Source organism: Pyrus communis, chromosome 13 (genome assembly GCF_963583255.1).
Source record: "Pyrus communis chromosome 13, drPyrComm1.1, whole genome shotgun sequence".
Taxonomy (NCBI): Eukaryota; Viridiplantae; Streptophyta; class Magnoliopsida; order Rosales; family Rosaceae; genus Pyrus; species Pyrus communis.
The window spans coordinates 15,391,932-15,454,816 of record NC_084815.1 but is presented as its reverse complement, the minus strand read 5'-3'; the positions used below and the strand labels follow the sequence as shown (position 1 = coordinate 15,454,816).

Genomic DNA, 62,885 nt, shown 5'->3' with positions numbered 1-62,885 from the left:
TTTTGCTGGTAACACCAAAACCAATGTTAGAAGATTATACACTAGGTGTGGTGTTGAATCGTAACTATGTTGCTCAACTTGCTTCGTTGGTGGGTGGATCTTAGTGGTAAGACACAAAAGAGGTTTGGGAAAGAAAGTTGGAATGAATTTTTTTTTTCTTTTTGAACAAACAATATTATCTGTACTAAGAAGGAAAGGTGAGCTTAGCCTCACAATTGGAATGAAGAGTTTAGAGTTGAAGAGGTGAATTAGGTTGAAATTAAATTAAAAAGGGAATAACTGGCGCTTTTATTAGGTCGAAGAGATGGTGATCAATTAATTATGTCTGTTCATCGTATATCGTGCGGCTAGAAATCATTTTAAATTTTAAATTAAATATAAATAGTATCTAACGAAAACTAACCGCACGATTTACGATGAACGGACGCGATTGATTGATCCCTCGGATCCCCACAAGAGGATCCGGAGAGGATCATTTTCCGTTGAAAACAAATGACATGTAGCTTTTTAAATGGAAAAGCTAACTATTTCATTTTTTTAAAAATACTATGGATGAAAATGTTGTTTCGTCTTAGGTTTGAAAAAAATAAGAAAAAGTCATTTCATTTTATTCATTGTGTTGCCGATCTTGCCTAGTGCCATGGGTAGCCATCCATTCTGTCTCGCCTTACCTTCGTTTGGGTGGGCAAAAATGCTACCAACCCTTGTGTTGGTGTCGAAATTCGGATGGAGTCTGGATTAGATTCAACACGTATTTACTACGAGTATTACTTTTGGTTTCAGTGTCACGAGATGACGAGAGAGAGAGAGAGAGAGAGAGAGAATATGTGCACCACCGTTGGAGGCTGCCAACAGACAGTGAGTGTGAAAATTGCGAGTACATGCATTTTCAGCTATTTAGGCATAAGTGTGATTTAAGATGTGTTCAAAGTTCAAATAAAAAACATCAGACTTCTTAATCAAATGATTGTGCATTGAGTGGAACACTAGTTCGGTTAAGTTTTTTATGTGCCTCGAGCGAATAAGGACTTAAAATTCAGTGTGACTTTGTCTATGCTTACCTAAAAAGTAAATGAAAGCGACATAGAAACTAAAATGAGAAATAGGATGTAATCATTCCATAATGGAATCAATATTACAAATGTTCACAAAAGCAAAATCTAGGCCAACTGACCGAGCTATATAACTTGAAATATAAATTGACTAGAAATGTAAAGAAAGTAGTAAAATTCTCCCCATATTTAGGCCATGGAGGGCAAAATAATGCTAAAGGAGTCCACCTAAATCAATGGTGTCATATTGGACTTAGTACAAAACATGCACCCTCAGAGAGGAAATCCAGGTGGTTTAAATTGTACATTACATTAACTTACTCATAGCACGAGGTGGCAGAGCTGTAAAAATTTTTGATCTCAAGGATCATAAGTAGTGTTTTCTTTGAAAGAAGGCTTTGAAATTGTAGCTGAAGGGGTAAGAGAGTTGTGCTAAAGAGAAATTTGGTTTGTGCTAAAAGACAGTTGGGTTGATAGAAGAATCACTAAAAGTTTTATTTAATCGTAGAGAGTGAATTTGAGAAGGTCTTGAGCTTGAAGGACTATGCTTTATTTATAGGCAGGAAAGATAGGGCAACCTCGATCATATTGTTGAGCTAGCGCATGGGTAGATCGGTCATTTGGCGTTATAGTGACTTGTGGAGAAACAAATAATCAAGAAAATTATGGAGTCGACATGTGTACTTTTGGGTTAAAAGAACAAAATTACCCTCGAGAACACCGTGATTCCCACGAGCATGCAACGGACAATAACGACTCAATCAAGGAAGAGTCAAAATTGATCAAAATGGTATTTATTCAAATTCCTCTCATCACTCCTCATCAAATTCTCACTCAAAAGGTAACTCCCAATTTTCCTATTCAATTTAGGATTAATTGCCAAGTTAATTGCAAGGTATTATTTCACATAATATCTTGCAATTATACTCACAATTTGACCATATATGGCTGGCCCTTATTCTCCAAATAGGGCTGGTCACTCCCTTATAAATAGTCATGTTTTCCAACTAAAAAGCTAAGCCATTCTCTACCCACAAATTCTTAAATACTTTCTTTCAAATTCTAACTTTAGCATTGGAGATTCTTCAGCCAAAGCCTCCCATTCATCATGGGCGCATGAGGCTTTTGGCCTTAATCTTCAGTGTTATTATTTTGTAGGTGCATTTTCGTCAAAGGAGAAGATGGCGGAAATTTGCATCCACAAATTGGTGCTTTCAATGAGAGTCTTGATTCATATGCTTGAAGAAGATTCTCGCATTCAAAATTTCTCATTCCTCATTCATTTGTAGATTTTTCGTAAGTTCTTATTCCTAGATTTTTTTTATTTTTTATTTTTTTTATTTTACAAAGTTCTTTGAATAAATGGAAAAGAAAAGTACAATGACTAGAAATTCGGAAACCACAACAAACTGAACTTCCTATTTTCAAGGATTTAGACCACGATGATCCACGAGGCTCAACGACATGACAAGTAGAGGGGCACCATCGTGGCAGCCACCACATTAGTAGCCCTTGGCGAGCCCATTACCCACGATGAGCCAACCACCTCGTAGTAGCAGGCCCAGGCCTTTGCCATAAGGTAGCCAGCCCAGTGCAAAGCAACCCACATTTAACAGGCCCACATCGCTGCAATAACAATTGAGGCCTAAGCAGCTGCAGTAATTGGAGTAGCCCAGCACTTGCAGGCCCAAGGCCAGCGTAAGCCCAAGACCCACATACCCAATATGCTTTGAAGGGAACCCAACGACTATGTGCTTTAGCGACCCGAATCGTTCCCACGGTTCAACCTCGAGGTCCGGCCCACTTCCGTGGCGCTCATAGTTGCCCAAACCAGTCTAAGACCAATCCAAGACTAGTTTAACCATCTCGGCTTCAGATTTCTGGACCGACGATTGAACTAGAGGTATTTTCACCCCATTACTCCACAGATTTGACATTTCCCAACTTAAATTTTGTGCTCAGAGTCTATTACACTTCGATTACTTAAGGAGATGAATACCGTCCAAGCTCTTCCAATCCAAATAGTGAACAACACTTGTCTTGACAAGTCATATAGTTGACAAGCGCCCTCGCACAGTAGATGACCTTAGTAAATTAGCTCTTGCAGCATACCGAGATGCAACGTACCCCAGGCGAGGTGTTCAGAAGTAAGACAAGGGCAGACGATGAACTTCTCCAGTAGCATCCTGGTAAGTAGCCACTTGACCAGTCACGAACTGTGCTTTCTGGCAGTGTACACTCCCAAATAGGCCCCCGAGTTAGCGTATACTATCTTCTTAATGCACAGATGAGCGTGCACTCTCAGTTAGGCCCACGGACGAGCATATATTCACAATTAGGGCCACACTCCGATAATCAACATGAACAACCTTCTAAGCAAAGTGTTTATTCGCGGCTAGGCCCACAAGGAGCATCATCCACCTCACATCAGAATAGGTAGCACGATGGACGGAGACAAGCAGTTACTCAATTCGACTCAAGTTCAATCGGAAGTCTGCGAGAAATTCGCTTACCTTCCAAGAACGTACCACATGCATCGTAGCTGCGGCATAGATGAGCCGAAGACATGGAAGAGCAGCCTAGACCAACAGGTCACGACTGAGGGCAGCCGAGAGCTCCGTTACCTCAACAAAGGCAAATTCAAGAAGAAATAGAGAGACTCTTGACCGAGCGATTGCGCGACTTCCAACGCAACGAGGACACTGATGATGCATTACGACGGGACATGACTAACATAAATAGGTCACCTTTCACAGACGAGTTAGAGTAGGCAGATCCTCTATGCAAGTTTAGCATGCCACATTTCACATTATGGTTATTTATTGGAACAACGACGCATAATGGTCCTTTATCGGAACAACGACGCATAATGGTCATTTATTGGAACAACGACGGTCATGTGCAAAATATTCACCACCACTTTACAAGGTGAGGCATACGATTGGTTCTATATCATGCCGCCACAAACCATTCGGAGTTTTGATGAGCTTTCTTTGGTTTTCACTAAGGAGTATTCATTCTACCACTCGATCAAGAAGAAGTCCAACTATTTGTTTAAGGTCAAGAAAAACGTGAAGGAGTTGCTTTGCGACTATGTGAAGAGGTTCAAAGGAAAGAAGGCAAATATAGTCGGATGCGACAACTCGATAGTTAATGCAACCTTCCACAATGGACTCCCAGCATACCATCTACTATTCGGATAATGGAGCACGAAAGAAGATTTAACTCTGGCAGACTCTTTTGCTCTGGCAGATAAGCATGCACTTTGGAATGAGGCTAGGCGAGCAGACAAGGCACCCGAGTAGCCTCGAAGAGAATCGGTAGTAGCTCAAAAGAAAGAGGAAGAGAATTAGTACAACAATAAAAGTAGGTAGGAGGCCAAACATAGGGACCGATCCATGACTAAGGAAGACCCGATGCACAAGAACTACTCTAAGTTCTCGATCCCGATCCACCAAATCCTTTGCGACATCAAGAACGAAACATGGTTCAAGTTGCCAAAACAATCAAAGGGAAATACCTCCAAGTTGGACCACACCAAGTACTGAGCATTCCATCGAGATCTCGGTCACACAACTGACGACTGTTACACTTGGAGAAACTACCTAGAGAAGCTGGTGAAAGAAGGCAAGGTTAACAGATACTTAGACAAGCCAGTTGCGCATCTTAGAAAATATGTAGGCCGATGGAGAGCTGCCAACCAAGACAATTCGGATCAATGGCATCTTTGCCGATTCCAAGCACTTGGAGGCCACCAACAACTCCAAGAAAAGGAAGATCCAACAGGCTTTACTAGTCTCACAGGTCCAGGCAATCAACGTCCAACCTAGGTGTCGATTTCTGACATGACGACGCACTAGTGGTATATGTCCAACTAGCCCACGCTATAGTCGACAAAATGATGGTTGATAACTGAAATGCGGTTAATTTATTTCAACTCTTAGTAATTTAGAAGATGGGCCTGGAAAGCACAATCATAAACCGAGCAGATGTACTCACTAGATACAACGGACACACCTTGACTGCTATCAGCAACATTACACTTGACGTGAGAACACCACCAGTTGTCTCAAAGCAGATGTTCACGATAGTAAACGACCCCTATAATGAGATTTTAAGCCAATCGTGGCTGATAAAGCTGGACGTCATGACCTCCATTAAGTATCAAAAAATCTGATTTCACATCCAGGGAGGAGAAATCGAAGAAATTAAGTTTGACCAGGCCAGATATCGACAATGCACTGTGCAAGTATTGATGAGTAAAAAAAAAGATGTTTACCCCCGTAAAGGTTACTGAGGTCTAAAGGGACGACGAAGTTACTAAATAACAATTACAGCAGACAGATTAAAAAGATGGTGTCCAAATCAACGCACCAGCAAACTAGACGGGATAGAAACCCGAAGATGATTCAGAGCACATCATTCTCGATGCCCATTAGTCAGAGAAGACTGCTAGAATAGGCTCACGTTTGAGCTTGAAAGAAAATGAAGATATCATGAATTTTCTTAATGAAATTCGTGACATCTTTGCATGGTCACTTTTCAACATGCCCGGCATTGACCTTGAGATAGCTTGCCACAAGCTGCACGTCAATCTCATTGTCAAACCAGTGATCCAAAAGAGTAGACATTTCGTACCTGAACGAGTGGTGATCATCGAAGCGGAGATCGATAAATTACTAGAGGTTGGATTTATAGAAGAGGTAGCACACTTAGCATGGCTTGCCAACGTCTTGCTAGTAATGAAGAAAGAGAAGGAAAAATGTAGGGTTTGCGTAGACTACATCGACCTCAACAAAGCATGCCCAAAGGATCTTTATCCAGTTTCCCGAATCAATCTACTAGTAGATTTAACTTTTGAGAACCAGTTGCTTAGTTTCTTGGATGTATACTCCGGCTACAACCAAATAGCAATACACAAGCCTGATAAGAAGAAAATTGCGTTCTTGATCGAGCGAGGTAGCTACTGCTACAAGGACATGCCTTTTGGCCTCAAGAATGCGAAAGCCACTTACCAACGATTGGTAAACATGATGTTTAAGAAGAAAATTGGAGTAACCATGGAGGTCTACGCCGACATCATGGTGAAGGGCAAACAGTGATCAGACCACATTGGCAACTTGGCGAAAACTTTTGATATTCTTAGAAAGTACAAGATGAAGCTCAATCTCGCCAAATGCACATTTGGAGTATCTTCAGGCAAATTCTTAGGGTACCTAGTAACCCAACAAGGAATTGAAGCATATCCTAAGCAAATTCGAGCAATCCTAAGGATGAAATCTCTAACAACCTTGAAGGAGATCCAAAGCTTGACGAGACGAGTAGCCGCACTTAACCGCTTCCTTTCGCGGTTCACCAATTAATGCAAACATTTTTTCAAAGCAATCAAGAAGGCACAACGAGACAAATGGGATGATGAATGCGAAAGAGTTTTCCAAGACTTGAAGAAGCATCTCACATCACCTCCCTTACTATCCAAGCCAGAAGTAGCGGAGGATTTATACATCTACTTGGCAGTTTCGGAAGTAGCAGTGATCTTTGCCCTCATATGAGAAGAGCTGGGGCCTAACTACCTGTATTCTATGCTTCTTAACAAGAAATGAAGTGGGCGTTGGAACTTGGCCAATACTGCTTAGTTTACCGACCCCGCACGGCGATAAAGGCCTAAGCCTTGGCAGACTTCATAGCAGAATTCACTCCTAGCCTAGACGATGCAACAGAGCAACTCATCGATGCCCCAGAGGCAACCGAGCATACCTTAGCCACACTTGCTTCACCTAATGGAGACTTCTGGCATTCGCCTGTCGACGACGCATCTAACTACAAAGGCTTAGGAGTAGGCGTGGTCCTTGTCATCCCAGACGGTTCGATGCTCGAGCAAGCAATCATTCTAGGCTTCAAAGTATCCAACAATGAAGCGGAGTACAAAGCACTACTAGCAAGCCTCCAAATGGCAAAAGACTTAGAGGTGTAAGAACTTGCAATTCATTTTGATTCCCAACTAATCACTAGCCAGATTACTGGGGAGTACACGGAAAAACATCCGAATATGGCATAATACCTAGAGAAGGTACGAAAACAACCTGAGGCGTTTCGACTTACACCCTCACTCAAGTTCTGCGGGTAGACAACGCCTACATAGAAGCGCTAGTTGGCTTAGGCTTCGCCCTTGACCATCAACTCAAACTCTTTATTCCAGTAGAGTATCTAGACAAGCCAGGCAGAGCTAGTAGTCGAGGTGTCACAGGTTAGTACAACTCTAAACTGGTAAGATTCTATTATAGACTACCTGGTTAATGGCACACTCCTTATGGAAAAATTGGAGTTTAGAAAGCTCCAAACAAAAGCAAGACGCTACTACATGTAGAACGACATTCTCGTTCGAAAATCCTACACAAGATCATATATCTGCTACCTAGCGTTTCCCGACATCAATCCACGAAGGCGTTTGTGGAAATACTCCGGAGGCCGATCCTTAACATAGAAGGCTCTTAACACAAGCTATTACTAGCCTACTATGCATCAAGACACCAAAGAGTTAGTACAAAAGTGTGATTGCTACCAACGCTACAAGCCGGTACCAACATTGTCTGCTAGCAAACTATACCCGTAAACGAGTTTTTGGTTGTTCATGCAGTAGGTAATCGACTTGGTAGGGCTAATGCTGCCTCTATTGGGGGCAGAGGCATGATGATTGTGGTAATTGACTACTTCACTAAATGGGTGGAAGCAGAGCCCATGACAACCATAACTCAAATGGACATAGAGCACTTCATATGGAAGAACATTATTTGCCGATTTGGCATCCCTTAATCCATCGTCATAGAAAATGGCATGCAATTCGTAGGCAAAGATTTGGCGAAGTTCTTCCAAAAATATGGCATCAAGCAACACATGTTCATGCCAAGGTATCATGGGCAGGTTGAAGCAACCAACAAGACGATTCTCGATTGCCTTAAGAAATCCCGCTCCAACAAGAAGGGAAAATGGCCAGACGAACTTCCTGGATGTTTATGGGCATATCGCACAACCAAACAACGAGCAACCGGTGAGACTCTTATCTCTTTGGCATTTGGTTTAGAAGGAATCATTCCTCCTAATGTCATCGTGCCAAGTATTGGCACTTTACTGCCAACCATAGAGTAGAACAGAAAGGAGATGACCTCAAACTTAGAATTGGCAGAGGAGAAATGCTAGAAGGTCATTACCCACATTGCAGCCTACCAGCAGCAGCTTATCTCCAGTTACAACAAAAGGGCCAAGATTAGGCAGTTCCAGCCCGGAGATCTAGTCCTAACAAAAGCCTTCATTACTTTCTGCAAAGAAAGCTCCAAAAAGATGGATCCCATATGGAAAGGTTCATACAAGATCAACAGAGTTGACGGCAAGGTTAATTACACCTTCGCCACCATGAACGACAAAGAGATCAAAAAGCAGTGAAACACCTGCAATATGAGGAAGTACCATGCGTGACCTCCCATTACATGAAAGCCCAAAGACTCAAGCAACTTGACAGGCACCACCTCGCAAGTCGATGACTATCCAGTTGTTAAGTAGTTCCTACCTTACAACTAAGTTTTGTTCGTTTCAATCATTTTTCAATGAGGAATTCAGAAGTAATTTGCAACTTGGCTTGGCTCCATGCTTACAACAACTAATCACTCTTACACTTCAAAAGAAGACTGTGCATTTCTTAGGGACTTATCGCAGAATTACATCCCTTGGGGACTAACCATGCTTTTTAATGCGAGAAGGTAAACCAATTCCCTAACACCTACATGGGTTTGTTCTCTGATGCGGGAGGATAAGCTATATAGTTCGAATATCCAGACGTGGATGAGTCGGGCTGCCCTGGTATAACTAGGTATACGATGGCTTGCCTCAAGATTCTTACTGAAGGATTTTGGGTCTCTTGGCCTAATCTGTAAGGAACCATGCCTCAAAGATGGAAGAGGCACATTATGCAGTACACCTTATGGACTGTTACCTTGGAACCCTAAACCTGCTACCGAGTGCACCAAGGTAGCCTATGGTTTCCAGAAGACTGCCTACGAAGCTCTATCTACTGTCGACATGCTACGCAGTCAATAATCTACATATCTGCCAAGCGCTGAATGATCATTTAGATATACTCTAATTCCTAAAGTGTTGTGGTACTTGCAACACAACCCACGTAATTGGTTACATAAAGAGCAATGAGTTCTTTTGGACCATTGCTTACGAAATTCCATACAACTGTGTACTTTTAATATGAAAAGTTAGCGAATTTCATGACCCAAAAATCTTTAGTATGTTGTGATGCAGGCTACATAGCTCAAAGGATTAAAGAAAGCCAAGGTTAACAGCCAAGTGGTCACGCGAACTCATCTACTTCTGTAAGTAAGGTGTCCAACTGTCGAGCCTATGGCTAACAACTTTGTAAAAGTTTTACAGCAACAACTACGACTGCATAGGCTACGCTGGCCTGTTTGCTTATAGAAAAGTAGCACGTCTGCCACTGGTCTAAAGGTTAAAGGTAGGGTGTAAACAAAAGAAGCGAAGACAAAGAAAAGTGAAGGAAACAAGCTTATGAAATTTTCTGGAAAAATTGATAAACAAATAGGAAAGGCTGAAGGAGTTCAAATAAAGCAAAAGAAATAAGGGAAACAAAGAAAATCCTAAAGGCTACTTAGAAGACTACCCTTCAGCCGTTTAGACATCCCACGACTACTCGGCTGCCACATCTTCAGCAGCCACGACGTGCTTAACAGTGGCATCATCGAGTGCTTCACCCTTGGCTGCCTTAGCCTAGGCACCAACTTCTCCTACTACTTCACCAATTGAAGCCTTAAAAGTAAAGGCAAACAAGTCTTCCGAAAAAATAAGAAGGTCTTGAAGTTTTTCACAGCAAACTTAAAGTCAGACGACCTACCAAAGAGATGATATGCATAACTTAGCTTGTAAAAATCGGCCTGACTTTGAACAAGCAAGCCTCAAGCCCAACTTTCTCACATTTCAATTGCTCGTTCTCCTCAAGTAGACCAATATGGACACGCTGCAGCTCATCCACTTCCTTCTTCAGACTTTCGTTGATCTTCAGTGTACCCTGGAGTTCCAACACTTGGGGTTCAAACCTATCAATGATCTTCTTGAAATGGATCACTTGATTATAAGCAGTAATCGACTCTTCATCCTTTGTGTAAGTAGTCCAACAAAGCTCAGAAACAGCATGTTCAAGATCTTGAATTGAGGTATGTAACATCCATCATCATGCTCTGCACTTTCATACTTAACTTGGATCGATTCAAGCCTAGTCTTCAAGTTAAAGATTTTTTGGCGAGTGGTCTTAAGTTGTAAAGAAGTGGGGGAAAGATATTAAACCCTTTCCAAGCATCGAGATCAAACTCTAACCTCTTAATTTTCTTGGCAGAGGAATAAGCTTCAGTTGCTATAGTTCTTACCACTTCCTTGACAACCTTGGTATCCTCTTGATCAATGAGCATAGACTCCATTGCCAAAATCGCTGTTTTCTGTATCATAGCAAGCATATTAGTCCTTCTATATTTAGTTGTATGCTTTACAAAGGAACTTAGGCAAACAACCCATCTAACACCATCGATAAGCTTGGCACACACATCCATGTCTTTAAGCAGATCTGGTTTTAAAAGTGCACAAATCTCAGCAGCCTCCCCAAAAACAGGCTTAGTGGATTTCTCACAACTGCCCAAGTGAGTAGTCCTCTCTTTCTCAGCAGGCGAATTAGTCTCAGCAGCAAGGGGAGAAAGCCTTGGTGCAACTTTAGAAGCAGAGTCCACCTTATCACTATTCTTAGTAGCAAGCCTCTCTAAAGGTGAACTAGACTTTGCTCATAAAGGATGTCTTGGCATAAATTTTGGTACTAGAGGCACGGCAGAACCTCTACACTGAGCAATCTTATCAGCAATCGTACTAGCCACCTTTGGCATGGCAGGCATCACTGGCTCGTATCTAGCAGCCCTATTTTTCTTCCCCTTGGAAGAAGCTAAGTCAATCACAAGCCTATCGGCAACAGGAAAACCTTCACGAGCAGCAGAGGAAGTCTTTGATTTTTTTCTCAGTTGGCATCTCTTAAGCAGGCGGGGAAGATCTCTTCTTTCCATCTTAATTCATAGCAGGCTCCACGACAGTGATCAAACGAGCTAATGCCTTCGCCTTAATTCTCTTTATCTCCTATCTCGGGGGCAGCCCACTTTTCTCCCAGTGAAGAGAACTAAGCAACCAACACCATTCACGGTACTCAGCAGGGATACCTCAAGCAACATGTAGCTTCTTCATATCTAAAGAAGTTTTGGAATTTAAGCCGAATTTTGAGTATACATAAATAGAGGAGGACAATCAACAAATCAGAGAACAGCTCAACAAAGGCATAAAGCAGCCTAGAGACTAAGCAGCCCCGACCTGATCGGCGTCCATACCTATTTCCGACTGGTTTTCACCCATTTTTCCGGTGAATTACATCAAACAACCACTTAGGAACCCCTCCACGACCTTTCCTCTTCCTATTACATCCAAAAAATATAGGGATTTGGACTTTAAATTAGGAGTAACCGCATGGTGGGGTGCGGCGGGTGTGGGTTCGAATCGACTAAATCTGAAGCAAACTACATCCATCTCCACCACCATTAGACTTCACTTGAGGTCTACAAAGCCCAAACAATGGTAGGGGCGACGGAGCACCGGAGATAAGGTTTTGAGGCCACCCATTTATGGGGTTTTCCGGTGGGTTCGAGGCAAATTGGAGCCTTTTCAGGCCAAATTGGACTTGGCCACAGGTATAAATTTTCGCTCTACTCTTTGATATCTTCATTTCTGTAATTTTTGAGAATTTTTAGAAATTATGGAATTTTCTGGTGAGTTGGGGCGGCCAACCACCACCCGCGGCGGCGCATGGTTAGGGAGTCGAGATTGTGTTTTTATGCAAATTTCGTTATTCTAATTATGCTTTTGAGATCTCACTGTTGTGGGTTGAATGTTAATACGATTGTGGTATATGTTGGATTAAATGAATATATTCGGGTTTGAATTTTGGAACTGTGAATTATGAATGGCTTGATCCTTGTTTAGTGTACGTAAACAGTCTAACGAGACGTTCGATGCAGCCATAAAATAAGTGAGATTAAATGATCAAGAATTAATATTTAGATGGAATTTTGACCTAAGAGAAGAAAATGGTTCTAAATTGGAAGTGAAATTGTAGGTTTTGGTAAATGAATAATGTTTATGATTTACACTTGGGAGGAAGGAAATTATTTGGAGAATGATGAGTAATGATAGTGAAATTCAATTTTAATTTAAAGATATGTTTTGATATTTAAGAAAATATGGATAGCTTGAAAGAATTTTAATTATTGACTTATGGAATGTGATTATTGAAAATAAATATTTCAGGGCCGGGGCGTGACACAAGCCCTAGGCTTACGCCGCCAACCTTTGGCCCAAGCCGAGCCGTCACGACAACAGTGTCGTGGCCTTTCCAAGCCATCTTTTCACACATACTCAACCCTCATCGAGCCAAATTTCAAGCCCTGAAGCTCCCAAAAATTACGAAGACAAGAAAAAATTAATTTTTTCTTACCTTGGTGCATTGTGAATACGAAGAAAGCAACAAAAGACGATCTTTGCATGGACAAGTATGGAAGATTGCTAGGTGAAGGGAACAAATATCCTCTAGCTTTTTCTCTCTTGTAGGGTAGAATAAATTGCTCTTTGAAGTTGATTTAATCATCTACTTAAGGTAGACTTAAATAAACTTTGGAAGTGATTTATTTCTTTTTCCTAGAATGATCTAATTTCTAATTAATGTGGGAATCTACATCAAAATAGGAAACAATCTTATGTTTCCTAAAGAAAGGGAAGATCTCTACACCTATTGTCCTTTCCTGTGGGTAGCCCAATAGGTGTGGGGGTATTTGTTATGCAAAAAATAATCAAGAAAATTATGGAGGTGACACGTGTACTTTTGGGTGAAAAGGACCAAATTACACTCGAGGCACACCAGGATTCCCCCAAGCATGCAACGGACAATAACGACTCAATCAAGGAAGAGTCAAAGGTGAAAAAAATGGTATTTATTCAAATCCCTTTCATCACTCCTCATCAAATCCTCACTCAAAAGGTAACTCCCAATTTTCCTATTCAATTTAAGATTAATTGCCAAGTTAATTGGAAGATATAATTTCACATAATATCTTGCAATTATACTCACAATTTGACCATATGTGGCCAGCCCCTATTCTCCAAATAGGGCCGGTCACTCCCCTATAAATAGCCATGTTTTCCTATTAAAGCTAAGTCATTCTCTACCATAAATTCCTAAACACTTTCTCTTTCAAATTCTCACTTTAACATCAGAGATTCTTCGGCCAAAGCCCCCCTTGCAATTTCATCGAGGGTGCGTGAGACTTTTGGCCTTAATCTTAGGTGTTATTATTTTGCAAGTGTGTTTTCGTCAAAGGAGAAGACGGCTGAAATTTGCATCCACAGTGACTATAATTCTTGGTAGGTGGCCTTCAGTTATGCCTTGAGGTAATTTGCACAATTGTAGTAGTGACCTCACTATATCTTATGATGTGTGTGTATTCATTTAAGGAAACGAGATATTCCTATGCTCTGGTCGTCTGAGTGGCAAACACCCAAAGAGAACCGTGTATGAGCCCCTGGGCAAGGTAGAGAGAAATGAAATGATCATTCGAGCCCAAGTTTGAGCTTCGAAGTTAGTAGGTCAAAGTCATGTAACTTTTGCATAAATAAAAATGGATAGGCCTCGTAGCAGGCCATATTTTTATTTATGGCCGCCCATGCCTTTAAGTTAAATCTTTTTGTTAGTCAGACAGAAAAAAAACCAAGTTGCGAGCAAAACATTAATTTCACGTTAGCCAAGTTTACGATTACTTGATTAACTTAAAAAAATGGAGTGACATCGGCACAAAATAAAAGCGATGATGCGAAGTTGCACACTTGCAAGTTTAGAAAAACAATGAGATATTTTGTAAATATCTATCACAGGGGACATAAGCCCTCTTTTAAAGGGCAAAGTAGATGTTTATCAGCTTTTTTCGGGGAACTCATCAAACGTTTTGGGTACGATTTGAAGCATTCATAGGGATTTACAAACCAGTAAATTTCGTAAAATGTTGTTGTTTACTACTCCATGTATTAATACTACTAAGTCAAGAATTCATTGATATGTGTTTTTTATTTTTTGTAAGAGATGGGCAAAGTAACGCTATATATAACAAATTTGGTTTGACCTTAAGCCTTCAACATAATCGGTCTAGATATAAGCACGATATCAACAGAAAATACATGAGCATAAGTGGAATTACAAAGTTACAGACCTTACTTCTCATAGGAGTTGAACTTAATCACTTGCAAATAATTCCTACATTGATATGATTTCAAATAATATATATGAATTCACGTGATAAAAGATATAATCACATTGATGCAGCACCACTTGAATACCCCACACTTGAAAAAAATCTCCCATGCTACTAGCTTTATTCCCTTTGTTACAGTGAAGACTTGAAAACTTCCATTGACGAATGATAAAAAAAAAGGAGCATAATTGGTGGATCACATGGGAAATGTGAAAGTGTAATCGACAACCACCCTCAAGAAGCTTCAAAAGTCACACAATTGTCCTTTTGTTAGCCAAAAACAAAGTCATATTCGTGTTTAATACCCCATTTGGCTTCTTAGACCATTTGCAAAGGTGAGGGTTTAGCTTAAATTTAAGCTTTAAAACCCGTCAAGCCATTTCTAATCATTGGGCTAGAATAAGTCTTGGGGAGAAAAAAATAATTTTGGACCAAATTTCCTCCAAAATTTAAGCCAAGATAGTGGGCGGGCCCCAACTATGCGCCCAAGATATGGCTTAATAAATTTTGACTTAAATTGTTAAGCTTTATTATGCACCATTGCACATGGTCTTAAGTGGTATCTTGGTTCCCCTTTAGGATAAATTGTAGGTATGCATTTCAGCAGTCTTCCATGTGATATTATTAACTCGTTTTGAAGTGTTTTTAAAATAACTGAAAGTGTTTTTGGTGAAAATGTTTTAGAAACCAATACTCAGTAAAAAAAATCAAGTGGATCATAAAAAAGCACTTGAAGTGCTTTCTGCAAGAAGCACCAGAAGCACATACATGGTGCTTCTTCCAAAAAATAGTTTAAGTGGCTTTGAAATCCAAAATCAATTTTATCAAAAGTGTTTTCAGTAATTCTAAAAACATTTCCAAATGAGGCAGATGCTTTTTGCCAACCTCAAATCTCAATAGTATAAAGCACACACGATCATTTGAAGATGCTTTTCATCGTATAAACGTCTTAATTTGAATAATATTCTACTTTCATCATTTGAAGATCATTTCTAGAAAAAAAATTAATCGATTTGGAGCACGTAGCCATTCATTTGAGTTAAACATGTTAATAATTAGTCATGAAGATATTACTTATAATCATAATCATCGATTTATTTTGTATTTATGAATTGCTAGTCGTCTCCAAATTAAAATAAACTTTTTATAGGCATAATTTTTAAATAATGATAAGGAATCTAAACATTTCAATTACTACAAGATAAAATTATAACACATCCTCAAAGTAGGAATGAAACCAAATACGATCCTATACGCATTGAACATATTTTAAACAAAATTTATCATAATCTACACAAAATAATATCTTAATTTATTCTAACTTTAGTTAGTGGGAAAAAAAAAAAGAAAAAAGGAAAATGGTTTTAGAATTAGGAACTATTGCAAAACAAGTGGCACACATGAATGCCAATCACACTAATCATTGACGTTGCCTTTGCCCCAATTGCGGTTATAACTTTAAACTTTCGGTTGGTAGTTAAAGGCATCTTATCGTTTAACACTTGTAAACTATGGATGTGATTTAAATAATAATAAAATAAAAACTTTGGATGTGATGTGTCCATTAGAGTAAATTGAAGCTAGAAAGCCAAGCAGAAGCTGCAGAACATATCTTTCCAAAGTTTTTATTAATTTCTTTATTTTTAATCCTTGGATCAAATTTTCGGATCACTTGATGTCTGAACTTTAGAAGAAAAGATCTGGAGAAATCTATTTCCATCTTTCCCGTCACACAACTGCGACCAGAGTATATCTTTTTCGTTATTGAGGAATTTTGAATTGCCATAGGAACACATCTTGTTCGTCAAACAACTGTCGGAACACAATACGCGTATGGAGAAATGTCCTCAACTTTCCAACAGATACTAACAACATTCTCATCTTAAATCTAATGCTAGATTTATGAAAATTTTGCAAGAGCAAATATTGACGCAGAAAAAGAAAATAAAAGAACTGAAGAACTACTGGGTCTGATCATTTCAAGTTTAACCAAACAGAAAAGAGAAAACACCAACTGAATTGGGTATGTACATTTTCTCTTTTCAATTAGAGATTCTGTACTCAAATAAACAAAAATTAACACCAAAAATGAAGGGGGAAAATGAAAACAGAGTAGATAAGCAATGTATATACTTCAGCACAACCTTATAGACTGAAGCCATTAGGCTATTAGCTATATACTCCTACGAAAGGGAACGCTTCTAGTAACTATACTAATCCACTTTCCAAGATCGGAAAAAAAGAAAACCATCTTCCAATTCTTCATGGCTCCTTGAGCAATATGACGCCAGTGAAAGAGAATTTGTGACTGGTGAGTGCCCAGGTATTATTACATGATGGGCGCTGAGGGTTTACCGCCTTGGTCCAACACCTCAAGCACCTCAGTCCTGCTCCTCACCACCCTATGAAACAACTCTCTGATTTGCATCTGCAAAGGCACCAAACCCTCCTCCATCCTCCTACAGCTCTCCACCAGCTCTGCCACCTGCGCGGCCACCTCCTCCAGCTTCTCTGCCTCTGCGGGGAACTGAAACGAGTCCGAAAATTCAATCAAAGACTGCCCCAATTTCTCCATCCTCTGCATCTCCTCAAGCAAACCAGCGGACCCCTTCTTCTCTTTCTTCTTCCACTCCTCGGCGATCTTCTCCTGAATCCCGATCATGGACTGCGGCCAAGACAAGTTCCTTGGAACCGGAAGGTGAGTCATCAACCCGGTCCTCTCTTGACACGGAATTGCCGCCACCAACATCCACATCACAAACACCATAATCGTGCTCATTATATAAACTGGCTGAGCCAATCCGGAGGCCTCATTGCCTTTCGGCGCCACCAAATTGCTCGACATCGCTTGAATTTGCTTTGCGGCGGACCAGCCTTTAGACATACCCCACGACAAGGCCCGAAAATGCCCGACAGCTCGGTCTTTACTCGGGGCGGAAACGCCCTGTCTGCGGCCGAAAGACCAGGTTCTCTCTGTGGCTTTGTTTCCACCTCCTTCCTTGTCCTCCACCGCCATCCCTGTCACCAGCGAATGCAACGCCCTCTTAGCCCTCCGAACCTGGCCATCCCCAAGCGGCCTCTGTTCCAAAGCAGAGACTGCAATCTCGGCCAGCTTCTGAAAATGCCTGACCGACTCGATCCCGTGGGAGACCGCGTTGCAAATGTCCAGAGCTTTGACAACGCGGTCCAAGAACTCAGGGACAAGCCGGTCGAGTGGTGCCTTGGAAATCTGTGATGGGTCCCGACCCATCAGCAGAACGGCCTTGAACTCGGCCTCGCAGCAAAGGAAGACGTCGAGGAGCTTCCGGACCCAAGCGATGGATAAAATTGGGTCGGACGGGCAGTCCTCCGGCGGAGATAGGAGGTCGGAGAAGCGATCCGCCACGTGCTTCTGGAAGTGTTCGAGGTCTTCGAGCTCCTGTTCGTGGTTTCCGTCCATGGAAACCACCTGGTTTCGTCGGATGCTGATTCGGTTCAGAAACGAACCCTGATTATCTGTTGCGCCCATTTTCTGGATTTTCGATTTTGTTTGCTTTTTCTGAGATTGAAGAGTTAGAAGAAGAGAGAAATGGGAAGCAGGTGGAGAGAGAGAGAGAAAGCGAAGGAGGAGAGAGAGAGGAGTAGTGTCGAAAGATAAGGGGAGTCGGGTGGTTTTTGGCAGTTACATACGCTGCGAAATAAATGGGGTCATGGATTGTCCCCCGACGAGACCGTTTCTCGTTCCTTTTTGTGGAAGCTGACTGGGGATTTTGTTCCAAGTTTAGCCTTCATCTTCCCTCTTAATTGCAAGCCCAATGCAAAACAATAATGTTTCAAATATGATCAGTTGGGGTAGCTGCATTTGGTTGAAAGAGATATGAGGTTTTGCCTCATACGCATGCGACGACAATCTTATATAAATATATATATATATATAGGGGGTTTGATATTACGTTATGATTCTTTGTAGTGTGAATTATTATGCATAGATTAACGATCCACTGTAAAAGTTTCTATATTAATATCGTATGTTGTAGAAGAAAAAACAAGGTGAAGCAACATTAACAATACATGATTACATGAATATAATATATATATATATATGTATATAGTAATTAGTAAATACGTAATTTGCACCAAATATAGATAAAGAGGAAACATAACGTAAATTATTCGTGTTGGAAAAGAAGGAAGGAAAACTTAATCATATGACAAATCAACTATAACAAAAAGATAGGTTTACAACGTCTGGAAGCCAGACTTGTGGCCAGGGGAGGCTGAAATGTCTCTATGAGTCTTCCGACCCTCGGAATGGGTGGATAACCATGACTTACCACCAGTTGTCCCACTTTTTTTTTTTAAAAAAAGAAAGATATGTTTACAACACGCTTCATATTTTCAAAGTGTACAAATTATAGATTCTTAACATGTTCTTGTAATTGTACTCTTTTCATGCTTTTGAGGTGTTATTTATAGTGGTGAGTTCAGTAGGATTACCGTGACAAAACTTTCATACCAAATGTTTGATATTAAAAATTTAGTACTATTATCATACCAAATTTTTAATATGCCTTAAAATTCAATTGGCATGGTATGATAATGGTAATGGTATGCCTTAAAATTAATTAGGTTTGTTTCATTTTTGTTGTTAAGCAAGTAGCCCATGTTGGAATCAAGTTTGTGCTCCACTGTGTGTAGAGGAGATGTGCACAAACTCGACTACCTGTAAAAGCACAAACGATCGTAACACAACCTTGGTACCAGTGGGGTACCGACCAAAGGTCATTCGACAGTTAAGTTAGTAATATATGAGGCTCAAGCAGTGGGCAAGTGAATAAAGTATGTGATAATTACATTATTAGAGATGAAGCGTAGGTTTGTGTAGTTATATTATTCGGGGGAATGACCTTTGGGATACATAATGTGTACTAAATGGGAGAATCCTTAAAGAATATCTAGAGATAAATATTGCTTCATTTTAGGAGTGTGATTACTTGGACCACATGTGAATCCCTATATTGTAGGAATCTCTAAGAATATAGGAAACTTATCTGATCACCAATCGGATCAAGTTTTTGTATCTTGCAAAACAAGATTTGTAAATCTCAGTGAACACAGGAATAGTGGTATCACGGGTCTATTTGAGCAGCTTAATCCGACCAAAGATGTTGAGTCTATGATCGTACTTCTGAGGTATTTGTATCCCAATGCGTCTTACTCCAAACCTAGAAAATCATGGTCCCACAATTGCCCCTAACTATGTATCTGAAATGGTTGTTTCGTGATAGAGAATTTATCACACACGCAAACGGGTTAAATACGCCTATATTACTTGCAAGAATGACAAGGTTGTTGTAGTATAAACGGTTCTCACAAGGTCGTTCTCCATAGGGATTATTAAATAATTCGAAACAAACCAAATTCTAATTAATTATTGTAAAGCAGAAAGTTGAGATGATTGGTTTTATAACCTACTTGAATTAAAACGAATTTAATTAATAAAAATAATTTAATTTGCAATATTAAAGATGAAGGGGAAAGAAAAATGTTTTGGAAAAATCAAATTAAGAAAGCACTAGGGTTCCACCATCACCTAGCAATCCTATGTATTTTTACCAATTACTTATGATCTACACATGCCACTTTGAAGGTTAGGTTTTTGTAGTATATATTCTACTTGGAACCTCCAACATAGAACGTATATCTAACATGCAACCCGTCCGGACATTTGGATCAAATCTGAACATGAGAGACTCATTATGCTTTATGAAAACACTTTGAAAAACCATGCAGCCCTTAAGACGTGGTGTTCATCTTAAGTGAAATTACAATTATTAATCACAAGAAACCAACGTCAATTTAAGGGAACCTTCCGACCAAAACTACATCAAATTACTTTTCTAAGGATCCTAATGATGATTAGGCATTAAGACAATTAGATAGTTTTAATCACGGTGATCAATAATTGAAAGTACGCATACAATCAATCACAAACAATTAAATAAAAATTACATATTCATGCTAAGGCTTAAGGCTTCGCCCTAGCAAAACGAATTAGTTACACATATTCATAATTGAAATCATAGAAAATATTATTAAGAAAATGATTGAAAACACCTTAAAGTAGAAAATCTCCAAGAACCCTAGCAATTACTCTCTGTCTCCAAAGTTGCATAAAATAAAGCATATCTCAAACTAGGGCTGACTAAAACCTTAAATATCTCCCTCAAAGCCAGCCGCACAAACCCTAGGAACCAAGTCTCTTATTTCCACTAGGAAGCTAACTAATAATAAAATATATTAAAACATAAAGTCCTAATTAAACTAGGAGAAACTGCACAGAAACTGTCCAGCCACGTTTTAGTCTCGAATCTCCTCCAAATCCGGCCCAAGATAGCTTGTTTTAAAGATAAGAACGTTTAGGCCACGAACCCATCCGAGGTCATCTTGGGCTCCAAAAACGTCATTCAAGCCCAAAACGTCATTATTCCAGCACTGCTCATGGCTCCTTTATTTTATTGCCCGAAAATCATCGCTTAGTAGAAAAATTTGATATTTTGATACGATCAAGCCAAGTGACTCACGATCGTCCTCCAACTAGAATTACTCCAAAATTCGTCCATTTGACCATGTTTTGCTCCAGAAGAAGTTGAAAGTCCTATATTAGAAATACAATTCAAAGTATCAAAATTCTTCTAAAATATTAAACAAAGTATACTAAGAATAGGGTAAAATATATAATATGAAATTAACTCATCATTTCGCTTAAGGATGGATAGTTATCCAAAGACCATGACTTTCAAAGTAAATCATAATACATACCGTTTGATGTTCTTTTTCTACTTGGCGAACCTGCCTTGTAATCCTTGCAAAATAAACGAGACGTTCCAAATTCAGGCATGCAACCTCAAAACTTGTGGCAAAAAGACAACAATGATGGGGTGTTTTAGTTGCATATGCGCACAAACGAGGAATTGTTGTTTACATTTTCAAATGATTCCGACTGTCGAATTCGCAGATCTGGAGACAAGACGATCCAGATTTAACAATAAATGACTTCGAAATATCTTTTATAAATATCTTCACACTTCTGAACCCAAACTTTCCAACCAAAATAATAGCCTCATCGAGTGTCTTTCTGCCCCAACAACCAATTATGATTCGCACTATGGTCCTCCGATGATTAGAATACATAGCGAGGATAATGGTGGGATGTTTTTCTGCCATCGCCAAAATCTATCGAATGATTACAAGGTCTGGTGGGTGTTAACCTTCATGAATTGAAGTATATATATCTGTCTATATTTCTTCTATAATATGCAAGAACTAGAGAGAGAGATTAGAGAGAGATTAGAGAAGAGGAGAAGATATTATTTCTGTAAAGTATTCTTACACACTAAGTAATCCAACAATATTGCCTTATATAGGCAGTTACACATCTAGTTACTAATGAACCAAAACACCAAGATTGTGACAAGTGTCACAATCATGAACCATTGACTATATATTCTAACATCCCCCCGCAAGCTCATGCTGTGATGAACTGAGCATGAGATTGAGACAATGAGTTCTAAACAGAGGACCACTTAACCCTTTGGTCAAGATATCAGCAAACTGTTCTTGAGAGGAAACAAACTGCACTGCCAATTGTTTCGTGGCCACCCTTTCGCGGACAAAATGGACATCGATTTCAATATGCTTAGTCTTCTGGTGTTGGACAGGATTAAAGGACAGAGCAATAGCCGACAAGTTATCACAGAAAAGAACAGGTGGTATGGTCACTGGAATACGCAGAAAGACAAACAGTTGCTTAATCCAATCCAATTCTGCAGAAGTAGAAGACAGAGCTCTATATTCTGCCTCAGTCGATGAACGAGACACAGTTTGCTGTTTCTTAGAAGACCAGGATATGGGATTAGATCCTAAAAATACAACCAACCCTGTAGTGGACCGTCTGTCATTGGGATCTCCTGCCCAATCTGCGTCACTAAAGGCCTTGAGGTGAAGATCTCCGCGAGCATAGGTTACTCCCACATTCATAGTACCTTTTAAATACCTGAGAATACGTTTGACAGCAGTATAATGAGTGACCATAGGGTGCTGCATAAACTGGCAAACCTGATGCACTGAAAAGGCAATGTCAGGCCTGGTGAAAGTAAGATATTGTAATGCTCCCACAATGCTCCTATAAGTACCAGGATTGGAATAAGGATCACCATCATCCTTAAGAAGTCGACTATAGGGAAGGCAGGGTGTATCACATGCCTTGGCATCAAGCATTTCAGTCTTTTATAACAAATCATGAATGTATTTAGTTTGGGACAGAAACAAGCCACTGGGAGTCTTTGAGATTTGAATGCCTAAGAAAAAATGTAACTGCCCCAGATCTTTGATATCAAATTCAGTAGTAAGAGCACTGATAACCTGTGGAATTGAAGTTGTAGCACTCCCAGTGATGATGATATCATCCACATAAAGCAACTGAATCACAACATTATTCTCAACATATTTGACAAACAGTGAAGAATCGGCATATGTATTGACAAATCCCAGCTGAGGCAAGAACTTTGTAAAGCGATCATTCCAGGCCCTAGGAGCTTGCTTCAAGCCATAGAGGGATTTATGAAGTTTACACACTAAATGAGACTGAATTGGATCCTGAAAACCAGGTGGTTGGGCCATATAAACTTCTTCTTCCAACACCCCATGCAAAAATGCATTTTTAACATCCAATTGTCTAAGATCCCATCCAAAATGTGCAGCAAGAGCAAGGACTAACCTCACAGTAGTAGGCTTAACCACAGGACTAAAAGTCTCACCATAATCCAATCCCGGTTCTTGACTAAAGCCTTTAGCCACCAAACGGGCTTTATGACGAGCAATAGAACCATCAGAGTGTCGTTTGATTTTGAATATCCACTTGCAGGCAACCAGATTTTTAGTAGATGGCAAAGAGACCAAAGTCCAAGTACCCTGAGCCTGGAGAGCAGCCAGTTCTTCTTGCATAGCTTTGAACCAGATAGGATTTTTAAGAGCTGACTTATAAGAACTGGGTTCAATGAGAGACAAATCAATCTCTGCACAAGGTTGAGCAGATGCAAGGAAAGCTTTCTTCTTAGAAATACCATTTTTGCTCCGAGTTTGCATTGGATGTAAATTAATGGGAGGAAGATCCAAAACAGCTTGCAAAGAATCATGATGAAACTCAGTGTTCTCAGTACTCAGTAAAGGACTTGGATCAGGAACCACAGGGAGCTGAGAAGAAGATGCAGGTGCACTAGTAATGGACTGATGATTAAGGAAAGAATTTGCAGATGATGGGGAGGGAGACACAATAACATTGTTTGTATTAACCACTGCCATGGGAAGGAAAGATGAAGTGGGAAATGAGGAAATAGGTTGAGGAATAGGGACTTGGGACAGTAAAGCTGCATATGGGAACTGTTGTTCATCAAAAATAACATGCCTAGAAATATAAATCCGTTTCTTAAGCATATCATAACATATATAGCCCTTATACTTAGAAGCATAACCAAGGAAAACACACCTGGTGGTTTTGGGTTGCAGTTTGGTGCTGGTGAATGGTTTTAACAAGGGAAAACAGGCACAACCAAAAATTCTAAGATGGGATAATAAAGGAACACTACCAGATAAGAGTTCAAATGGGGACCTGTTTTGAAGAACAACAGTAGGCATCCTATTGATCAGATAGATAGCAGTTTGACATGCATAAGACCAAAATTGATGGGGCAATTTAGCAGTTTGCAACAAAGTCCCAGTGGTTTCGATAAGATGTCTATGTTTACGTTCAGCTAGCCCTTTTTGCTCAGGTGTGTATGGACAGGACTTATGATGAACAATACCTTTGTCTGACAGAAAAGATTGAAGCCTATGACTCATATACTCTCCCCCACCATCACTTTGTAAAATCTTAATCGAAGTAGAGAATTGATTAAGTATAAAAGAATAGAATGCAACAAAGGTAGAGTACAAATCAGACTTGTTTATTAATGGAAACAGCCAACAATGGCGACTATATTCATCAATGAAGATTACATAATATTTGTAACCATCAACAGAAACACACGGTGCAGGACCCCACAAGTCACTATGTACAATTTGAAAAAGTTGAACAGACTTATTGACATGAGCTGGAAAGGGTAATTTGCTAAATTTTCCTTCAAGACAATGATGACACAAAGCAGATGACTTAGAAGGTGTAACAGGGACATTAGCTTTGTGTAACATAAGAGAAGCAACATGATTTGTTGGGTGTCCTAACCTATGATGCCAAATCTGAGATTTAACAAGTTGTCCCAGAAAAGCTGTCGCAGACAGAGAACTTTGTGAAGAACCAGAGTTGAAATGGGAAAGGGAATGAAGAGGATAGAGTCCATTACTACATAGCCCTTTGTAGATTATCCTCCCTGTGGCCTTGTCCTGAATCCAAAAACACAAGGCATCAAAGATTAGCCAACAATTATTATCAAGACATATTTTATGTACTGACAATAAATTGTGTGTTAGCTTGGGAACATATAACACAGAATTTAATTGGATTGGTTTAACTGGAGTATGAATAATAGAATTCCCAACATGGGAGACTTGTAAACCTTCACCATTGGTAGTTTGTATGGTCTCACTGGTAGGATAAGGTGAAGCCAAGGATAAGTTGTTCATGTCAGCAGTCATGTGATTGGTGGCGCCAGAATCAGTCAACCAAACTTGGGGAGGTGCTGATGGAGAAGCTGGTTGAGATGTAGAAGGGAACACAGTGTGCATAGCATGCATTGGAGATTGCTGGAACTGATGTGGTTGTGCAGAAGCTGGTTGATATGAATACTGAGAAGGAGACAGTATGGGAGCAGATGGAACCCCATTGGGATGTGACCAACCAGGAGGGCCAATGTAGTTAGGTCATTTATCATTGAAGAAACAAAACCAGGTCACATGATTCATTTTGCCACAGATTTGACAGCCAAGCCTTTCGGAAGTCTTTGCACCACAGAATGGAGCAGTGTGACCATGAATGTTACATAACTGACAAATGGGAAGCATAGAGGTAGAAGAAGACCCCACTGAAGGAAGTGGAGAGGAACCAAGAATTCCTGATGTAGAAGTAGGTGCCTGAGTAGAGTATACTGATCTAGGATTGAAGAATCTGTGTCCTTGATACTTTCCTTTACCCTTATATTTATTCCCATTGTAAACTTTGTAACCACCAGAGGTAAATGAGGATGGACCATGAGTATGACCAAATGTCTGTGAGGATGACACATTTTTAGGCTGAGAATTAGCCACCATAGCAGTCATAAGAGAAGTATTCGAATGATTCTCAACAATGATTTCTTCAGCAAGTAACTGTGCCCTAAAGTCTTTTAGGGTAATGACACTTTCACGACCTCGAATCACACAGCGAAAGGTATTGTATTCAGAAGGCAAGCCATTAAGAGCAAGTATGACAATATCCTCATCTTGAAAGAACACCCCAGCAGCTGACAAATAATCCCTAGCTTCTTTAATTCGTTGCAGGTAAACTGAAATGGAATCAGACCCCTTTTTGATTGTCTGCAAATTCGACTTCATCTGAAAGATACTGGTTTTGGAGACAGTGGAGAATTGTTCCTTTAAACGAGTCCAAAGATCTCTCGAACTTTGACTCCCAATAGCACAGGACATAGCCACAGGGGATAAAGTTGTAGTAATCAATTGCATTATAGCCCTATCATGCATTCTCCAAATCAAAACAGCATCATTCTCAGTAGACATAGAAGAATTAATACCAGATTCACCAGTTTGTGAGGGACAGGAGTTCGAGCCGTCCACAAATCCCATAAGCCCATTGCTTTCCAGTAAGAGTTGCATCTGAAAATGCCAATTAAGATAATTGGAGTCATCAAGCTTGACGTTAACAGAGATCGAAATCGACGAAATAAGGTTCGTAACCGGAGATTGAAGTAACTGTAGCTGAGACGCAGTCACCATGATTCACACTAGATTGCAGATTCTTGAAACACAATCCCAATGTCAGTCAGAAATTTTCACAAACACGTAATGTGCAAAGATCACAGACGACAAATCAAACCAGAAACTGATCCAGAAACTAAACCAGTAATCAATCTCAATGAATAAGCACCAAGAAAACCCTAAAGCAAAACAGAGAAGATGAGTCCGAGCAGAAAAAGAAACTGAGAACGCCAAAGATGAAGAAGCGGAAGCAGAAGCAAGGAGGATCGAAGATCACGCGGTAGCAACAATGGCGAGTGATACCATGTTAACCTTCATGAATTGAAGTATATATATCTGTCTATATTTCTTCTATAATATGCAAGAACTAGAGAGAGAGAGATTAGAGAGAGATTAGAGAAGAGGAGAAGATATTATTTCTGTAAAGTATTCTTACACACTAAGTAATCCAACAATATTGCCTTATATAGGCAGTTACACATCTAGTTACTAATGAACCAAAACACCAAGATTGTGACAAGTGTCACAATCATGAACCATTGACTATATATTCTAACAGTGGGAAGCTGACCAAGATATTCACCCCTGGTACCTAAATTTGGCCCTGAAGTTTCCCATTTCTGAAGAAGATATTAGTACGCTTCAATCTATCTCTAAGCAATCTCACTCCCGCTTTGTACCGTATTATCACCTCCTTCGAGTTGCTGAACAAATGGTTAAGGCAAACCTTGGACTTCAAGAATTCCGTATGTTTTACATTATGAGGAGGAGCTCAGGTACCCATTACTTCTTCCAGTCCAGGTAGTCTTTTGTGGAGGGCCTACATCACGGATTTACCTAAACACGATAAGGACTAGCACGAGGATATCTTGGTGGAAGCCAAAGGCTGGGAAGGCAACATCTCTAGAGTTCGAGTTTGGAGCATGTTCGTGGGCTAAGCTTGAGCTATTATCTCTCCCAGGTAATTAGTTTGTTCAGTTTGAACTGCAAACTAGATTCAACACGTACGTTATGTTATCCAGATTGTTAATGTTAAGTATGGAGGAAAAGAATTTGCAATAATCCTCAATTTTCATTAGAGAAATGCAAATTCCACGTATATACTTGTGTAATGGCAGTTTGGAGATTTACTTGCAAACGAAGGGTACGAAGAAGGTTGAGTGATGTAAGCACGTAGAGGAAATAAGAACTAGGAGAAGCGATACGGAGATGTACGCGGTTCGATCGTTGTTCTGTGACAAATAGACAGTCATGGTTTGGTCCGAATAAAAAAGGAAAAAGTAAATGCCTTGACCGGGTCTTGCTTTCCCTCCCTCTCTGTCTCTGCTTTGGCTTTTAGACAAGCGATCCCTTTGCGATTCCCTACGGCGCTTCAGCACGATCCACATCTGCTCCCTCCTTTGCTTTCGTCACCTTTTATTTTGCCTCGATATCTAGATTTATTTGGATTTGTTTAGTATGGTTTTTGCTGGTTTTGCTTTATAATTGTAGGTTTCCCATAATATTTTTGATGATTAATTATTGAATTAATATGTTGATAAAAAATGTATACCAACAAATTTTTATTAAAATATTCTACATCCACCGTATATTTAAGAATAGAAGAGTTTAAATATCTTAACTCCATTCTAACTAACATCGAAATTTTTTGTGATAAAACTTCACACTCATCGAAATGTGCAAGTGGTAATTAATGGTGTTGTTGATAGTGGGCATTTGACCCCGTCTCTATGATAATTTTACATGGTATCAAAAGAACTAGGGAGAGGGATCATAACCCACGTGATGGGTGGGTCCCCTTGGCCACCTACATGTAGGGTGAGTCTCCTTGATAATATATGGATCTCCCACGTGTGACCTACTAATTAGGTCACACATTGTATCTCTGAGAAAATAAGAGTTTAAATATCTCAACTCCACGACACACCGAGGCCTTTTATGTAAAACCCCACACTTGTTAGACTATGTAGATGATAATTAACAAGTTGAGGACATTATCAGCGTTGTTGGAAGTGGATCTTTGACCCATCTCTCTAATAATTCTAAGTTTTATGGTATTGTTCATGACTCATAATGACATAGTGGAATATACTCGACGACACATAGGATTTTCTTCTACTTTTCTTATCAACTTTGTATAAAAGTGACAATTCCAACAAGCCTAAACCCAACATAAAAGTAGCTTTGGTTTGACATAAAATTATCAAGAATTACCTTATAAATCCTAGTTGTAGATATCATTTGGAGTTTCGTGGCCCTCATAATATTTTTATATAATCTTTCATTTTCTTTGGGGCTTATGTCCCGTTGCCAAAAGGAAACATGTCAAGAAATAAACGCATTTTAAAGTAGCTCGACCATTGTGGATAGCTCGGTGGACCGGGGAGGTTTTCAATCCAATTGCCTCCCCTCCTTGCTCTAGCCTATGCGGGTGATTGGGCTGAGGGGGGGCCCGAGTGAGAGGGCGGGCTCGAATCGCAAGCCCGAGTGCCTTAAGGCAAGTTGATACAAGGCTGATATCAGGATCATATCATCCATATTATAAAATTAATAAAAAATGTAAAAAAATTTAAAAAATGTAAACAATTAATAAAAAAATCCGAAAAAAAATTTAAAATTAAAAAAAAAATTAATTTTTCTATAAATATCTTATCATTATCTTCCACATTACACCACAATTTTATATTTTCTCAAATACTTTGGGTTGTAATTTCTTATTTAATGAAATGTAGTACAACGAGACTGATTAAAAATCATATCCGAAATTTGAAATAAGATTACTTTTTATTATTTTATAAAATAAAAAATACTAATATTTTATTACATATTACCGTGGCTATTCAGCTTAACGGTGGAGATGCAAAAGATAATTACTGTTCATTAAAGGTAGTTAATGTTCACTAGAAGGGATTCACTAGGCAGTTGCCCTAGGGGACCTTTCCTACATTGGAGCTGCTCTTATAGGGCACCACGTTTGAAAGTAAGAGAGAGAGAGAGAGAGAGAGAGAGAGAGAGAGAGAGAGAGAGAGAGAGAGGCGGCCTCCTCATTGCCATAGATTTATTCAAGTCAATTATCTTGGATAAAAGAGATTAGGATAAGGGGTTGCCCTTTCTCCATCATGACGATATTTGATGTGAATGACAATGAATCGTTAATTGTGGCGTAAAATGAGAAATAAGAGTAATGTTATTCATATCATGTTTTTATATCATATTTTTATACCACCTTAGGTGACATTTGATGTGTACAGCCACATCATTTGAAAAATTTGCAAAACCCAAGGAAATGAAGGGGAAAGACTCCTCGTATATCACAATCATCATTTAATTAACTAGTTTTTCTTAATTATTAGTTTATTAAATAATGAACTAAATTTAAAAATCTGATTAATTCAAATGGTGTGATTGTTCATATCAGATGTCACTTAAGATGATAGGAAAATGTGGTACAAAAACATGGTATGCATATCATTACTTTGAGAAATAAAGTTAAGAAAACCAATGTGGGTGATTAACAAATTAAATAATAAAACCTAAAGGACTTGGGTTTAGGATTTAGGGTTAAGGGTTAAAATTCCCATCACATGCCACTCTATTATGGTTTGGTGTTCTTTTTCTTCATTAATAAGTGAGAGTTTTTAGGTTTGAATCTCGAGAGTAGTGAGTTCATATTCAATCTACTCCCCCAAATCCCATAGAAGCCATGTTTAGCCAAATTAGGTAACTTTTAGCACGATTTTAAAAGACACTTTTAAGTGGTAGATTTGATGGGATTTGTAGAATCAAAATGAACTTTTGAGGATTGTGATGGATTTCTTTTGTGAATTTTGATATATTTTCAGAGACTTATCATTTATCCAAATAAATATCATATGTTTTTCTCTTTTTCTCATAAAAAAAAAACTAATAATTAAACGTCAAAACCATCCTCGCGTCTCATCAGCAAGAGAAGAAAAATTGCAGAAAAAGAGAGACTGCACTTGCTGATGAAATTGCAGAAAAGAGACTGCATAAGAGAAGGAAGTTGCAGAATAGCCATTAGGTTTTGCTGTGTATTGATGTTTGAATTATGTACACTCTAGTTGACTTTGTATTTAGCTGGAGACGTTGATTAAAGAAGAAGACGAAGAACCAGAGGATGCCATGGCAGAAGAAAAAAAATGGAATTATCTTGAACTGTGTTGGTAACTCGCGAGTGTGTGGTTCTGTCTGTATATTATCATACGAATACCTTCGATAAGGATTACAAATATAGCAGATTATATACGTGAGTTTAATAGAGTGCATGATAAACATAAATACTGAACAATATTATCAAGGAGAGTTTGAACTACACTACGACTTATCAACTTCAGAGGTTAATCTGCACTGGGACTTCTTCACAGCAGCAGTGGAACAGACTTCACACAACCTTAATTAGCTTATCACGACTGACCAAAGGCAATTAGCCATGATTTGATGGTGACAGAGAGGATTGGCGGAGTGCAATACGGTCTAATGCTAATTGATAGAGGTTTTTACCATATGCAAAAATAGGGATAAAAATACTTAAAAATACTTGTAAGAGTACAAGGTAATCGTAGTATAGCATCTCAAGTAAAGTCGTTTTCTGCAGGGATTGTTTGAATAATTTGTATTTAAACTAATTCTTAATTAACTATTTAAAACAAGGTTTCGAAAAAGTTGATTTTATGACCTAGAATATTAAAAACGAATTTTAAATTAAATCAATTAAAGAAACCAATTTAAAAGGGAACAATCTTAGAAAATAGTGATAAAATGACATTAGGGTTCCGCCGTCCCCTTAACAATCTTATATAGTTTTATTAATTACTTGTGAATTACACATGCAACTTTGAAGGTTAGTTTTCCTTATGCATATTCTACGTGTGGCATTCAAGTTAGAATGTATATCAAACATGCAATATGTTTGTGGCATTCAGATCAAATATAAACATGCATGACTCATTACGCTTTGTGAAAACCTTTTAAAAAACCATGCAACCTCTAAGATGTGGCATTCGCCTTAGGTGAACTTACAACTATCAATCACAAGAAGCAATACTCAATCCTCCGGTGGCATTCCGACCGAATTGCATCTGATTACTTATCTAAACATCCTAATGGTAGCTAAGCATTAAGATATAGAGACAGTTTAAATATAGTGATTAATAATTCAAAGTATGCATGCATAATATCATAAGCAATTAAACAAAGACTACATATTCATGCTAAAGCTCAAGCCATCGCCCTAGCAAATGGAAATTAGTTACAAAGACCCATAAAACAAAAGGAATTTTACTCAAAATAGAATAAGGATAGAAAACACCTTGAAACACAAATCGTCAAAGTCTAGCTAAGTTCTCCAAATTGATGCATGCTCCCCTTTTCTAATGGCTAAATAGCCTTTTTTATACTACTATAAAATAAAATCCTACTTAGAAAATGTCTTCTTAAAACTAGGAAACATAATAGAATAAGATACCTAGGAAATAAAAGGTTTCCTATTTAAACTAAAATTCGGACTTCTTAGAAAATCAGATTTTTGACTAACCAAATCAACTCTGATTTGGTATTTTAAAGCTTGAGACGTCTCTAACAAAGCCTCAAAAGGAATCTTCCTCAAAATATGTCATCTTGACCTCTAAAATATTCAAAATGTCTAGAAACGTCAATTTGGGAAAGCTACGCACTGGGCCTTTATTTCATCGCCACGGTCAAACAGCTTGGTATAAAATCTAGAATTTTGACACAATCATCTTGAAAGACTCAAGAACATCCTTCAATTAGAATCACTCCAAAATTCATCCATTCGATCACGTTTTTCTCTGGAAGAAGTCGAATGTCCTACATTGAAATTACATAATAAAGTATCAAAATTCTACCAAAATAACCAATAAACTATAATTAAGAATAGGGTAAAATATATGGTATAATATTGCCTCATCAAATACCCCCAAACTTAGCTTTTTGCTTGTCCTCAAGCAAAACAAAACTAGAAAACAAAAACAAAAGCTAACAAACTAAAAACTCAAACAAAACTTAACTAAGACAATTTTTCACTTTCAAGTTGCAATCCATAGAAAACTTTAAAATTTAGAACATCTTTTTAAAAGTTCCAACCAATCCCACCACAGAGTCTAAGCCATTTAGAATCAATTAGAAAAGAATTCACAAACTTCTTTCGGTGTAAAGTGAACCAACATAATTAAGGAGACTCGACTAAAACTCTTACCACTCGTCTTCTTTATTTAATACTTTACACATATTAACATCACATACTTTTTTTCTTTCCTTTTTATTTTATTTTATATTTTTTTTAATTTCTTTTTTAGTAAGATCGATGGTCATGCAATGCCAGTTTCCTTAAGCTTTCTATCCAACCCATGTAGCGAGTTTTAGGTTAGTGACTCCCAAACCATAAGGCTTTAGGGCACTAGGTGTAGAACACCCCTAAGAACTTACTAACTCGAGCTGAAAAATGCTACAAAACCAACTAACTACGCTGCCCCATGCCAAAACTGTACCGTTTGACGTGAGAATCACTGTTAATCAAGCAGAACTGGCTCGATTACTAAGTAAAGCCTTGGGTGGAACAATTATTACTTTATTTGTAACACATACTAAACTTTACTTTACTAAGAACAAAAATTAAAATGCACTTAGACTACAAGTAAGTGTTTCAATCTCACTCCCCACAAACCATGTTGGTGTGAACGTGAAAATTTTGAATGCATAACTCATGAATTAATGTCTAAGCAATGATAAATGGAAGAGACTCTACTGTGGGATTAATCTTCACCATGTCCATTTGTTCTAACATTTAAAATAATCTATGGATATTAACTTTAAAAGAATGAAAATTTTTTATTGACTCAAAAATTAAAAACCTAAAATTCTATTTCCCAAAATAAACTTAAATCACACATTGTCCTCAAGATGTGGACAATAAAATAAACATGACAAAAATAAAATAAGACTATAAAAAAACTCAAATGAATAAGACTACCAAAGAAAACTAATAAAAACTAAAAATAAATGAACAAACGATAAGAAAGAAAACAAGCAAATAAGAAATTATAAAACAGAAAAATAAAGAAAGAAAAGAAAACAGAGGCACTGGATTCGAAGTGGTGACCTGGTGCAGGGAGAATATGCACGGACAACACTGATGCCACGGAACACGCACGGACAACACTGATGAAGCCACACAGGTTGAGAGAAACCCTATTTAAGCTTTTCAGCATTCCATTGCTCATTTCCTCATTTTTCACACCCTAGCAGTTGAGAGGATCTCCCTCTCTCCAGCATTTCACCTCGAGTCTAGAGCCGTGAAAACTCCATATCTCTAACCTTCATCCCATCTCTACTTTCTAGTCGTGCCACCATAGCCATTTTGTCCAAATTCGTATCTCATATTCAAGCTACAACCTGCAACCCCCAAACTTCGGATTTGAGAAATGAAACCCAGAACTTCGAAGCCATATCCGCAGTCCCAGCTCACCGACTCTCAAAAAAAAAAAAAAAAAAAAAAAATAAGGCACACGATCTTTCTTTGGCTCACTATATGTTCTCAGTGCTTCATTTATTCTGAAAAAGACTCTGGACTCCTCATGCATGTGAGTTGAGTTTGATGCAGATCCCATTCGTGGTTAGAAGAAGAGGCGCAAAGATAGAATTGGCACGGGTGCAGAAATCCAAAGGGAAACCAAGTAGCAGACATCTCAAAATCCTCACGGTCAGAACTACAGGTACAAGTCTCAACCCCGAAAACTTATTTTTCGATGTACATCTGTTGAACATAGTCCTTGGATTTGTGATTCAATTTTTTGGTGCATGCATCCCAGATTTGTGCTAGGAGTTGAATCAGTTTCTCTGCATCCAGTGTGGTCTCTGTCCTGCATCCATAGACCTAACAGTTTCCATTATACTCATGTATTTTTTCTATTTTGTATGCATGCTGCCCTGAATAAATGTGATGAATATTGAGCTAAACGTTGCACCAAAGGGATCCTGTGCTCCCTTCTGTGTTGCTTGGATCCCACCCCCAAACTTGTAGGTAATAATATTTTAAACAAAATGCGAGGGAGTGCTTGAGTGAGATGGGATGCCAAACAATGCAAAAAGGGCTTCATCACCAATCCTACTGAGTATTTCTGGAACTCTGCCTGTGCATGTTTCTGCATCGATTAATTTCTGCACTTTTCGTTGATGATGAATGCTGCTCGGTTGAATTTGCGCGTTCAGTGGATATCGAGGGCTGAATTGCCTCCAAACGCAACCTGCAAAGATCACTAGAATAAACCCAAAATAAAATAGTGATTAACTTAAAAAAATGTCTATTTTTGTGTTTTTCAATTTTCTTAATTTTTTTTTTTTTTTTTTTGCGATAAAGAATAAAAGCAAGAAAAATAAAATTAACGGAAATAAAAAGAAAAGAGTTTCAAAAAATTGGGTTGCCTCCCAATTAGTGCTTTAGTTAATGTCTATAGCTAGACAGATGTGAATGAGGCTAATGATCACGTCACTTGTTCCTTTAGAATCAACCATTCCTTGATAGCATCATACGGCAACAGTAGGTACGAAATGAGTTAATGTTTATTAGTGGTTGAATTCTTCATAATTGCCCTTATATGTGAATGAATCTTTGTGATCAAATAGGGTCCCCTCCATTCATGCTTGTGTTTCCCTTGAATTGACTTCAATCTTGTATTTAATACCCATAATTTCTGTATAGGTCGAATTCCTTGACGAAGGATTGGACTACCGTTAAGCTTTTTCTTCTTCCAGTTGTAGAATGCAGCCTGCTCGATGGACCTGCACTCAATTTCTACAATTATGATTGGCTTCACTACTACAATATTAGCTTTAGGTGGTGGATGATGGTGGCGGATATTAGAAAAATCATGTCGGATAAATTATATCCGACACATCATTTAATTAGTGGCAGATATTAGAAAAATCTTGTTAGTTATATCCGACATAAAGTCCTAACGGATATTTAGTGGCGGATATCAAACAAATCCTGTCGGTTATAACCGACATAAATTGACTATTTTATTATTTTACTTTCTGGCAATTATTATTTTAGTATTCTGCCAGTTCTAACCAACAGAAATGAAAGTTTTATTATTTTAAATTGTTATATTGATTAAACATAAATAATTAAACACATATTAAATTTTTTTTTTCACTCATGACCCTAAAGTCTAATGAACCCAATTCCCAAGAGCCATAAATTTTCTGAGAGAATAATAACAACAGACTACAATCTGAAACTTTATCATTTTTGTAATAAGGATTATGCTCCCTCACAGGCAATCGACAAGATACAAAGAAATTCAAACAATTTTTTTCAATGCGTCACAAAGCACATTGTTTGGCACATAAACACACATGAACATCTGGTGTACTCTATCATGTCTGATTTTATTATTTTAAAATGTTATATTAATTAAAAATAAATAAACACATGTTTTAAATATTATTTTTCACTCATGGCCCTGTCGGATATAACCGACACGAACAAAGAAAAATTTTGGACGGTCGACAAAATAATCTCTGAATGTGTTTTCTTTTTTTTTTTTTTTTTTTTTTTTGTGATTTTTTACACATGCTATCTCGGAGTATATACAAACATATTTGACGGTTAGAGCGTTGAAACTAGTTTCGTAGAATGCATATCCTATCAAATTGATAGATTGAACAAACACATAAGAATTAATGTTATACTTCCATTAAGTATAAAATAAGATTTATCCACTAGTGTAAATATTTTAAATTGAAGATCGAATTAGTTCATTGCATTCTTATAGGATTGAGGAGTGTAGCTGCAAAAAATCATCAAAATCGAAGCTAAAATAACCGTTAAATTGTGATTTTTCGTTTATAACCATCGAAAACTTTTGTTCCGTTACCTAATCTCTGAATGTTTGTTTTTTGTGATTTTTTATGTATGCGATCTTGGAGTGTGTACAAACAAGTTTGACGGTTGGATCGCTGAAAAACGTTTCGTAGAATGCATATCGCGTCAAAATGGTAGATTAAACCAACCCTTAGAGTTAATGTTATACTTCCCCATCAAGTATAAAATAAGATTTTGTGGTATCCACTAGTGTAAATATTTTAAATTGAAGATCGAATTCGTTCAATGCATTCTTATAGGGTCAAGGAGTGTAGTTGTAAAAAATCATCAAAATCGGAGCTACAATAACTGTTAAATTGTGATTTTTCTTTTATAACCGTTGAAAACTTTTGTTTTGTTACCTAATCCCTGAATGTTTTTTTTCTTTTTTTTTTGTGATTTTTTACATATGTGATCTTGGAGTGTGTACAAACAAGTTTGACGGTTAGATCATTGAAAAAAGTTTTCGTAGAATGTGTTTCGCGTCACAATGGTAGATTAAATAAACACTTAAGAGTTAATGTTATACTCCATTAAATATACAATAAGATTTTTGTGGTATCCACTAATGTAAATATTTTAAATTGAAGATCAAATTTATTCATTGCATTCTTATAGGGTCGAGGAGTGTAGCTGTAAAAAATCTTTAAAATTGGAGCTAAAATAACCGTTAAATTGTGAATTTTCGTTTATAACCGTCGAAAACTTTTGTTCCGTTACGTAATCTCTGAATGTTTGTTTTTTACGTTTTTTTTACGTATGCAATCTCGGAGTGTGTACAAATAAGTTTGATGGTTTGATCATTGAAAAAAGTTTGGTAGAATGCATATCGAGTGAAAACGGTAGATTAAACAAACACTTAGAGTTAATGTTATACTTCCCCATCAAGTATAAAATAAGATTTTGTGGTATCCATTATTGTAAATATTTTAAATTGAAGATCAAATTTATTCATTACATTCTTATAGGGTCGAGGAGTGTAACTGTAAAAAATCATTACAATCGAAGCTAAAATAACCGTTAAATTGTGAATTTTCGTTTGTAACCGTCGAAAACTTTTGTTCCGTTACGTAATCGCTGAATGTTTGTCTTTTATGATTTTTTACGTATGCGATCTTGTAGTATCTACAAACAAGTTTGACGGTTAGATCATGAAAACTAGTTTCGTAGAATGCATATCTCTGTTAAATTTGCCTAAATTTTGAAGTGGAAAAAGTAATTTGTGCTCAATTTTTATTTATGTTTTTCAAGTATTGATTAAACAATATTTAGTTTGTGTGATGAATTTTTCATTGTACAATTCTCTTTTTGTTTCATTATCGCATATTTATATGGATTATTATCTATTAAATCAAAAGTGTAAAAATTATCTATTAAACCAAACAATTATTTAATTTTTAAAAATATATTCTATTTAAATACATTTTATTTATTTATTTATTAAACCAAACAATTATTATTTTATTTTTTAAAATCGTAACAATTTTTTTTTGGGGGGGGGGGAGGGGGGAATTTAAAATTTTGGGGGAAAGTTTAAAATTTTCAGAGGGAATTTTGGGGGGATTTATGCCGTCATTTTGTTTCTGTCGGTTATAACCGACAGTAATGAAAATTTTCTGTTGGTTTTTATTTTAAAAAAAATATTTCTGTCGGTTATAACCGACAGTTTTCTGTAGTCTAATCCTTCTGATCAGTCTAGGTGAGGTGAAGTGAGACGCGGGTGGTTGGTTTTGCTTCGAGCCCCGCCCATTTATCCTATCCCCTTCTCACTCTCCACAAACTCCTCCTTCTCTCTCATCACACTTTCTCTCTCTAAAACTCACCCCCCCTCCCCCCCACTCATGTCTCTCTCTCTTCGTTTTCTCTCTCTGCGCCTGCTTCTAACAATGGCTCTGCAGTCGGTGACACCGAATGCTCAGCTTCTTCACTGCTCCAGGAATGGCCGCTCCCCCGCCACCTAGCCGCTCCAGAATGGATTCTTCGTCGTCGATTTCGTCGGCTTGTGCGGTAAATCAAAGCGTACTTGCAGGAAATTCAGAGCCGCCTCCGACCATCGCACCTTCCCTTATTTCGTCTCCAAGAATTGCCACTCGGTTAACACCGTTCTTGACTTTTGACACAGCAACGACGTCGCTGCCTCGGATCAATCACCTCCGATGACTCCTGATTTAAAACCTAAGGTATGCTTGCTTTGCTTTCACACTCACTTTTATTGAGAGGAGGAGGATGAGGAGGAAGTGTTTGTTTGGTTGCGCGGAATATTGTAAACGGGTTTTGTGTGTCTGTTTTAGTTGTCAGTAGTATGATGTTTGGTATTAGTGAGCTTGTTGTATCTGATATAATATCTATTAATCAGGTTGTTCTTCTAAGTTCTTCTAGGTAGTGTTTGTTTGGCTTCATTCATGGAAGTATAGTATCCATTTTTCATTGCTTTCAAGTGTCCATGTTTTTTCTGACTTTCCCAAAAAGTGGAATGTGTGATTTCAGTTACAAACTTACAGGTCACAAGTCGTTGATTTTGGGGAACTGTGGGTACGAATTTGAACTTGCTAAAATTTGTTAGTAGTTAATAGTTACTTGGCCAAGAGGTGATTAAAAACTTGAATAATTTTGTCTTGTTTGTTTTAGTGGGTTGGATGCTGTTGGTGGTGGTGCTACGAGCGGATGTCGTCGCTCAAAACGATTAGCACAACATTATGGTGCTGATGCTGCTCGAGTCACCTCAAATACGGGGTAGTAAGGGACAACCCTGTTAGAATTTCTGATATCAATTATAATACTTCAAAATCTCTTATTCCAGGCCTTACGGGAAGGTTTTGATATATACACCACAACAACAACTTTACAGATTAAACTGTAAGTGACAGCATGCACACACATATGCCGCAGCACAATCTATACACCTTTACACATTAAACTACTAGGAAACAGCACACACACATGCAACAGATAGGTAACAACACACACACATGCAGCAGCACCATCTGCTGTCTTCTGACAGCACACATGGGAAAATGCTTTAACAGTAACCAAGCACGCATGGGAAGACTTCGGACAGCACACATGCACATGCACATTCCTTTCCCTGCTGTTCATGAGTCAGCAAATGCTTGCTGTGTTGTCTGTACAGCTTGGCCTGCTGTCCTTCTTCCAATACTTGGGTTAACAAGAACAGCTTGAGCTTGACTTCGTCTAACACCCCCCCGCAAGCTAACAGGTTGAGGAACAACTGGAAGCTTGGACACCAACAAATTGAATCGAGACGAAGACAGACCTTTGGTAAATAAATCTGCAAGCTGATCTTGTGAACAAATATAATTAACCAACAGTTCACCACGAACCACTTTCTCCCTGACATAGTGATAATCAACCTTTAAATGTTTGGTTCTAGAATGGAACACTGGATTGGAAGCAAGAGCAATTGAAGACACATTGTCACACCATATTTGAGGTCGAGTAAGATGTAACTGCAAGTCCCGAAATAAAGACCTCAACCACGAAAACTCAGTTGCGGTGTAGGCAAGTTGCCTATACTCGGCCTCAACACTCGATCGAGAAACAGTTTTCTATTTTTTTGAACTCCATGAAACCAGATTTGAACCAAGATAAATACAAAACCCCCCAGTTGAATGCCGAGTATCCGGATTCCCAGCATAGTCCGCATCTGAAAAAGCAGAAAGATGGGGAGTACCTGGCTTGTAAAGGAGACCATGACTATGCGTCGCCTTCAAGTATCGTAGAATCCGTTTGACTGCCATCCAGTGAAGAGTTGTTGGAGCATGCATAAACTGGCATACTTGGTTAACTGCATAAGATAAATCGGGACGAGTTATCGTTAAGTATTGTAGAGCACCAACAACACTACGATACATTTCTGGTTTATCAAACTGATCTCCAACATATGCACTGAGTTTTTGACCAGAAGACATGGGTGTAGAAATCGGTTTGGCATCAGTGAAATGTGTGCGTGACAATAAATCAAGAGCATACTTGGATTGGCACAAATGCATTCGATTTCCATCGTACTTAACCTCTACACCCAAAAAATAATTAAGTAGTCCCAAATCCTTCATGGAAAACAAAGTACCCAGCTTTTGAATTAACTGAATGATGTGAGAAGAACTGTTGCCAGTAATCAGAATATCATCCACGTAGATGAGCAGGATAAGATACACCCCTTTTTGGTTGAACATAAACAAACTATAATCACAAGTTGATTCCTGAAAACCAAGTTGAAGCAGGAAATCTGAAAACCTCTGAAACCATGCCCTTGGAGCCTGTTTAAGACCGTAAATGCTCCGTCGAAGTTTACAAACATGATTGGGTAACTGTTGATCAACAAAACCCGACGGTTGACGCATGTAAACTTCTTCGTTCAAGAAACCATGCAGAAACGCATTTTGGACGTCAAGTTGCCTAACTTGCCAACCTTTGGAAACTGCAAGACTTAAAACAAGCCTAATGGTGCTGTGTTTAACTACAGGACTAAAAGTCTCATTATAATCCACACCAGCCTTCTGATGAAAACCATTTGCGACAAGGCGAGCCTTATAGCGCTCAATTGTTCCATCTGCACGTCTTTTCAATTTGAACACCCATTTATTTGGGAGCAAATTCATCTTTGGATGAAATGGGACCAAACTCCACGTGCCACATCGTTGTAGCGCATTAAATTCCTGTACCATGGCATTTCTCCATTCCTGAGACTTGACAGCTTGACTGAAACAAGTCGGTTCAATTGGAAACTGGTTAACAGTTACATGCATAACATATTTAGGGTTAGGTTTTTGGATGCCAGACTTTGATCATGTAGTCATTCGATGGCCATTATTTTCTGACATCACTTGTACTGATTCCATGGATACCACAGCTTGTTCATGTGAAGGTATGGGTGATGACAGAGGTAAGGCCGACACGGGTGTAGTCGGTGCGGTAGGTGGGGCAGGTTGAAACTGTGTGGTGTTTGGAGGAAAGGATGACACGGGTGTAGTAGAGGGTGGACTGGATGAGTCAATTGAAGGATTGGGGACAGGTTCAGACGGTGCAGTGGAGGGTAAGGAAAGAATTTCATTAGAAGGACAATTTTGATGGAGAGGAATAGCAGGTACATTAGGTGAGTGAGATAAAGGAGACGTGCTAATATCATCAAAATTAAATAATACCACGGGAGAGTTAAATGTACCTGAATCGACGACATTTTCTGAGGTAGATGTGAGTCCCTTAAAAGGGAAAGAGTCCTCATCGAATAGGACATGGCGAGACAAGTAAATTCGTCTTGTGGACAATTCCAAACATTTGTAGCCTTGGTGATTCAGTGAATAACCTAAGAAAACACAAGCTTTTGATTTTGGTTGCAGTTTATGTTGTGTGTATGGGACTAACCATGGAAAACATCGACAACCAAACACTTTCAACATGTCATACTTTGGAACTCTTGACATATTGGATAAAAGTTTTGTTGGCATGCGATTTACAGGTACGTAGCGGTAGAACAAGCATCAAACCAAAACTGATTAGGAACGTGAGATTGAGAAAGCATAACTATACTGGTTTCAACAATATGGCGATGTTTCCTTTCTGCAAGTCCATTTTGTTCAGGATGTTTTGGGCAGGAAAAACGTTGTGAAATCCCACTGTTAGAAAGAAACTGTTGAAAAGCACGACTTTTATATTCCCCCCTTCATCAAATTGAAAGGTTTTAATGGCAAGATTAAACATGTTCTCGACAGTGGCTTTAAATTTTACAAATATCTCAAAAACTTCACTTTTATTTTTCATGGGAAAAATCCAAGAATACCTAGAGTAGTCATCCACAAACAACACATAGTAACGAAAATTTTCATTAGAAATAACGGGAGAAGACCAGACATCAGAGTGCAAAAGTTCCAATGGAGACGTAGAAACAGACTCGGACAAATTGAAAGGTAACTTTTTACTCTTTCCTAAGGGACATGACTCACAAAAGCTTACATGAGGAGTACCATGAAGTGGTACTAGTTTTTTGGAACTTAAAAACTTAATTATTGAGTTGGCAGGATGACCAAGTCTAGCATGCCATTTTTGCACTGAACACCGTACCCCTACCAAGGCTGACATTGAAGACTGGAACCGTCCACTGCCATTTGGAAATGGGTATAACCCATTCTCACATCTCCCTCAGAAAAGCGTCTTCCGAGTCTTGAGGTCCTTAACAAGAAAAAAATATGGGAAGATTAGCAGGTAGCAATTGTTGTCTAAAGTAAACCTATGAGCAGATATGATGTTTTGAGAAGCAGTTGGGCAGTGAAGAACGTCATTCAAATCAAAAGAACAAGCTTTAGTATTTAGTTGTTGGAAACCAAAATGAGAAATAGTGATGCCAGAATCATTACCTACACCCCCAATAGTTTCATTACCAGTGTACTCTTTGGGATTAACCAAATTTTGAAGGTCAGGAGTGACATGTGCATTCGCACCACTGTCTAACAGCCAGGTACCATTGGATTGCTTGTTGAGAGTAATAGGCGAGGAGGACATGGCTGTGAGTTTGTGAGCAGGAATCCGATCTTCATAAGCAGAATTCATCCTTTGGAAGCAATCAAGCGCAGGATGACCTGGTTTGCCACATATTTGGCAAATAATACGCTCACCAGAAAAAGAGGATTTCTCACCATTAAACTGCTGGTTACGCTGATTGGTGGGATTGCGAGGATTGTTGCCACGCTGATTTGATAGAGAAGCACGGGTGAAGGAAGACATTCCTCTTCCATTCCCACGCGATCGTCCACCGCCACGTCCTCTAGTGGCAACGAAGGCGTTGACAGGTGCAGGTTCAGCCAAGGAATTATTATGATCCACCATTCGTCATTCAGTTGTCAACAGAAGTGCCTCAAGGGTGGGATAGGTGATCGGGGTATCCCTAGCTTGAGCAGCACTTACTGTCATCTCAAATGCAGGTCCTAGATTGTTCAACACAATCTGCACGAGTTCATTATCACTGACCGGTTGACTCGCGAGAGCAAGATTATCAGCAATCGCATTCATGCGATCCAGGTAATCCGCAACAGAAAGATTACCTTTCTTTGTCTGCAGCAACTCATTCCGTAGGAACAAAATTCTGTTCTGAGAAGTGGAGGCATACCTTTGCTCTAAAGCTTCCCAAGTGGCACGCGCAGTTCTCTTGCTTGCCACAGTAGCTAAAACAGACGCTGTCAAGGAGCTATTTATCCAACTCAAGATCATTTGATCTTGTTGAATCCACGCACTGTATGCAGGATTGACAGTGGTAGCACCAGGCAAGTTTTTTGGAGGGCACACCAAAGTACCATCAACATACCCCATCAAATCTCTACTTTTGAGAATTGGGAGAATTTGAGCCAACCACAGTGGGTAGTTGGTTCTGTCAAGCTTGATATTAACAATAGTGGAAAACGGATGAAACTGATTGATGGTAGGTGGGTTGGTGGAAGAACTGGCATTGTTTTCAGCCATTGAAGCGTGGGAAAAAAAAAAAAAACAAACAGGATCTAGTCGTTAGACAATGAGAGGCTCAATACCATGTTAGAATTTCTGATATCAATTATAATACTTCAAAATCTCTTATTCCAGGCCTTACGGGAAGGCTTTGATATATACACCACAACAACAACTTTACAGATTAAACTGTAAGTGACAGCATGCACACACACATGCCGCAGCACAATCTATACACCTTTACACATTAAACTACTAGCAAACAGCACATACACATGCAGCAGATAGGTAACAGTACACACACATGCAGTAGCACCATCTGCTGTCTTCTGACAACACACATGGGAAAATGCTTTAACAGTAACCAAGCACGCATGGGAAGACTTCGGACAGCACACATGCACATGCACATTCCTTTCCCTGCTGTTCATGAGTCAGCAAATGCTTGTTGTGCTGTCTGTACAGCTTGGCCTGCTGTCCTTCTTCCAATACTTGGGTTAACAAGAACAGCTTGAGCTTGACTTCGTCTAACAAACCCATCCTATGAACTCATCGGACTCGAACAACCCTATGATCCATGGTAGAAACGGGTGAGGGTTTAGGCTGGATAGTCTAGTTAAGACTTGGATTTCCCAACAGGCGCAGCACTCGGCGTCTAGCATGGAGCAATGGGCGGACTTGTCGACAACTTTGAGACCGAACGAGCGACGGGCGGATGGGTCGGATGACGGGTCGTGGACTAAGAAAATGGTGCCCATTGCTCCCTTGCCTAAGACTTTAAGGGCCCTGAGGTTTTCGAGATTGAGCTCTGGCAAGGTTTGGGATGGTGAATGCAAGGGATATGGAAAATGCAGAAAGTGGATTATATTTTTTTTAGTATTAATATAATTGTTGTCGGTTTTAGCCGACAAGAATTCTTTTATTTATTTTTATTAATAAACTCTCTGTCGGTTATAGCTGACAGAAGTTCTGGTGGTTTTAGTATTTTCTGTCGGTTTTATCTGACAGAAATTCTCTTATTTATTTATTATAAATATATATTCTGTCAGTTATATTCGACACAATTTCTGTCGGTATTAGAGTATTTTCTATCGAAAAATTTATTTCCTGACGCTGGCAATTCTGTCGCTTATTATATCTGCCACTGCATTCATTTTTTGTCGGATTTTGCTTAAAATCCCACAGTAATATACGTTTCTTGTCGGTTATCATAGCGACACTAATAAATGGTTTTGTAGTAGTGTTTTTCTGGTGCACTGTCAGTTCCAAAGCTTTCCTGCAGCTTTATGGGCTGCATTGCAGCTTCTTGAAAGAGAATGTGTGGTATATAGACTTAGGTAGCGGCAAATTCTATTGAAATTGCAGGATCAGTAACTTCCTCCATTGGGCTAGAGTCATCGCTTGGTGATTCTTCAATTCTGGCGTCTTCCTGCATATAGTCATAACTCACTGCACATAGGGGTGTTTGAATTACACAGCATTCCTCCTAATCTTGTGGCACATTAGGCTGCTCAAAAGGCTGTTGAGTACCTGCCCATCTAAAACTATGATGCTTTTTCAAATCTGGAGCGCAGTAATCAAAGTGGGATTGTCCTAACGCCTGTGTGAGTTATTAATATGCACCTTCACATAGTCTAGAAACTATTTTCTATCAAGGCATTGCAACATTTCTTGGGTATTTGAACAAGAAGGGGCACAAACTATAGGTATAAATCCATAGAAACCATGTTTTGCGAAAGAAACCCATAAAGGTGGTCTTCCTAGTGGTGGTAGTTCCCACACCATCGTTGAATTTCTCCCAAAATCAACAGACCAACCTGAAAAATAAAATTAGCAATCAATTAAAAAAAATTTATGTATGTACAATAATAATTAACTAAGAATAAGATAAACACAAATTAATTAAAACAATCCCCGGCAACGGCGCCACTAATTAGACCCAACACAGTATTGTATTATATTGTTGTATAAAAAAATTTAGCATAACCAAACCCTAAAACTGTAAAAAGAAATAATAACTAATGGAGAACAATTAGCGGATCTAGAGAAGAATCAGTCTCTAATGATCCAAATGTTGAGAATGAATCTCACATATTGATGAGAGGAGGGACCTTGCATGGACTTATAAGAGGTTGGGCAACTCCCCATATTTCCAATTGGTTTGATGGTGGAACCTTAATTGTCTTCATGGTATCAAAGCAGGTTGTCCCACGTGTGAAGCCCAACGGTCACATGTGCTCCATGTCACCCAAGTTGTGTTGTCCACATGTTAGGCTTAAAAACCCCCCACAAGTAATGAGGGTTTTTGTAGTGGAACTTCAACTATCTTCACCAACACGTAATAATCAGTAAGAGTCGCATAATAATATCGAAGGTTCCTGATTTGACTAAGAATAAGATAAAATCACATGGAAAATTTGTAGCAATCTTTTTAAAATCATAGGTGGCAATCTCCTACATTGCTACAAATCACAAAATTTAAATGGTCATTTGACTCAGTATAAGATGACCAAAATCACATGGAAAAAGTGTTGCAATCTTCTTCAACCCACTCCACTCCAACCTATTAACTGGGCTCCGGGGGAGCCCACCAAGTAAGCCAGCTGAAAATCCACTCACCCAATACCCAGCTGAGATGACGCTAGCATTATGTCAACCCCTTGCCCTAATTTTTTTTTTTTTTTTTTTTTTTTTTTGTATCAGGCTAGTGGGCACGGGTTACCTGACAATGTGTAGAGTGGGGTCCCTTGCTGGAAGGCACACTAAGCGGATGTGGGCTAGACGCAACGTGGCACGGCGATGACCGTTGGATTTCCAGTGGTAAAAAAATTTTGAAATTCAAATCCAACGGCTATTAATGTGCAAAATCTGGACTTTTCGATTTCCAGATCAATAATCCAAGTTTTTTAGCCTAAATATATATATATATATATATCAGAAATCTTACTGTTGATCAAGTGTCCAATTTTGGGCTGTTGGATTTCAATCTTTTTGAAATCCAACTGTTCAGATTAATTAACTTAATAAAATTTTATAAAAAATTATAAAACTTGTTTAAAAATACAGAAAAAGTTAAAAAAAAAAATTCTATAAATACTAGGCATGATAATTTCTGACACGACCCGTTAACCCGACACGACACGAAATTAACAGGTTTTTGGGTAGACACGATAACAAATTGGGTCATTATCGGATAACTCAATAAGCACATGTTAAGATAACATGTCGGTTTATGTATACACGTGAGCAACACGTTACACGATAAGAAAAATATAATTTAATAATTTTATACTACTAAAAAGAAATACTATAATTAACAACAATAAGATTTAATCCCGAATTGAACTGAAAGTTAATATATATATATATATATATATATATAGAAAATTGATGAATGGCTGAGATTTAATCTCGGTCATCCAATATTTTTCTTAGCCTTAAATCAAACACTATCTCATTCTCGAAGGCTCGAATAGAAGCAGTTGTTCTCACTCTCTCAAACTAAACTCTCAAATCCCAATCTCGAACCTCAACTCCAGCCAGCCACGAGTCCATGAGTACCCTCTCCAATCTCCCTCCACCACACCAACATCACCATATAATGGCCTAGTAACCCACCACCAGTTGATCTGCTATTTTTGTCTCCAATTCTCTCCCTGGATCGAGCGAATCTCGAGCTCTAATTGAGGTAATTATTGATTATTTCAAATTACTTTCAAAATATAGGGTTTTGCTTCAAATTAGTTTTCGAATTAAGATTGGTTTTGTTTATTCAATTTGGGGTTTTTTTGTTTCTAATTTTTGTTAAAATTTGGGTTTTTGTTTCAAATTAGTTTTCGAAGTAATATTTATGTGGCAATGCCAATGTGCAAATTTAGAAGAAAAAAATATTTTTCTTAAGTGGTCATAATGGCCTGGTCATTTCACTTGTTGGGTAAAATGACCCGACCTATTAAGAACCCATTAAGATAATAGGTGTGACACGACATGACTCGTTAAGATAACAGGTGTTACATGAAAACGACACGAACACAACAAACACTACCTGTTTGCTAGGTCTAATAAATACCCAACCATCATCTTCCACCTTACACCACATTTCAATATTTTCAATACTTTCAACCAAAGTTTTCATATACTTTTGTTTGCAAAAATTAAAAAAAAAAAAAAAAAAGGCTAATAAAGCACATTCGAATTGGTCAGTCATCGAAGATGTTACGTTGTGTGAATGCTGGGTTCGAGCTACTCATGACCCGACTAGGGGTAATGAGATGCACTTGTGAGAAGTTTGGAATATGGTTCATACTTTGTTGTGCGAGAAGCTTGGCAGCAAAAGAACGAAACAAGCTCTTCAAGGTCGTTGGAAAAACCTTAACCAATTGCTTACTAGTTGGAAAAATGCCCTCGCTAAAGCTATTTCTAATCAGAGTAGTGGTGAAAGTTTAGTAGGTTAGGTGACAATATTTTTATTTATTTATTTGTATTACACCCAAATTGACATTAATTAGTTTAATTATAATATTGTCTTCTTTCGCATTTTATAGACACTTCAAGCACAAGCTTGGTACAATGCAAAAAAACAAAAACAAATCATTCAACCGCTGGAAATGTTGGAATGTTGGCAAAGATTGTCCCAAATACAGAATTGTGCTAGTTGGTCCAAGAGTTGTCATGCACGGTATCCTTCTACACTCTCCACCAGAAGTAGACTCGCACCAACAAGAAGGCAACACATTTGAAGTGCCTGAAGCGATCCCTGAATGGGTGCCGGAATCGACTTGTCAGACCCTAAGATCTCAAGGTAAAAAGGCTGCAAAGAAAAAAAAAAAGTTATTCCAGGAATGAATTTACAAAATATATGGAAGAACTTGCTCGCCAAGGTGAACTAAACTTGGTGTAGGACATGGCTAAAGATGAGGCTAAAGTTGAGATTATGCAAGCACTATTAGCGGCTAAACTTAAAAATAAAATAAAATAAAATTACAAAAACACACCAAGTAAACTTAAAAAAAAAGAAAAAAAAAAGAAGAAAAAAAAAGCACCAAATAAACTTAAAAAACACAAATAAAATTATAAAAACACACCAAATAAATAAATAAAAAAAAAAAAAAAAACACGCTCACACACACCATATAAACTAAGAACTTTATTCTTCCACCACAAACTTGTTTAAAGTTTCCTCACCTTGTTTCAATCCCCACAAGTGCTCAATCAAGTCACTTTGACGACTTAAGTGCATGTATGGAGCTTGCATTGAAGTATACCGTTTAATGACCCTTTAATTGCAACGTCCATCCATTTCCAATGGCTCATGTTTCACGGGGTCTTTGGTGCCGTCATGAGCATAATATATATGTGTTCTAGAATTGTTGAGCGTGTTCGATTCAAATTCATCGATAGCATCATAATCATACCCATCTTCCAAAATCATGTTGTGGAGAATGATACATGTCATCATGATGGGTCAAAGCGCCTTTACATCAAACAATATGGCAGCACCCCTGACAATCGCCCAATAAGCTTTGAGGATACCAAGACAACCCTTCACATCCTTCCTACTAGGGGTGGGTTCAGTTTTGTTCGGTTTGATTTTTTGTCAAATTTTCTTCGGTTTGGTTTTTTTTCTAGTTTGATTTTTGCCAAGTTCAAGGTTTTTTTTTTTTTTTTTTTTTTTTTTTTTTTTTTTTTTTTTCTCCAATAGGAAAAAAAATTCCTAAGAAAACAAAGTTTGTAGCCATTTTGTAATGCATCTTCCAGAGGAGTATAAATAAATTCAAAGTCCCATTTCAACATAATCGATAAAATAAGCATTCCAAATTTCCAATAGAATCAAAGACAATGAAAATAACATTCAAAGTTCAATTACAATCAAGTCTTCCAAAGTCCAAAGTTAAATAAACATCAATGTCCAAATCTTCCAAAAGTCCAAACTTAAAACAAACATCAAAGTTCAAGTCTTCCACACCTAAAGTAAACATTCCAAATTCCAAACTTTAGATAAATATTCGACTTAAAATAAACATTACAACTAAGATCATAAATTCAAGTAAACATCCAAAGTTCCACGCCTTGCACATACTTTTTCAAGTTCTCAAGATCAGCGCTCAACCATTTCAAGTTTGAATGACAATTTGCTTGCTAATGCTTAGGCAGCCAAGAGGGCAACATAACACCTTTTTTTTTGAACTTCCACTTGGTCATTTCTACATACAAATAATAAAAGAAATGATACTAATTAAAATGTTATTTAAAATAATCTAACAAAATCAAATGCAATAAATAAAATTATCTTTCTCAACTTCCTCACAAAACTCGGTTGGCTCATGATGTAATGTAACATGGATAGACTTAAGCTAAGTTTGAGTACATATCAAAGCCTCCACCAATTTTGGACTTAAAAAACTACGATATGGGTCAATTATCCGTCCACTTGTGCTAAAAGAGAATTCCGAAGCAATGGTTGATACGGGAATAGCTAAGATCTCTCTTGCAAAATGTGCCAAAATAAGGTACTTAGAAACCCCATTCACCCTCCACCAATTTGATACATCAAAGTTCTCTTCTTCTCCTTCATTAGAATCAAAGGATACTTGTCCACATCATTATGCACAACCCGAGCTCTCTTTGCTTTTCTCATTTCACTTTCTTTCTATTTCGGTCATGCTTGATGAAAAGTCTCCACTTGTTTGAGAACTACCACCACTACTCATACTTTGTTGTCTACTAAAACACATATCTTCATGAATCTTGTAAAGATCAATCAAAAAGTCATTCACTGTATTTGTGGCACTTTCAACTTTTTTTTCATCCTCACCAAATAATATCTCAAAATAATCAACTTTCGCCAATTTGTGGCGAGGACCAAGCACAAGTCCAGTAAATATATATATTGATTCATGTCCTCAATTGAACCCCAATACTTGTCATATTACTCTTGCATCAACATGGAGATCATAGACAAAAATTCATTATCTTTGTTTTCATGCAAGAGACTTTTGATCTTAAATAAATCATCAAAAGTAGTATGAATTGTTGGAGTATTAAAACAACATACTTTTAAAGTAACTTCATAAAAAGATTTCAAAAAGATTGCAAATATCTCCGCCTCACTCTAATCATCCATCGAAGGTGGCCCCTTCCTCATATTACCATGATTGTCTTTAACAAAATATGAAAGGTAATGACCATCATCTACTTTTAATTTATTAAAAGCCGTCTTTAACTTTAAAGCTGATTTCAACATTAAAAATGTGGAATTCCACCTAGTAGGGACATCCAAAATCACAAGCCCTTTTGCTATCTATTCTCACTTTCTCAACACATCTTTTAAAGCTTTCCAACCTTTGAGGGGGAAGATCTTACATACCTAACAGCATTAGGAATGTTTTGTATAGTCATGTTCAACAATTTTATCCCATCATTCACAACCAAATTGAGGATATGAGCAACACACCTCATAAGTAAGTATTTTCCATCATGCAAGAGTGCATTAGGAATCCCCCACCCACTTATTTGATGCACCAAGTCCCTTAAACCGGAATCATTTGCGGAAGCATTGTTAACCGTAATAATTAGCACATTCTCTATACCCCACTCCACTAAACATTCCTCCAAAAGTTGAGCAATGGATTCTCCTTTATGATTTGGAATGACACAAAAGTTCAAAATCTTTTTATGTAACATCCAATCATCATCAATAAAATGTGCGGTGAGAAGCATGTAATTGGTTTGTTGAATAGAAGTTCATGTATCCATTGTTAGACACACCCTAAATGTATTCAATTGATCATTTTCAGAATAAAACAAGCTAAGTACATCCTTAGCAATTGTTTTACGACTAGGCACTCTCCTCATAGGACATGCTTGCATGCATAAATGGCGAAAAACCTTCTCCCTCAACAAAAGTATAAGGCAACTCATCTATAATTATCATTTCAACATAAGCCTTAGTTACTTCCTTTTGAGAAAAGCCTTTAGCTTCCAACTTATCTTTCTTATCGGCAAAAGTTAAGATCTTTTGCCTATTTGTGGAAAATATTTCCTTATTAGGACCATAGCTTCTACATCTCGCTAAATGGATTCTTAAATTAGTTGTACCATTTTTATCTGAGTCAGCCATATAGGGTTGGGTGCAATACTTGCACATCCCCTTAACTTTACCACCCTTAATTTTTCTTTCAACGTGATCCCAAACTGTAGACCTTTCATGACTTTTTAATGAATCCAAAAGAGCTTCTTCTTTACTTACTTGGTCACTTGAGTCACCTTCTTTTGGAGTTGCATCAGAGGGGATTTCAAGATCCAACAAGAGAACTAGGAGTTTGTCGAGGTGCCACCATGGTGTTTTGAGTTGGAGTTGATTTACCAACAATGTCCATCTAAAATAAGATAATCATACAATTAATTATTCAAATAAGAGAATCATTACAATAATGAATTAATTATTAAACATAAGTGCTAAAGTAATAGAAAGACATGACTACTTACTTCCCTTGGTATACTTGAAGATGAGTTCGTTTGATCATGAGGGCTATTTGATTTTGATCTCCTTGAGTTTGAACTTGAGCTTGAGACCCTTGAGGTCTTTGATGCCTTTGACTTCATTTAATTCACACAAAATAACAAGAGGATAGGAGTTAGTACTACAAACTTATACAAAAGTAAATGTTAATTAAAATTGTAACATTCACTATCTTGATTGCAAACTGTAACATTCACTCTAATAACACCAAAACAATTACAACAATATGAAAATCCAAACTTGCATAATGAGTTAGCTACACCGTATAACCACACAAAAAAATTTATTCTTTGATTATGCAATGCATACATATAAAGGGGAAGTGAAAGAAAATCTGGTGCTAATAAATTATTATAACACACTGATATAAGCATGTGTAGGTACTAAGACATACTAATCGATGAAAAGAGGAAAGCATTATGCCAACACATGCCTCAATATATTGCATCAAAGATAATGAGTGTTTCTCCTTATATTGCATCAAATTATAGGAAAACATCAGTACAGCTTTCAATCCGCTCTGGACTCATTTCCTAACTCGATATGTTTGCAAACAAGTTGAAGATACATATAGTTACAGGAAAGAATACATTCCAAAGAACTCCCTCCCTCTCTCGCACTCTCTCTCTCCCTCTATCTACAATCTATAAAGTTACAAATATATAGTTGGATGGCATGCAAACCAACCCAGTACGGCCAAAAGGTTTACCTTTTAATTTTGGCAGTGAGAAAAATACTAAAACCCTCCCAGAAAAATCTAATATTACAATCTATTGAAATATCTCAAATTCTCATGACCACACTGCACATACAATATATTGTTGAAGAAAGAAACCCAGAAAATCGGCAGATTAATAGAAACTGCGAAGTTTGAATCCTTCTCTAATCTTTATCGACTGAAAATGAAAATTAATAATTGAAAATCTAAAAAGGCCACTGGTTGTCCAATCAAAATCAATTTGAACAGAAAATTAAACATAGAGAAGTGAGAGTGTGATACTAACCTTTTGCTGTCAAGACTCAAAACGACAAGAATAAGTTGAGGGCGAGATGAGAGATTGGTGGCAAGGTGTGAGAGATTGAGAGTGAGAATGGTCGCGGGTCGCCGCTGGGAATGAGAGACTAAGAGTCTGAGAGAGGGATTGAAGACCGAGAAAGAGGAGGATCAGGCTTTGCGAACCGAGAAAATGGGAAAGAGGAATACATGGAGGCCTTAGGGTTACATTTGGGGCAAAACAATGCCATTTCTAGAATAGGATTATTAATTAATAAAATAATTACAAAACAATGTTGTTTTGAAGAACTTCGGTTCGGTTCAGTTTCCGGACCCTATAAACTAAAACTGACCCAACCAGATTCGGTTCCGTTCAGTTCAACAGATTGAGTTTGGTTTTTTTTTGGCCTTGATTCGGTTTTCCATTTTTCCAACCCACCCCTACTTCCTACACCCCTATTGACATCTTGCGAAGTGCTTTTCTTTTTCATTTTGTGGAAATGGCACTGTTTTGACAAATGATGTCCACCTTGGATAAACGTCGTCTGTTAATTAGTATGCTCCTTCATACTTAGTTCTGTTGATCCAATATGTAACTTTAAGTATTTTTCCTTGCAGCACCTCATTGACCATTGGAGATTAGGTAAGGACATTGAGATCATATTGAGCTCCTGAAACACCAAAAAAAAGCATGTCAAATCCATGTATCAAATGATGCCACCACTTACAAAATGATACTTTTGGTTCCTTTTATGTCGCCATAAGTTCCTTGCCACACACCTAAGCAGTTTTTCTAGGTCCAGTGCATACAGTCAATGCTTCTACTATTGCAAACATGCATAACTCCATATAATAATTAACACTAGTTCCTTGGACGGTTGAAGAAGTCCTTGTTAGAATGTGAGTATCATAATGAGAATTTGGAATCGGTCATAGTGTTTCATATTGGTATATAAATGTTTATTAAAGAGTTTAAAGTTTTCTTAGTCAGTTTGGATTTGATACTAAGCACTCATAGTTAGTTTGGAATTGTGTCAGTTTCTTACACTTGTTTTAATAGGGAAATCACAACATATGTTTTAATATAAGCTCACTGCTTTCACAAAATAGCATGCTCATTATTGGACTTAGACCTATTGTAAGTCAAATATATTGTTTTTGCAAGAGAGGAGAAGCTTATTGAGGATGCAAATTTCTTTCTCCTTGATCTTGGACAAAATTGTACCTATAAAATAAATAACACCTTAGGTCAAGGCCAAGACCCTCATGCGCCCACGATGAATTTGTTGGGGGGGGGGGGGGGTGGGGGGCGCTTTGGCCGAAGAACCTCCGATGTCAAAGTTAGAATTTAGAGAGAAAAGTGTTTGAGAGTTTTGGAGAATTTTAGCAAGAGTAAAGACCTAACTTTTTAGAGAAAAATGGGGTTCAATATATAGAGCACGACCGGTCCCCTTTGGAGAAAAGGTGGCCAGCCATTTGGGGTATTTTTGGTGTGTAATGGGTGATTAATTGGTATAATGGGTGATTTAATTGGTGATTAATGGATTAATATTTTTATGGAATGTTTTAAAGGTTATGGAATGATTGTTTTGTAGAGAATATGGAATGAGGAAGGATGAAAATTTTTTGAATTTGTTTCCTTCTTTGGGCACTTTTGACTTGGTTGAGGGATGATTACCCACTGCTCATGCGTAGGAATCCCAGTATGCCTCAAGGGCATTTTTGTCCTCCTTTATCCAAAAATCCATGTGTCGCCTTGTGATTATTTTTGGCTCCACAAATGCCCCCACACCTGTTGGGCTGCTCGCAGGAAAGAGTAGCAGGTGTAGAGATCTTCTTGCTTTAGGAAACTTAAGACTATTTCCTATTTTGATGTAGATTCCCTTTTTAATAGGAAATTAGATCTTTCTAGGAAAGGGAAATAAATTTCTCTCAATGCCTATTTAAGTCCACCTTAAGTGGGTTATTAAATCAACTTTGAAGAGAAATTTATTCTACCCTACAAGAGAGAGAGCTTATAGGATATTTGTTCCCCCTCCTTTAGAAATCTTTTATATCTTGCTCGTGCAAAGGACCGTTTTTCGTTGCTTTCTTCGTCTTCTCTGTGCCGCACTGATGTAAGAAAAAATTAATTTTTCTTGTCTTTTTCTTGGATAGTGTTGTTGTGGGGTAGCCGTCGGGGTGGTGCGGTATATCGGCTAGCAGGGGCCAGGAGTCGGCTTAGCATGGGCCAAGGAGATGGTGTGGCAAGGGCTATTGCTTGTGCTGCTTAGCTTGATTGAAGTCAAGGACTGGCTTGGCATGAGCTGAGGAAATGGCGTGGCATGGGTTACGGCTTGGGCTGCCTGTTGGAAATGAGGAAACTGCTTGAGTTTGATTTCTCAGCTGCCATAGATGAAGCAGTCAAGGATGGAACTGCCAAAATTAGAGCTGTTGAAGATGAAGTGTTGGATGAGTGAATTGTTAAGTACAAAAAGTGGCTGTTGCCCCCTGACCATTTTGCTACCTACTCGATCTTCAAGCATTCGATCCTTTGAGCCATGTGGCTTTCTCGCACTAGAGAGCTTACCCAGATGGGTGTCGGGGAATTAGTTTACCCTCTCGTATTGAAGAGCAATTAGTTTATCCTTTCGCACTGAAGAGTAGACCCATATGGGTGTCGGGGAATTAGCTTACCCTCTCACACTGGAGAGCAATTAGTTTATCCTCTCGCAATGGAGAGCAGACCCATATGGGTGTCAAGGAATTGGTTTACCCTCTCGCACTGGAGAGCAATTAGTTTATCCTCTCGCACTGGAGAGCAAACCCATATGGGTTTCGGGGAATTGGTTTACCCTCTCATACTGGAGAGCAATTAGTTTATTCGCTTGCACTGGAGAGCAATTAGTTTATCTTCTCGCATTGGAGAGCAAACCCATATGGGTGTCAGGGAATTGGTTTACCCTTTCACACTGGAGAGGAATTAGTTTATCCTCTCGCAATGGAAAGCAGACCCATATGGGTGTTGGGGAATTTGTTTACCCTATTGTACTGGAGAGCAATTAATTTATCCTTTCGCACTGGAGAGCATACCCTCTCGCACTGAAGAGCAATTAGTTTATCCTCTTGCACTGGAAAGCATACCCTTTTGGGTGTCGAGGAATTGGTTTACCCTCTCGCACTGGAGAGCATGGAAATCATTGTCGTGAGTGCATCTGAGGAAAACTAGACTGCTGAGACAACCAAAATAATCCTTAGCCTGCCCCCGATTTTTGGTACTTGGGCTTGGTGTGTCATTTTGGTACTCGTATGCCCTCGGCGTGCCACTAGGCTGAGTTGCTACATTTGTCGGAACATAAGTTTTCTTTATATCCAGCAATGTATATGGGGTAGTCCCATCTGCTCGATCTTGTCATTGAAAAATGACTCGTTCATGTTGGTCATGTCTTATCGGAACGCTTTGTCAATAGCTTCGTTGCATGGGAAATTATGCAATCGCTCGGTCAGAAGCCTTTCTACTTTTTCCTGAATTTTCCTTTGTTGGGAGTGGCAGAGCTCTCAGATGCCCCAATCTTGACTTGTTGGTCTAGGCTGCTCTTCTACATGCTCGGTTCGTCTGTGCCACGACATCAGTGCATGTGGTGGATTCTTAGCAAGCGAGGGATTTCGCAGGCTGCTGGTTGAACTTGAGTCGGATTGAATGACTGCTTCTCTCCACCCGTCATGTTGCCTACACTGATGTGATATGGAATATGTTCTTTGCGGGCCTAGCCGTGAATGAACACTTCGCTTGGAAACCTACTCATGTTGATTATCGAAGTGTGGCCCTAATTGTGAGTGTATCCTCGTCCGTGGGCCTAGTCGAGAGTGCACGTTCATCCACGTACTAAGACGAGAGTATACGCTATCTCGGGGGCCCAATCGAGATATACTCTACCCAAACGCTCGGTTTGTGGCAGGTCGAGTGGCTGCTTATCGGGACAGTTGAACTAATCTTGGACCGATTTGGGCTGCTTGAAAGGCCACAGGAGCAGACTGAGCTACGGAAGCAGGCTGGGCCATGGGAGCAGGTTTGACTACAAGAGCAGGCTGGGCCACGAGAGCAAACTGCTCAGCAGGAACAGGCTTGGCCACTAGAGCAAGCTGCTTGGTGGGAGTAGGTTGGGCCATAGAAGTAGGCTGCTCGGCATATGGCACATGTAGGTGCGAGGATAGGGCTTAGCTTGGCAACGCATTGGGCTTGAAGTGACATGGCTTGGGTCATGGCCTTGGTGCCATGAGCCTTGGATGGCACGGCTTGGGCTTACTTTGGTGGCACAGCTCGGGCCGTGGTAATGGTGCCATGGACCTCGCCACGGGTGGCCACCGCAGTGGTTCCCATGGTGGAACCTTGTGGTGGTGGTGCCGCTCCCCCTAGGATACCATTTAGTCTCGTGCATCGCTGCGGTCCTATTTCTTGAATATTGGAATTTTCATGCATGGAGTTTTCTAAATTTCTAGCATTGTATTTCTCTTTTTTGTTTTATCAAAGAATCTTTGCAAATAAAAAATTTTAATAATAAGAACGTACGAAAAATACAAGTGGACTAGAAAATAGAGAAAAAAACATTTTTATGCGAGAGTCTTCTACGAGTGTGAATTTCAACTCTCAATGAAAGCACCAATTTGTGGATGCAAATTTCTTCCTCCTTGATCTTGGACAAAATTGCACCTACAAAACAAATAACACCTTAGGTCAAGGCTAAGAGCCTCACGCGCCCACGATGAATTTGGGTGGGGGGGGGCTTTGGCTGAAGAACCTCTGATGCTAAAGTTAGAATTTAGAGCGAAAAGTGTTTGAGAGTTTTGGAGAATTTTAGCTAGAGTGAAAACCTAGCTTTTTAGAGAAAAATGGGGTTCAATACATAGAGCATGGCCGGTCCCCTTTGAAGAAAAGGTGGCCGGCCGTTTGGGGTATTTTTGGTGTGTAATGGGTGATTAATTGGTATAATGGGGGATTTAATTGGTGATTAATGGATTAATTAGGAAATAAATCCATTAATTAACCAATTAACCTAATTTTTATGGAACGTTTTGAAGGTTATGGAATGATTGCTTCGTAGAGAACATGGAATGATGAAGGATGAAATAATTTTGGAATTTGTTACCTTCTTTGGGCACTTTTGACTTGGTTGAGGGATGATTGCCCGCTACTCGCGTGTAGGAATCCTAGTATGCCTCAAGGTTATTTTTGTCCTCCTTTATCCAAAAATCCATGTGTCACCTTGTGATTAATTTTGGCTCCACAAGTAGAGTCTTTTAACATATGTGCGTCACATTTTTATAAGAGAGATGATCTAAATAGTGGTACAAACATGGAGTAGGATTATCTCCTCTCTCTTTTTCTCTCCTTCCCTCCCCTTTTATTTATATGGTCACGATTAAGTTATGTCAACATCTTATATTAATTTTTTTTTTATAGAGAGGGAAACAAAATGGAAATTGTGAGAGAAGATGAGGGGAATATGAGGGAAGAAAATCCTACTTCTACAAATAGATGATAAGAATAGCATTTTTGTTTTCTTACAGAGCATCGCAGTATCCAATTGAGATATTTCCCTTCCCCTGTGAAGTTGAGGAAATCTGGAGTATCAAATGTTTAACATTTTTTAGCGGTTATATTTTCAATCAAATAGACAAATTAAAATTTAACAACTAGAATGCTTGGGATATCTTATACCCCAGTGCATTGTAAAAGTTTTGGAGGTTAAGTTGGTGATATGGTAATATTTGTGGGATTTGTGTGGTCGAGTTTTTATAGGCGGCTCTAGATCGATGACAGTTTTAACATTCGAGAATATTAAATAGAGAACTTTAACGAAAAATTTCAAGTGTTGTTCACTTTAACGAAAAAACACATTTTTTTATACTAAAAAGCTAATCTTGCTACTATTCACTTTACTTTTATTTTGTCATTTTCATTAAAACTCAAAGTTTTTAAGCTCTTTTCATTAGTTTTTCTTATTAAATATGCTACCAGATTCAAAACCAGAAGCACATGGAAAGAAAAAAAAATCCAAAAATGTAACGATGATGTGTCATGTGTGATTTTGGATGCTTTAACATTTTTTTTTTAAAATTTAATTTATTAAAGCATACTTCTTCTTTTTTTATTAACTGGAAATAACATTACTAAAACAGAGTACAAGGGGAAGCCTACCAACATAACAGTACAAAACAAAACAACAACTAAAATAGAGTGCTGGGAAGATAAAAGTAAGAGGACACTACCAACCAAACTAACAACGTCTCTTCCCAACACCGAGCCAAAACCAACTCAAGGGGGACATGGTAAGCCATTCTTGTTCAGAATTTGGACCATCGAAAATGGAGATTTATCGACCCACGTAAAAACACTTATTCCCAAATTTTGAAGGATGCTAACCAGTCTGCAACCTTGTTAGCTGATTTGGGGACCCACGACCAGCAGTAGAGCGGGAAAACTTCCCTAATTTTTAGAACTTTTTGAAGGACTAGGAAAGCCACAATAATCTTGCAAAGACCAATCTGAGTGGCAATGTGCATATTACTCATAAGATTATGACATTATTTTTCTAAATTCCTCTAAACTTTTTGGCAACCTAGAAAAGGATTTTGAAGTTTATAGGAAAAGGCTTATACCCAACTTTTTCTCTCAGCATTTTTTTTTGTCTAACTTATGTGGTGAATGTCACTTAGTATTACGATTGAATGCTATTCCTTTATACTTGTGAGTAAGAGGTCTTAGTTTCAAATTTATTTGGTGGCAAGTTGGATACTAAATTATTATGGCAAGGTTATTGTATAGAGAATCATATTATAAAGAAATGAGAAAAAAAAAATTAGGATGTATAGCATAGTTATTTTTCATATGAACAATAGTTTACTTTAAATTAATCTAATTTGTGGAAAGAGAAATTCAAACTTAAGTGCAAGAGGAGAGCTCGCTCAAATAAATTATTGTGGAAGGAAAGATTCATATTTTACATATGAACAATAGTTTAGTATTGTTGATGAAGGAATTAATTAATTAAGGGTAATGCTGGGGAGACCAAAATTTTAAACCAAAATTGCAAACCAAATGATGTGTCACCAAGGCGGGGCCTAGGCAGCGCTAGGCGGAGATTTTTAGAACAGTGTGTGTCACCAATAGGAAATAAGTATGTTAATCAACGCTTCAATAATAATCCAATTATCAATAACCAAATCGTTTGATTTGCAAATTTAAAATTGTTGGCCTCCCTAATTGGTATAATGGGTGATTAATTGGTATAATGGATGATTTAATTGGTGATTAATGGATTAATTAGGAAATAAATCCATTAATTAACCAATTAACATAATTTTTATGGAATGTTTTGAAGGTTATGGAATGATTGCTTTGTAGAGAATATGGAATGAGGAAGGATGAAATAATTTTGAATTGTTACCTTCTTTGGGCACTTTGATTTGGTTGAGGGATGATTGCCCGCTGCTCGCGCGTACGAATCCCAGTATGCCTCAAGGGTATTTTTATCCTCCTTTATCCAAAAATCTATGTGTCGCCTTGTGATTATTTTTGGCTCCACACTTATTATCGAAGTCAGCTACCACTTCATCTTGTTTGTTGTTTTTAAAGTTTTGATTTATTTCTAACATGTGGTATCAGAGCCATGACGTGAACTTTTATGATTTTTGATTATAAATTTAGGGTTTGATATGTATGGATTGAACCAGGCCTTTTAATTTTCATATGTATGCATATTTTCATATACATCAATCAGTTTGTTGTGAAATATGGTGTTTAACATAATATATAGGCATATATGCTTAAGCACAATTTTTCTTTTGCTGCCATATACATGCTTACTGGCTTTAACGCATGTCAATAAGAGGCATTATGAATTCAGCTTGTATATGAGTTTGCTTTCTATAATCAATGAATTATGATTTAGTATTGGCATATATCATTCACGGTGTATACATGAAAATAAATAACTAGGCATTTCAATTTATATGATGCATGCTTCCGCTTTTTGTTTTGATTGAAATTGCAAATTGAGAGGAAGATGAATTTTGAGTTTTGCAGAAGAATTAGTGGTCTTGGTTTCTCATCCTATTCAGGACATATTGTTGTGATATCTAGACATTATCAAAACTTGGTTGATCTTGTTTGAAGGATAATGAACCAGTTAGGATCAAGTTGAATGCATAAATATTGTGTTTGCTATTATGTTAAAACTGGTGATTTGGGCAGTTGTGATTAAATTGAATGCAAAAAAAAAATGCGTTTGCTATTTTGATTTTGGTCATCATTGAAACTAGTGATTTTGAGTTTATGAATTTATGTTAGATAAGATTTTTTTTTTTTTTTTTTTTTTTTTTCAAATGGATTGAGACTATCTTTTGATACATAAACTGTGTGCATCTTGTTGTGCGATTTGTTTATTTCAAATTGAGATTATGCACTATCATTAGGTTGAGTGGAACATTCAACTTATACTCGAGTGAGAGAATCAAATATTCAAATGTGAGCATAAGTATGAGGGCATTTACGCTAGCTAGTTTTCAATTATAATTCTTAGACTATCTCTAGAGGAAATGTCAAAAATCCCACATGGACTGTTTTGACAAAAAATGTGGTTTTCTCGCTCCTAAGGAGATGCAAAATCCTACATGGATTGACCTTTGCTACCAAATTTGAAGGCAACACCAATTTTGTTTTTTTTAATGATGGGCCTACATATTTCTTTATTTTTTTCGCGAGCTGATTATTTTATTATTAAATTTTAACCCACTTGATTTTATAAATAACTGAAAGGCATTTTAATTTGACATCTCAGTTGGGATAGAAGACTTTACAAAATGTTATTTTACCACGTCAGCTATAAAAATAAAAACAGCCATTTTAATTTGACATCTCCATTAGAGATGGTCTAAGATGCTTTAATATAGTTTCTGTTTTGATAAGGCAAGTTGGTGGAGTTGTAATATAATCATTCTTAGTGTTGCTTATGGATCTTTCTTAATATTCTTGTTTAAGCAATTGGTTGAATGATGACATGTTATTCATTATGTTTGAATAATAAAGGGATTGGAACTAAGTTTTTTTTTTTATTTTTTTTATTTTTTTTTAATACTGAATTTGGCATGGATGAGTGGTACCAAACAAATTTTAGTTTTGTTTTGTAGTTGGTTCATGTCTCTTGTAAAGTTATAATTCATTTTGATGCTTATAAATTGAATTGTGGTTTGATCAAGCAACTGGTTGAATTATTACTCGTTGTGTTCCAGTAATGTGAATGTTAGAAGAATTTGTTGTTAACTGAGCTTAACATTATTGTTTTTAAGTTTGGCCAGATGAGTGGGAGCGAATAATTTTGGTTTGATCTATAAATAAGTTCACATTGTTATATATACATATTGGACATCAGTAATTTAGTAATCTTGAACCAATTATGCATTATGTATAGCACTAGAAGTATTTGCTTCTATGTTTTGAAATGTATGTGTAGAGAACTTATGGTATAAGCCTTAACTAATCACTTCTATTATAATTTGAAGATTGTGTATCAAACTTGTTCATACTCAGGTGGTAGAATGTTCGAATGTGAGTATAATAGTGGGAGTTAGAATCGGTCAT

General features: G+C 38.0%; 1 protein-coding gene across 1 annotated transcript; it reads right to left on the bottom strand.

Annotated features, from left to right (window-relative positions):
• Positions 1-16,418: 16,418 nt before the first annotated feature.
• LOC137714005 (protein ROH1A) lies at positions 16,419-18,265 on the bottom strand. The gene has a single exon (XM_068453363.1). The coding sequence runs from the start codon at positions 17,955-17,957 to the stop codon at positions 16,779-16,781; it is 1,179 nt and encodes a 392-aa protein (XP_068309464.1). The 5' UTR covers positions 17,958-18,265; the 3' UTR covers positions 16,419-16,778.
• Positions 18,266-62,885: the final 44,620 nt, after the last annotated feature.

Coding starts and splice junctions, on each gene's coding strand:
- LOC137714005 (XM_068453363.1), bottom strand. CDS start 17,957: ATGGGCGCAACAGATAATCAGGGTTCGTTTCTGAACCGAATCAGCATC.